Source organism: Haliotis rubra, unplaced genomic scaffold (genome assembly GCF_003918875.1).
Source record: "Haliotis rubra isolate DU_JTF1 unplaced genomic scaffold, ASM391887v1 Scf1135, whole genome shotgun sequence".
NCBI classification, from domain to species: domain Eukaryota; kingdom Metazoa; phylum Mollusca; class Gastropoda; order Lepetellida; family Haliotidae; genus Haliotis; species Haliotis rubra.
Window position 1 is genome coordinate 162253 of NW_025765043.1, and position 60948 is coordinate 223200.

The 60948-nt window shown below is 39.5% G+C and overlaps 1 protein-coding gene and 2 long non-coding RNA genes across 3 annotated transcripts; 2 read left to right on the forward strand and 1 right to left on the reverse strand.

Moving 5' to 3' along the window:
• Positions 1-12303: 12303 nt before the first annotated feature.
• LOC124292175 lies at positions 12304-12877 on the forward strand. Its single transcript, XR_006902386.1, has 3 exons — positions 12304-12313; positions 12674-12752; positions 12796-12877. It is a non-coding gene; the product is annotated as an uncharacterized LOC124292175 (long non-coding RNA).
• A 926-nt stretch (positions 12878-13803) lies between these two features.
• LOC124292225 (variant-specific surface protein VSP4A1-like) lies at positions 13804-14646 on the reverse strand. The gene has a single exon (XM_046729282.1). It carries the CDS (start codon positions 14644-14646, stop codon positions 13804-13806), a length of 843 nt encoding a protein of 280 aa, XP_046585238.1.
• Positions 14647-37215: 22569 nt separating this feature from the next.
• Positions 37216-39260, forward strand: LOC124292170. The gene is made up of 3 exons (XR_006902384.1): positions 37216-37498; positions 37614-38016; positions 39169-39260. It is a non-coding gene; the product is annotated as an uncharacterized LOC124292170 (long non-coding RNA).
• The last annotated feature ends 21688 nt before the right edge of the window (positions 39261-60948 follow it).

Here is a 60948-nt window from a genome sequence, read left to right on the forward strand (position 1 = left end):
CACCGATTTCGCGCCAAAATTCACAGGACATTCTAAGACGCCCTCTTACTCTAATCTCAGCACAACCTTGCTCATATTCGTAGAAGTCATCAGTTAATAAGAAGCGTTCACAATTACCGTGTTTAGGCGTTGAGCTTTCTGTCTTCAACGACCCTGCTGTCTCGCTGAGGTCTCCCGGTGACAGACGGACAGTCTCTCCTCCAGTGTGTTGGGTCTCCGCATGCGAAGCACGTGCCTCGTCGCTGAGCACGAAAGAACTGCTGGGAAGGAGAAGACAGACTGCTAACGCCAGAGCACAGGGTAGACTGGGTGACAGTCGCTGATGGCCTGGAATAAGGTGCAAATCGGAAAGTTTTTCGATTTCTTTTCTCGAGCTTCTTAACGGCCCTGGTGTCCGCGCGTGAAATCCTCCTCTCATCGTCAGAGTTGTCAGCAAGAACGTTGGCTTCATATTCACGTACTGTTTCCCAGCCTCCCTCGGACGTATCAGCAATCCTGATGAGTTTGTTTCTCTTCTCAACTCTGTTGATCTCAGACTCCAAAAGCTCACTTAGATAATCGGCTTTTCCGTATTGTAAAGCAAATTTCATCTGCTTTAAACCGTCGATTGTATCTGAGTTAAAAGAATACTGAATTCTGTGTCCCTCGTGCTTCCACACAAAATCCTTTTCAGACTTTAACTTAGAAAGTTCTTGACACGTGCGAGCGTAGTTTTCATTGAGACCAGCAAACTTTGCTTCAACAGATCGGGAAATATCTGCTTTAGAAGCCTCAATCTTCTTTAAAATACTATCCAACTTTCCATTAATATCCGGCTGTTCAGACATGGTCAGAAAACAGAATACACGTGGAACAAAATGTGACAAATCAATATGTTCAGTACTGGTGTCGCAGCCGAGAATGAACTTACCGCGCTATGACGTCACATTTATAGACATATCTGACAGCGCCCTCTAGACCATGTATTACCTCCCCTTATATCTGGTTTGTCAGTAAAGAGAAATCAATTTCTATCTAATTCACCCAGCTCAAACGATAGAAATTTCATTTTCAATATGTATTGAGCAGGGAACGCAATTCTAGACACAGACATTTTCACCACACATGGAAATTGCTAGCTGAAGCACACACATTACTATTATATTCGTTTATATTTCCTGAAATAACAACATGCATATAAGAATCGATAATAGGTTTACATTTGCATTTCAATTAAATTTAAATATCAAATCACAGTTGAATGCATGTTTTTCTTTTCGAGGATTAATCTCAAATGGGGACAGGGTACAATTTTACAGTAGTGAGGAAAACCTGTTTGGAGGTTGACAAGAGAAGTTTTGTTTCCGGCTTTCTCATATTAAATATAACACATCGCAGCCTGTCCCAGTTCACAGTGACACGGCAGACGCGTAGTTTACAATGTCGAAAATGTCGATAACACCTGCAGCAGCTCTTTGTCCACAGCTATACAGTGGTGACTGAATATCCATATATATGAATGCCAGTTGCCGTGTGCGTTCTCCACAATTCTCTGCTTTATCGACTCAGTGGTTATGCCATCACAACCTTGATATGGGGCGTTGGCGCGTGACAATTGAACAGAATGGTGATGTGTAACTCACAGTCTAACTATTGTTAGATGTTAACGCTTTTTAACTCAATCGAAAGGACTCCTGCTAATATCTTTATTGATCATTTCTCCACACAGAAGGATTAGTCGACAGTGACAGTTCACTTTCAAATATGCAATGTGCACATGTGTTTGGTGTTTGTCTTAGGTTAACCACTGACACTGCGGGATCCATGTTCTCATCAAATACCGCATCGGTAGGGGAAATAGGTACTTGTCGGCGCGTGGAGCAGGCTTAGAATGTTGTTTACAGAAAGGTGATGGGTAACGTACTGTCTAACTATTATGTTAGATCTTTACGCATTCTAAATCAATCGAAAGGATTCGGACTAATGCCAATATTGATCTGTCCTTACACAGAATTATTCAACCGTTGCGTAGACAGTGACAAACCATTTGCAATATGCAATGTGCACAGGGGTTTTAGGGTTTGTCTTAGGTTAACCACTGACAGCTCATGGAAGTATCCAGCGGGGTCGATCATCAATACTTTGTTATAATTAGTCTGAGAATTAATTTGTCAACATGCGGTGTGTGCACGTGATACTTATCATTGACGTAGTTTCATAGGGGGTCATAATGTCCATGTATGTCGTGTTGAACATAATGTTGGTCTGTGTACCTCAATGGTGATTGTGCTGAACTGTGACACTACTATGAACTGTAGAACTGTAATCAACGTAATGTCCATGTATGTCGTGTTGAACATAATGTTGGTCTGTGTACCTCAATGGTGATTGTGCTGAACTGTGACACTACTATGAACTGTAGAACTGTAATCAACGTAATGTCCATGTATGTCGTGTTGAACATAATGTTGGTCTGTGTACCTCAATGGTGATTGTGCTGAACTGTGACACTACTATGAACTGTAGAACTGTAATCAACATAATGTCCATGTATGTCGTGTTGAACATAATGTTAGATTTCTGCCGGCTACACGAACCAGGGTTGAGATGTTTAGAGGTCGACTGTCCTCACAGACCATTCGAAATCGGTTGCGGGCTGCCAATCTCCATTCTCGACGTCCATATCGTGGGCCAATATTGACGCCGTTTCATCAACGTCAACGTCTGCTGTGGGCCCAACGTCACCTCCGATGGACCCAGAGAGACTGGAATCGAGTCGGATTTAGCGATGAATCCAGGTTTACCCTCAGATTCTGGATACGACGTCATGAACGGTATGCCCAATGTTGTGTACAGGAAGTCGACAGATTCGGGGGCGGAAGTTGCATGGTGTGGGGTGCTTTCTGTGGGAACAACCGTTCCCGACTGCTGGTCATCCGTGGAAACCTCACAGCTGCTGCTTACCGCGACCAGGTGCTCACCCCTGAACTCGTTCCCTTCATGGTGGCTTATGGCCCAGGTCTACAGTTCCAGCAGGATAATGCTCGGCCGCATACCGCGATGTTGACACGAAATTTCCTTCAAAACGCTGGAATCAACGTCATGGACTGGACATCGAGGTCCCCTGACCTTAATCCAATAGAGCACGTTTGGGAGAAGGGAGAAGGCTTCGTGGTCTTAGGAACCAACCTCAGAATTTGCAGGAACTTGGCGCTGCCTTGCAAGAGCAATGGCGCAGAATCCCGAACCACGTGTTCACAAGCATCAGGCAGTCGATGAGGAGAAGGTGTTTGGCAGTGGTGAATGCGCGGGGCGGCCATACACGATATTGAACTGAGAAATTTCGCATTTTTATTCTTGTGACTTGACATTCTGTATACCAATGGAACTGACTATGGCACTGTCAGTGTATCGAGTACATCACACAGATCTCAGCAATGAAATAATAACAATTTAACCATCTTACCATCTCTTGTTCCTTTATAGTGCCCTGAAGAAAGAATGTGAAGTTTCTTTTTTGACTCAGTATATATATATATAAAAACATGTCTACCAGTCGTTGTCAAGTTGTGATGATAGGTACTTAATGTGGGTGTTTATGTAACATGGAAGTCAGTCACGTCTGGTGAATGCAGTGACACCATTTCTATTTTGATTTTGAAAGCAGAACCATATGTTTGTAAATAGTATCAACAGGGCACTCAAAGGATCCTCTGTAAACTCAACTGACACCTTTCACACCAATGAGTGACTAAGGTGGGTTTTTTATGGAATACGAATGTGTACATATGTTATACTTAGCTGTACATAACCAACACATACATACAAAACATTTAAGTGACTTGCATAAGGTATTTGCTCACATAAGACTTAGTGAGTGAATAAGTAACTATTGCATAAAGGTACGTCAGCAGTATCACATGCATTTCCGGCTTATGTTGTAACAATATTTGATGAAACGGTTATTTATGTATGATTACATCAAAAGTGTGATACTTATCATTCATTATGTAATGCCTACTGGTGGAACTATGGAAACATAAACGACTCACTGCCCTATGTATGTAGAATATGTATGTATAATATATAGTCAAACGAGAGACAGATGCGTGACAACTAAATATGTGATCACACACGAAACAAGACCACCCTTTCCGTTGGATTACGAGTGGAGTATGTGCATGCTATGGGAAGATTTTCATGTGTTTTTGTCAACATTGAATGACTGACTGACTGACTGAGTTTAGTTTTACGCCGCTTTTAGCAATATTCCAGCAATATCACGGCGGGGGGACACCAGAAATGGGCTGAACACATTGTGCCCATGTGGGGAATCGAACCCGGGTCTTCGGCGTGACGAGCCAATGCTTTAACCACTAGGCTACCCCACCGCCCCTGTCAACATTGACAAAACATTTGATCAAAACATTGGGATTGAAACTTGATTTTAGGAACTGTTGTTATGTACATCTAATTGTCTGTGGCTCTCAAGGTGAGACCCTGTACATACAACACCATATATCACTTATACTGACACACGTTGAATGTACATTGTAGGTAGTGTATGCATGGTTCATGATAAAAACACATTACCTCCTCATATACTCCTGATATAGTCAGAATTGTACAATCAACTCTGCTTTTTTGCCCGTTAAGGTCCAGGCTAGAATGAACCTTCAGTAACCCATGCTTGTCGTAAGAGGCGACTAACGGGATCGGGTGGTCAGGCTCGCTGACTTGGTTGACACGAGAGCTGTGTATCGTGGCCTACGTGGCGAGACGATATATCCCAATACCAGTTTAATGAGACGAGACGATATATCATGAAAGTATTGGCAAGGAACCTGCGAGACAATTATCATCACGATACAATGGTGGCGATACGATACGTATCCCGATACTTTACAATTTCTAATAACAGAACAGGTATGATAGATAAAATGACCAAAACTTTATACAGCAGAACTTGTGTTACATTCACACACACTTCAGAAGCTGTTATTCTGATAAAATTTCAGCATTGAATGGTTAAGAAAGTACAATCAAACATATTCAGTATACCTTGATCTGCTATAGGTAAATCTGAAATTGAAGTTTCCTTTGAGAAGTTATATTTCCACACCAATGCTTTCACAAACAATTCAATGTAATTTATATCAGAATTCAAAATCACTGAAAAAATCCCCTCTTAAGTCTGCTTTCTAATGTTTATCTTATTTTGTTCTCTCTCTTAAAAAAAGATCATTCATAGTTGTTAAAAAATGGTGTTATTTGTCAGACAACTAAAACAAGATGAATATTCTACAGTTCACAGAGTTTGAAAAATGTTCACACTCTTTCACTTACACCCCAATTCTTTTGTTCATGTAACAAAGATAACAGACACGAACAAATTCCTATTTTAGTTTTCTTAGTAAACTATGCAAGTAGTATCGAGATATATCATCTCTTGTGGCGATACATCGATGTATCATGGACCCCCGCGACATAATATCCTGATATACTGTATTGCCTAAATATCATTTGTATCGATGCACTCGTATCGCGTAGCTGACGTTGCAAACATCGATACTATCGATGAATCGTTACACCACTAGTTGACACATGTCATCGGTTCCATATTGCGCAGATCGATACTCTGCTGTTGATCACAGGATTGTTTGGTCCAGAGTCGATTATTTACAGACCGACGCCATATAGCTGGAATATTGCTGAATGCGGCGTAAAACTCAACTCACTCACTTTTGCAGACACTTGTTATCGATGTTGAAAGGGTTTTGTCGCTTCTATTTAAGACTCCAGGGACGGTGGGGTAGCCTAATGAATACGGCGATCTATCGTCATGCTGAAGACCCGTGTTCGATTCTTCACATGGGTGCAATGAGTGAAGCCCATTTCTGATGTGATATTGCTGGAATATTGATAAAGGAGGCGTGAAACTAAATTCATTCACTTTATGACTCCATTTCAATGCATGATAAACTAACTCGTTCTATAGACCATTCTTAGCCAATATGCATGACCTCGAGGTCAAATCGAAAGCGAGGCTTATATAGGTTGACCCAACGTTGAAAATGGCGACCTCGAAAAGGAAAGATTACTGCTGTGTGCCTTTGCGTTGGAGTGATGCCCGTAAGGATTTTACAGTATCTTTTCACCATATTCCCAAGAATAAGATCATAAGAAGGCAGTGGTTGACGAAAATACGGAGAGATCCTGGAAAATGATTCATAGTAAGTACAAAATAATTACGGCACATGGCATAGTCTAGATCTGCCGTGAAATGTACAACTGTTCACTATGCAAGGTTTTAATATTTAGGACACATGTTCAATGTGAATGTCACACACACAGACACATTTAAACCTTCCACACACACAATTGACCCCTCCCCCTGCCTCCCAAAACAAACTGGGAGACACCCCAACCCCCACAAACACCGCACCTAAAATCATCATCACACCCCCTAGTCATAAATTTTAACGGTCCATTATATTATTTGTTTTAAAGCATATGGACATATGGAGACACTCTTGTCATGATGGCAAGGGAATTTTATTTGCAAATATTCTGTGTCAGTGAAATTTGATTGGCTCCAAATCAAAGTAACATTTCAAGTACATTTATATGCAGGACACACACATGCTGTTAAAAAATCTTAAATATGTACTTTCAAAATTACTGCATGCTGACCAGTACTTCAGGGATACAGGACATATTACTGGACAATCTAATTACAACAACTGACACATATTTAGTGTTTAAATATCCATTTCAGATGCTGCAAATTAAGAGTCAGAGAGCATATGTCTACAGCTCAGGAACCTCCCATAAGCAATCTACCACAGTCACCATCTCAGATACAGTAAGAATGTCAGACCGTATTAAGTTGATTTTGCCAACTGACATGGTTTGCCATTCATGTCAGACTAATCTAAAAAAGATATTTCTATCAACATAAATATTGCACCAAATATATTTTCATTTTGCATCCTCTGAAAATTTTATTGTTTTTCATCAGTGTTACAGTTGAAAGCTATTGTGAATGTGTCTATTGTTATTGGACTTTTAAGACACCATTTCAAAATAACATTTTATTAACTGCACTCCAGGTGATCGTTATTTATTTAGGTTAATTGTTTGCTGTAGTGTGAATCCTGTTATGCTAACCTGATAATATGTTCTCCTTAAAAAGGTCTTCAGTTACAGTGGTACAGAATAAATGCACAAGGTCTACAATAAATCAATGTTATGGTATAGTAACACAGTATTGAAAAGTGTTTCAAATATTCCATATGCAGGTACCATAAGTCCATTTCGGTAAAATACCTCCAAATCAGTCACGAAAGAAAAAGAATCATCCAGTTTTGTCTTGCACATTGTGTCCCACTCATGCTGATTGAATGAAATAGTTTCTACATGATGATGTGGCGATTCGTTTTTCCTCTGCGATTGTAACATGCAGCTACGCGCACATCGCCATCACCAGTAGTCCTGTACAACTGAAAATAAATGCGTGAATAGATACCCTATATCTATAAAACAGAGTCGATAGGACAAAACATTTCAATAGAAACAATACCAAACAAATAATTTCATCACATGAATAATACAATTTTGTTTGGTCCAGATCCACTCGAGGAGAGCTATCTTGATCTACATATTACTTATAATCTCGATTATACAGCTCAAGAATTAACAACACTACTCCCATGTGGAAGCGGATGATTTGAATCCATGTCAGGAAATACGTTTAGTCTTTTGCTTTGTTCATATGTTGATAAAGTAAACGTGATTGGCTCCCCTTGGTAATATTTCCACTATTGTGACTTTAGAGTAGCTTCCCTTCATAAATGCTGCGCAACATGGTAAACGTAACCTAGATATCTAGGTCATATATGACTTATCGTGATGTGTCGTGAAGTACAGTAATTATTCACCCTTCAATCCGTGGATACGCTACAGAAACATTTGTGTAGCCCTTTCCCATTTCTCTGCGATTTCCCTGAACTACATGACAGTTTCGTAATGTACCGTTCAAGGGAAATTTGAAACCAGGAAGTAAACATTGAGATTGGTCGCCATTACGCGATTGTGTCCTTGCCACGTTTAGCCTCGTTTTGGTACAGATATGAATATTCATGAGGCCTCATTAAGAATGGTCTATTAAAGTGTAGGTCATGGAGCACCGGGCATGTTACCCTGTCACTATAAGTGTCCTTGACAGGTTTATATTATCATCATTATTTTATAGCCATGCGTTATGTGCTGTATCGGACCATTTAATTCCGACAGAACTAGATTATAGGGTTCCTCTTGATAAAGGTTTGTGAACGTCATGCAACATTATACGTATTTCAACTTAGGATTATTGTACCAGTTCATCTGTCCGCTATTAATTTCACCACACATGTTGTGTTAATGGTGATTGTAAATTGATTTTCATTTCCACGAAGCAAGGTTTATCTCATGACGTGAGTTGAATTTGTGAATTAATTGTTAACGTTCATAATTAAGTATCATGTTGCTTATAATATTCTGTAAGTTTGGAATGTACAGATAGTTGTGTTGCTTATAATATTCTGTAAGTTTAGAATGTACAGATAGTTGTGTTGCATAGTGAATTATCAAATGCAGCGGCACCTATGTATAAATCTCACCATTGAAGTTTTGTACAGTCGGTAGCCGTTAAAGTATGTATTACGTTGTAGTAACAATCATGTGTTCAGATGGCTATTAGCATAATCACTTGTCTTTGTGTTGAATGACGGTTATTATTCTACGTGAATTGCAGTGTTGTAATCAGTCTGTAAAGTGTAATCATTCTGAACATGTAATACTCTGTTGAATGATTAGTACATCATAGATCCACTGCAATTTGCATATCAAGCGAGGCGAGGAGTAGAGGACGCTACGACAACACTGTTGAACGCAATGTATACGCACACCGATACGCCAAAGTCGTATGTACGGGTTATGTTTGTGGACTTTAGTTCCGCATTCAACACGATTCAACCTCACCTCAGAAACTGTGTGAAATGGATGTGCATCGTAACACGATTCTGTGAATAAAAGACTTTCTGGTAAATAGAACTCAGTGTGTGAGGGTAAACGGAACAATATCTTCCCATCAAACCATCAGTACCGGTGCGCCACAAGGTTGTGTGTTATCTCCAGTTTTATTCACATTATATACCAATGACTGCAATAGCACAGAAAATGGGACACTGTTAGTTAAATTTGCTGATGATGCTGCTATCGCTGGACTCATCACTAACTGTGATGAAACTTGTTACCGTCGTGCAATATCAAATTTCTCTGACTGGTGTGACGGTAACTTTCTTGTCCGGAATACTAAAAAGACAAAAGAAATGATAACAGATTTCCGGACTAAGAAGGAAGACTTACTGCCTGTGACTATTCATGACGGTGATATAGAAATCGTGTCAGAATATAAGTATTTGGGAACTGTTATAGACAATAAGCTCAACTGGAACAAGAATACGGACAGAATCTATGCTAAGTGCCAACAACGCCTGTACTTCCTGAGAAACTTAGATCATTCAATGTTAGCACTCCCACGCTTGTTTTATTCTACAAAACATTTATCCAAAGTGTTCTTTGTTTTTCCATTGAAGCGTGGTCGGGGGCTCTGACAATAAAACAAAGAAACAAATTCTCCAAAACAATAACCCAAGCAGACAAAATTTCAGGTACATCCTTCGAGGACATCACATGTCTAGGTCAGCCGCAAGTCAGAAATCTAGCACTCAAAATTTGTACAGATTCGAACCACTTTCTTCATCCCGAATATAAACTTCTTCCTTCAGGCCGCCGCTATCAAACTCCCCGCCTCAGGACAAAGAGAGCAACCGACTCATTTATCCCATACAGTATTGTTATTTTAAACAAACAGAAGTAGTTTTATTTATTCTTAGCATTCTACTGTGTTTTATGTATCTGTTCTGTATCCAGTGCTAGTCTTAAAGTGTTATACATTGTAGTTTATTTATTTATTTATTTTTATGTCCAGTTTTTATCCTTCCCATTTACATTCGTTTAATCTTAAACAACAACATTTGGTCATGTTATAACGTACTTAAAATCATTTTAACCACTGTTGATTGCTCAGTGTGATCTATGAGAGCTCCTCAGATCGTGTGACTGATGTTGTTCGTGTTGTAATGTGTATATAATGGATATATGTATTTATTGTAAATCCAGCGTCCATAACGCAAGACAAATTCCCTTCTTGGGCAATAAAGTATTATTATTATTATTATTATTATTATTATTATTATTATGTTTTACAGATTAGAGATAGTATGCAGCAGAGAGGGTTTGGGTGATCCTGGCACAGTCAGGCTGGTAAGGCTCATCATCAGCTCAGGGCCCTCGCCCCCTCTACACGCAGCTCAGACAGCGAAAGGGACTACTCCCAGGAAACGCTGCCTAGTCGAACCCACCAAGAACTTTCCGGAGAATATGAAGGCTCCCCATCACTGCAGCCCTTTGTATATGGGCCTATTCCACAGAAGTTTGAAAGCATCATTTTCCATGACGCCCTGGACATGTTCAGGGTCGTACCATGGATGGACCTCGTGGTCAAAGCCACAGGCATGTCGGAGACGGTAGTAAAAGCAACGAGCCATGCCATCATGTTGTTTAAGATATGATGTTTGTGCCAAGGAAGGGCATCCACTGACAAGGTGTCGGACAGTCTCCGTGAATTCATTGCAAAGTCGACATTTCATATTGATCTTTTCTTTAAGAATCACATTTAGGCGATTGCGAGTGGGAAGTGACTGGTCCTAAGCAGCAAAAAGGAAGCCCTTAGTTTCACATTTAAGACCAGCCGAGTTCATCCAGGCGAAGGAGTCGGTGGGATTGCTATTCTGTTCAACACACTGCATGTACACACGATGCAATGGCTTCTCAGAAAGCGTCTCCGCAAAAGACCGACTCTGGGCAGACTTAGTGAAGGACTTCACCTGGTTTACTCCCATCACTGTACCGTCAAGCAGTACATCGCCATCAACAAAATCATCCTGAAATCTCAGATTGTGTCCAACAACCTTGGCACGCTTAAAATAGCTGTGGAATTCCTTGCTTTCATCATGAGTCTTCACATGCATCACTAGAGGATCATCCGATAAATAAATATATGCAAAAGTACACAATAAAATTCTATCATGAAGAGCCTCCACATTAATCAAACCCCGACCACCAGAATTGATTGGCATATATAAACGGTTAAGAGAGGAACGAGGGTGGTGGGCTCTGTTATCAGACATGATCCTTCTGGTAAGGCGGTCAAGACTCTGGATGTCTTGTTTCGTCCAGTCAACTGCTCCAAAGGAATAGGAGAGGACTGGCACAGCAAAAGTATTGGTGGCTTTTACCTTGTTTGGAGCATTTAGCTCTGAGCTCCAGATTTTCTTTAAACGAGATTTGTACTCGGCCCGAAGTTTTTCTTGAATTTGGGCATTCTGGAGCTTGTCTCGAACTTGCATTCCAAGATAGGTGTAGGCCTGATCTTCCACAAGATGCTCAATAACTCCTCCCCCGTGTAACCTGACCGACCCATCATTAACTACCTTGCCACGTTTCAAGTGAAGAGTATTACATTTGTCGAGTCCAAATGTCATGACAATATCATTAGAAAAGGACTCGACAAGGAGAACCTGTTCTTTCAAATTGGAATCTCCTTTGGCAAGGCGCTCGAATGTCATCCATGTAAAGGAGATGAGTAAGAGGTGTTGGGGATCTGTGCTGATAATTATTATTATTATGTTTTACAGATTAAAGATAGTATGCAGCAGAGAGGGTTCGGGTATTATTATTTATTATTATTATTATTATTATTATTATTATTATTATTATTATTATTATTATTATTATTATTATATCAAATGTATTGATATTTGTACAGTGTCCGGGACCAGTGTGATCTTCCATCCTGTAAGGGGAGTGCCTGTGTGGCCTGTGTGGACCAGTACGGCCCGTTAAGGGGAGATCCTTAACGGGCCGTACTGGTCCACACAGGCCACACAGGCCACACAGGCACTCCCCTTACAGGGCCGTTCTGGTCCGCACTGGCCACACAAGTCACACAGGAGCTCCCCTTTCCGAGGTTGTACTGGTCCACACACATCAGACAGGCCACAAAGGAACTCCCCCTTCCAGGGCCGTACTGGTCCACACAGGCCACACAGGCCACACAGGAGTTCCACCTTACAATGCCGTACACGTCCACAGAGGCCATACAGGCCAAAAAGGAGCTCTCCATTACAGGGCCGTACTGGTCATCACAGGCCACAAAGGCCACACAGGAGTTCCCCCTTACAGGGCCGTACTGGTCATCACAGGCCACACAGGCCACACAGGAGTTCCCCCGTACAGGGCCGTACTGGTCATCACAGGCTACACAGGCCACAAAGGAGCTCTCCATTACAGGGCCGTACTGGTCATCACAGGCCACAAAGGCCACACAGGAGTTCCCCCTTACAGGGCCGTACTGGTCATCACAGGCCACACAGGCCACACAGGAGTTCCCCCGTACAGGGCCGTACTGGTCATCACAGGCTACACAGGCCACAAAGGAGCTCTCCATTACAGGGCCGTACTGGCCAACACAGGCCACACAGGAGCTCCCCCTTACAGGGCCGTACTGGTCATCACAAGCCTCACTAAGACTCCCCCTTACAGGGCCGTACTGGTTCATACAGGCCACACAGGAGCTCCCCCTTACAGGGCCGTACTGGTCCACACAGGTCACACAAAGTCCCCCTTACAGGGCCGCTTTGGTCCATACAGGCCACACAGGAACTCTCCCTTACAGGGCCGTACTTGTCCATACAGGCCACACAGGAATTCCACCTTACGGGGCCGTACTGGTCATCACAAGCCACACAGAAATTCCCCCTTACAGGGCTATAGTGGTCCGCAAAGGCCACACAGGAAATCTCCCTTACAGGGTCGTACTGATTCCTACAGGCCAACACAGGCCACACAGGAACTCCCCCTTACAGAACTGCTCTTGTCCATACAGGTCACACAGGTACTCCCCCTTACAGGGCCGTACTGGTCAACACAGGCTACACATGAACTCTTCCTTACAGGGCCGTACTGGTTCATACAGGCCACACAGGAATTCCCCCTTACAGGGTCGTACTGGTCATCAAGGGCCACACAGGAACTCCCCCTTACAGGACCGCTCTTGTCCATACAGGCCACACAGGAACTCCCCCTTACAGGGCCGTACTTGCCAACACAGGCCACACAGGAGCTCTCCCGTACAGGGACGTACTGGTTCATACAGGCCACACAGGGCCCCCCTCCCCTTACAGGGCCGTACTGGTCCCCACAGGCCACACAAAGTCCCCCTTACAGGGCCGCTCTGGTCCATACAGTCCACACAGGAACTCAACCTTACAGTGCCGTACTGGCCATCACAAGCCACACAGAAATTCCCCCTTACAGGGCCGTACTGGTCCGCACGGGCCACACAGGAACTCCCATTACAGGGCCGTACTGATTCCTACGGGCCACACATGAACTCCCCCTTACAGGGCCGTACTGGTCATCACAGGCCACACAGGAACTCTCCCTTACAGGGCCGCTCTTGTCCATACAGGCCACACAGGAACTCCCCCTTACAGGGCCGCTCTTGTCCATACAGGCCACACAGGAATTCCCCCTTACAGGGCCGCTCTGGTCATCACAAGCCACACAGGAACTCCCCCTTACAGGACCGCTCTTGTCCATACAGGCCACACAGGTACTCACCCTTACAGGGCCGTACTGGTCAACACAGGCTACACATCAACTCTTCCTCACAGGGCCGTACTGTTTCATACAGGCCACACAGGAATGCCCCCTTACAGGGCCGCTCTGGTCCATACAGGCCACACAGGAGCTCCCCCTTACAGAACTGCTCTTGTCCATACAGGTCACACAGGTACTCCCCCTTACAGGGCCGTACTGGTCAACACAGGCTACACATGAACTCTTCCTTACAGGGCCGTACTGGTTCATACAGGCCACACAGGAGTTCCCCCTTACAGGGTCGTACTGGTCATCAAGGGCCACACAGGAACTCCCCCTTACAGGACCGCTCTTGTCCATACAGGCCACACAGGAACTCCCCCTTACAGGGCCGTACTTGCCAACACAGGCCACACAGGAGCTCTCCCGTACAGGGACGTACTGGTTCATACAGGCCACACAGGGCCCCCCCCCCTTACAGGGCCATACTGGTCCCCACAGGCCACACAAAGTCCCCCTTACAGGGCCGCTCTGGTCCATACAGTCCACACAGGAACTCAACCTTACAGTGCCGTACTGGCCATCACAAGCCACACAGAAATTCCCCCTAACAGGGCCGTACTGGTCCGCACGGGCCACACAGGAACTCCCCATTACAGGGCCGTACTGATTCCTACGGGCCACACATGAACTCCCCCTTACAGGGCCGTACTGGTCATCACAGGCCACACAGGAACTCTCCCTTACAGGGCCGCTCTTGTCCATACAGGCCACACAGGAACTCCCCCTTACAGGGCCGCTCTTGTCCATACAGGCCACACAGGAATTCCCCCTTACAGGGCCGCTCTGGTCATCACAAGCCACACAGGAACTCCCCCTTACAGGACCGCTCTTGTCCATACAGGCCACACAGGTACTCACCCTTACAGGGCCGTACTGGTCAACACAGGCTACACATCAACTCTTCTTTACAGGGCCGTACTGTTTCATACAGGCCACACAGGAATGCCCCCTTACAGGGCCGCTCTGGTCCATACAGGCCACACAGGAACTCCCCCTTACAGGGCCGCTCTTGTCCATACAGGCCACACAGGTACTCCCCCTAACAGGGCCGTACTTGTCAACACAGGCTACACATGAACTCTTCTTTACAGGGCCGTACTGGTTCATACAGGCCACACAGGAATTCCCCCTTACATGGCCGCTCTGGTCATCACAAACCACACAGAAACTCCCCCTTACAGGGCCGTACTGGTCCGCAAAGGCCACACAGGAAATCCCCCTTACAGGGCCGAACTGATTCCTACAGGCCACACATGAACTCCCCCTTACAGGGCCGTATTGGTCATCACAGGCCACAAAGGAACTCCCCCTTACAGGGCCGCTCTGGTCCATACAGGCCACACAGGAATTCCCCCTTACAGGGCCGCTCTGGTCATCACAAGCCACACAGGAACTCCCCCTTACAGGGCCGCTTTTGTCCATACAGGCCACACAGGTACTCACCCTTACAGGGCCGTACTGGTCAACACAGGCTACACATCAACTCTTCCTTAAAGGGCCGTACTGTTTCATACAGGCCACACAGGAATTCCCCCTTACAGGGCCGCTCTGGTCCGTACGGGCCACACAGGAACTCCCCCTTACAGGGCCGTACTGGCCAACACAGGCCATACAGGATCTCCCCCTCACAGGGTCGTACTGGTCATCACAGGCCACACAGGAACTCCCCCTTACAGGGCCGCTCTTGTCCATACAGGCCACACAGGAACTCCCCCTTACAGGGCCGTACTGCCCAACACAGGCCACACAGGAACTCTCCCTTACAGGGACGTACTGGTTCATACAGGCTACACAGCAGCTCCTCCTTACAGGGCCGTACTGGTCCACACAAGTCACACAGGAGCTCCCCTGTACAGGGACGTACTGGTCCACACAAGCCCTGACACGAGATGAACTGAGATAATCATAACCTGTGTGGCCTCGCCTTGACTGGCCAACCATGTACTCCATCACGTAGCCCTGACACGAGATGAACTGAAATAATCATAGCCTGTGTGGCCTCGCCTTGACTGGCCAACCATGTACTCCATCACGTAGCCCTGACACGAGATGAACTGAAATAATCATAACCTGTGTGGCCGCGCCTTGACTTGCCAACCATGTACTCCATCACGTAGCCCTGACACGAGATGAACTGAGATAATCATAGCCTGTGTGGCCGCGCCTTGACTGGCCAACCATGTACTCAATCACGTAGCCCTGACACAAGATGAACTGAGATAATCATAACCTGTGTGGCCTGGCCTTGACTGGCCAACCATGTACTCCATCACGTAGCCCTGACACGAGATGAACTGAGATAATCATAACCTGTGTGGCCGCGCCTTGACTGGCCAACCATGTACTCCATCACGTAGCCCTGACACGAGATGAACTGAGATAATCATAGCCTGTGTCACGTCGACACTGTGACAGTTACAGCCAATCTGTGATGAATCTGTGAACTGTGAAATACATGTGAAACACTTAATCGATTGTGTGTGTGTGTGTGTGTGTGTGTGTGCGTGCGTGTGTCCTAATCCCCACACTGGTAGGGACATTTGTTTTACATATTGTAGATGCCTTACTCACAGGGGTTCTGTCAGTAAGTCATCTTTGTTGAGGTCGCAGATGTGAGATCTATTTACGACAAAACTGCTAAAGTCCATTTAGCAAAATGGTCATCGTGAAAGAGGTCATCGTGAACATAGGTGATCCTGTGAATTGAAAGTGTAATGCTATGTTTCCGTACATTGTCAGAATCATAGCTACTGAATGGTGTTTCACAAACATGCTTCGGATAAAGTTATATTTGCACACTGGACACAAGCCGTGTTCTCTAACTCTCTCGTTGTGGGAAGGTTACTGTATTTCTATATAAGTACAACTGTGTGTATACATGTACAACTGTGTGTATACATGTACAACTGTTTGTATACATGTACAACTGAGTGTATACATGTACAGCTGTTTGTATACATGTACAACTGTTTGTATATATGTACAAATGTTTGTATACATGTACAACTGTTTTATACATGTACAACTGTGTGTATACATGTACAACTGTGTGTTTACATGTACAACTGTTTGTATACATGAACAACTGTGTGTTTACATGTTCAACTGTGTGTATACATGTACAGCTGTTTGTATACATATACAACTGTGTGTTTACATGTTCAGCTGTGTGTATACATGTACAACTGTTTGTATACATGTACAACTGTTTGTATACATGTTCAACTGTGTGTATACATGTACAGCTGTTTGTATACATGTTCAACTGTGTGTATACATGTACAGCTGTTTGTATACATATACAACTGTTTGTATACATGCACAACTGTTTGTATACATGTTCAACTGTGTGTATACATGTTCAACTGTGTGTATACATGTACAACTGTTTGTATATATGTACAAATGTTTGTATACATGTACAACTGTTTTATACATGTACAACTGTGTGTATACATGTACAACTGTGTGTTTACATGTACAACTGTTTGTATACATGAACAACTGTGTGTTTACATGTTCAACTGTGTGTATACATGTACAGCTGTTTGTATACATATACAACTGTGTGTTTACATGTTCAGCTGTGTGTATACATGTACAACTGTTTGTATACATGTACAACTGTTTGTATTCATGTTCAACTGTGTGTATACATGTACAGCTGTTTGTATACATGTTCAACTGTGTGTATACATGTACAGCTGTTTGTATACATATACAACTGTTTGTATACATGCACAACTGTTTGTATACATGTTCAACTGTGTGTATACATGTTCAACTGTGTGTATACATGTACAACTGTTTGTATACATGTACAACTGTGTGTATACATGTACAACTGTTTGTATACATGTACAACTGTGTGTATACATATACAACTGTTTGTATACATGCACAACTGTTTGTATACATGTTCAACTGTGTGTATACATGTTCAACTGTGTGTATACATGTACAACTGTGTGTATACATGTACAACTGTGTGTATACATGTACAACTGTTTGCATACATGCACAGCTGTTTGTATACATGTTCAACTGTGTGTATACATGTACAACTGTGTGTATACATGTACAACTGTTTGCATACATGAACAGCTGTTTGTATACATGTACAACTGTGTATATACATGTACAACTGTGTGTATACATGTACAACTGTTTGTATACATGTACAACTGTTTGTATACATATACAACTGTTTGTATACATGCACAACTGTTTGTATACATGTTCAACTGTGTGTATACATGTTCAACTGTTTGTATACATGTACAACTGTTTGTATACATGCACAACTGTTTGTATACATGCACAACTGTTCGTATACATGTTCAACTGTGTGTATACATGTACAACTGTTTGTATACATATACAACTGTTTGTATACATGCACAACTGTTTGTATACATGCACAACTGTTTGTATACATGTTCAACTGTTTGTATACATGTACAACTGTTTGTATACATATACAACTGTTTGTATACATGCACAACTGTTTGTATACATATACAACTGTTTGTATACATATACAACTGTTTGTATACATGCACAACTGTTTGTATACATGTACAACTGTTTGTATACATGTTCAACTGTGTGTATACATGAACAACTGTTTGTATACATGAACAACTGTTTGTATACATGTACAACTGTGTGTATACATGTACAACTGTTTGTATACATGTTCAACTGTGTGTATACATGTACAACTGTTTGTATACATGTACAACTGTTTGTATACATGAACAACTGTTTGTATACATGTACAACTGTGTGTATACATGTACAACTGTTCACCTTCTCATACAGACACGTGTGCCATGGAGCTGACGCTTAGTTATGTAGATATAAGTGTATGCCGTTCACAGAATAGCCTTCAACGCTTGTAGATTAATACCATTACGTGTTTCTTACAGAAGAAAATATCTGTCCAGGACAATAATAAACTTCAAAGTAAAACAAATTCATATTAGCTTTCTCCCAAATATATTATCTGCCCGTATAGCCTAATAGTGTGTGGCCTTCTGGTCAATGCGATAAAGGGAAACATTTGAAATTACTGAGTATGGAACGCAATTCTGGGCACAGATTTACTTCCACCACACACGGAAATTGAAGCCTTTGCCAGATGAAGCACACACAATATTCCATTGCTTTTAAATTCGGTTATATTTTCTGAAATAACAACATGCATTTTAAATTCGAAAAATGTTTTTCGAGGATTACATTCACAGGGAGCTAAGATACAATTTTACAGCAGTGATGGCAGCCTGTTTCCGGCTTTCTCGTGTTAAATATTATACATCGCCGCCTGTCCCAACTCACAGTGACACGGTAAACGCGTAATGTACAATGTCGAAAATGTCACACTTCAACCTGAAGCAGCAGCTTGTCAATAACTATATAGTGGTGACTTAATCGCAATATATACAACATACAGGGCAATTGGCATTCGCACACACACACACACATATATATATATATATACAAATATTGACTCAAATGCATGATATCCACACTTCTCTACTTTACTGACTCAGTGGTTGTGTCATCACAGCCTTGACATGGGTCGTTGGCGCGTGACAAGTGAACAGAATGGTGATGTGTAACTCACAGTCTAACTATTGTTAGATGTTTTCTCATTTTATTTCAATCGAAAGGACTCCTGCTAATATCTTTATTGATCTTTTCTCACACAGAATGATTGGTCGACAGTGACAGTTCACTTGCAAATATGCAATGTGCACAGGTGTTTGGTGTTTGTCTTTGGCTAACCACTGACACTGAGGGATCCATGTTCTCATCAAATACCGTATGAGTAGGGGAAATAGGTACTTGTCGGCAGCCTAATCGGAAGAGCAGCCGAGTGGTTTAACTGAATCAGATCAATTTCTCTCTAAATAAAGTTTTGATATATAACTTGTCCATGGGACGAGAGGTAGTCAAGGTTCTGTGAAACCAAGATATGTTTTGAAGTTCAATGTTTTTGTTTTCCCCAAAAACATATTATTCAATATGATAAAGCGTCCATGTAATAACATAACCAGCCTCGATTAACCAGGGAAATTACATGGATGGATCATTGAAAGTAAGTGAGGACACCAGGTGTTCGTGAAGCGTGTAAGCATGTCCTGCCCCACCTTCAACACCCGCTATTCACACAATTCACATCAAAAAGTATTACTTGTCTGTCATTGACCAGTAGTCATCGTGGGACTGCAGCCTGCAAGTTAACCGGACAATCACGTGTATACTTTCCTAGAAATTGCATGACTCTCTAGTGCATTTAGGTGTTTTGTAGAAACTAATAAAAACGAAACTTTAATTTGTAATCGCGTGGAAACTCCGCTGCTCAAGTGTGAACAAAACTAAGTACACTACAAAAGCTGAAGTGCGAGTATTCAACTAAATATCACATCTTTCCTGTCGGTACTATGTTTCTGTTTCTCTTTCCGGAAATATTCATAACCACTTTCTCTTTGTAAAGGTGTTTTCAACAAATCGCTCACGATCTGTACACATTAATACACGAGAGACGGAATACGTGAGTTCCTCCAACATTGACGTACTTTCATATGGGGTCAAAACTCAAGCTTACATGAGTTATGTCCATGTATGTCGTGTTGAACATTATTTTGGTGTTTGTATCTCAATGGTGATTGTACTGAACTGTGGCAATACTGTGAACTTCATGCAATGCAATGTGTTATGGCGTTGTCGGGTTTCACACTATGTCGGAATCTCGTAGTTGAAAGCAAGGGACCTTCGTGCTGTAATGAAACTAATCCCGTTTCATGTATTGATACATTTCTGGACATTTGAATTTTACAAATGTTTACAAAAGACAACAAATTCTTCTTGGATTCCGTCGTAAACATAACGACCCAATTAATGTGATCCTCATCCTTTTCAAAACTACTATTTTTAATCGTATAACCTCCGGAAATAAGCTAACATTTCAGTTCATGTTGAAAAAGCTTACTCAATATTACAATTTAACCAAATATGCGGCAATGTTAAGCTCAGAATCGACTCTTTTTTACAAATTCTGGTCTTCATGTCACAATCTATTCAACGACTGATATATTTTGTATTGTCACTGTTACATGCTCTGTATAACCAATCTGTAAAAATGGTATGAATTTTTTTTATAAAACAATATAAGTCTTATTCAGGGTGGAGGCATTTGTTCTCGTAGTTGCACACAGAGTTCTGTTGAAGGTACCCCATATGACGAATATGCCATTGTAGCCGACACGTCCGAAGCAAGGTATATTTGTAATCACAGGCAGGAGATCAGTACCAGAGTATAATATAAGCGTATAATATATAATGTGATAGTTAAGCGAGAGAGACCACTTAGATTACTTATACTTACACATGTTGAATGTACATAGTGTAAGTATGGTTCACGATGAAAACACATGACCTCTTCACCTATTCCTTTATGACTCCGGGGCGGTGGGGGAGCCTAAAGGTTAAAACGTTCGCTCGTCAAACTCGACATTTCCTACATTGTCTCATGCTTGAGACCTGGATCTGACTCCCCACATGGGTACAGAGTGTGAAGCCTATTTCTGGTGTACCGTGATGTGATGAATAGGGGTAAAACTTAACTCACTCACTTTACCCCTCCATTTCAACACATGCAAAACAAACATTTCTATTGAAGTGCCATATGCTAGCCTGCTAAGTCGTCCTTGATCAGTTATGTGTTACACATTAAGATAAAACCTGCAGCAGAGGGTTTTGGTGATCCTGGCACAGACAGGTTGGTAAGGTTCATCAGCTCAGGACACTTGCCCCAACCACACGCACCCCAGATAGCGAATGGGAAATCTCCCAGGAAACGCTGCCTAGTCGAACCCACCACGAACTTTCCGGAGACTCCCGATGCCTTCTGAATTATTATCATTTTAGTTTATAGCCATGCGTTGTGTGTTGTATCGGACCATTTAATTCCGAAAGAACTAGCTTATATGGTTTCTCTTGATAAAGGTTATAGAAAGTCATGCAGCATTATACGTTTTTCAATTTTTATAAATTGTACATTCATTTTCATTTCAACGAGACAAGGAAACTTTTTCGGCATTTGAAAGTAAATTTACATTTGTTTTAAAATTTAAGCTTCTATTTCTGGACAAATGTCAAGTAACAGTGAACTACTTGACATTTATTATTCATTATTATTCGTGTGGGCAAAGAATAATTCCGTGGCAGCGACGTAATGCCCATTACAATCCATTAATGTGTGTTTTGAAACTTAAACTTCTATTTCAGGAACAAATGTCAAGTAACGGTGAACTTCAATAAAATACATCCGAAAGAAACTTGTTCTATTGAAACATGGTTCATGGAGCGCCAGACAGGTTATCGAGCCAATAAGTGGCCTTGATAAGTTATTATTATTTTCATTATTAGTTCATAGCCATGGGTTATGTGTTGTTAGCTTATGCTTTCCCCTCATTAGAGTTTTAGGACGAAAGGCAACATTGTGCATCTTTCAAACTTTCAGTGTGAATTTTACCATATATGTTGCTTGGATGGTGATTGTAAATTCATTTTCATTTTCACGAAACAAGGACGCACTTTTGACATTTGAAAGTACATTTACATTTGTTTTGAAAGCTTCTATATCAGGATAACATGTCAAGTAACGGTGAACTACTTGAACTAGATTTTATTCATTAATCTTCTTGGGGTCCAAGTATGATTCGTATCCATCGTATTCATCTATAACGCACATGCAGGTGCACGTCAACCTAAAGGTGATATACCTGACACTGCGAGGGTATGAGAAGCATCTGACTCGATGGTGTGGAGTGTAATAGTGTCCCTCCATTTCTCTGTACGGTATAATTTGTCTACCAGTGATATTCCCACAAAATATATTCAAATATTACTCGAACATGGAGTTGCTGAAACAAATATTACAGGACAAAATAAGTTAGGGATAGTGGTATTTTTGTGATTGATATTTTATCAGTGTGTCAGTGAATAAATAAATCGTTATTCAAAATTTCAAAATGTACGTATATCCCTAACTATTTTTGTCCAGTATATATACAGATATATACCCATGATATAGTCACAGTTGTTTAATCGAACACCCTTTTAGCAGAGATTCCTCATGGATGTGGACAGGGTTTGGTATCTTCTATTGTTATAGGCAGGGTGATAGGTGCACATATTTAAAATACAGTTACAACCATCTATTGAGTATTTTCACCTCAGCCGTCAAATGACACAAGAGTTGTTGTTCAGACATTACTAATGCTCTGTTGTAACATATATGTTTCATGAGTGCGGCGTAAAACTAAATTCACTAACTCACTCAAACTAATATATAGAATATCAATGTCACTCAGATGTGCATTGATACATTTTCTGTTCACCAAAAGACGCTGTAAAGACGTGTGTGTGTCATTCTATCAATATTAGTATTTTTGTATTTACATGTATTTTCGTATTTTAATAATTTACAAGTATTGTAGAAATTGTTTGCACCACGATTTAAGGCAATTTGAATGAGTCTTTCTTAACCTGTGTCGACACTATTTTACTTTTACATCTCAGAGTCAGTTCATCGCCATCCTCAGCACATAAACCGTCATGTACCATCTAAACCGGACTTCCTTGAGATTCTGTTTGGTAGAGATTTGCTCGTGTGTGGCTCTGTAAGTAGAGCTCAGGTCACAAATCAGTTGAACCAATGCTACGTCGAGCGCGGAGAGTGCATGGATGGGTGACTGCTATTGGCAGCTTGGCTCCTGAGAGTTTCTAGGACTTCGGTCCTGCCCCAACACGAAGCACATGTGATACATGTAATCTCACCTTAGGCAAGTGAGATTGTTCAAAATTGCCAGAAAGTGGGTACCCGGTGAGATAAGTCATGTGAATATTAACCTTCTACCGCCTCACAGGCCGCTTGGTTTATCCGGGGTAATCGGATATCAGATTCTGATTACAGTGTCCAGTGAGCAACTAGTCAGATGGATACTAGGCGCTATATAAATGAAGTATCATTATCATTATTAATCGAGATCTACTAGGAAATGAATGGCCATGGAACTGGGTGAGTGTTAGACTGTTATTAAGTAAATAATGCACGATGGTCCGTGTTAGAATTGGTCATTAGCAGCCAATGTCGTAAGAGGAACTAACGGTATCGGATTGACACGTCATCGGATCCCAATTGTTTAAATGCTCATGCTGTTGATCAGTGGATTGTCTGGTCCAGACATACAGCTGGGATATTGCTGAGTGCGGCGTTAAGCAACAAACCAACCTGACATATGTGCAGTTACAAATCATGTCCTGTTCATTTTCATTTTCCTGAAATAGAGACTCCAGAATTATAAATTAGCAAAGATGAAACTAAAAACACTTTCATCGCTCATATTATTGTATTTGATTTCCATTGCATTATCTGAAATGGGTTCAAATGTAAATGTCACGACAGGGACGTGTGTCAATATGTTGAACTTTGTTTGTGAATTGTGATCCTATTCACGGCATGGTGCGAACTTTGTACACACATATATCATATATCATTAGTCAGTCATCGTGTGATGTGAACATTCTCCCTTAAGGGATGTGGTCTGATATTTTAAAGCTTATAACATAATTCAGTATCGCTCGTCAGGTTACATTGCCCTTGGTAGTAGGGCCTACTGCATTGCGCTGTACATATCATGTAGCGACATTCCAGAATAGTTTTACATTTGATTTTTAAATTAGCGCAGTTGAAACGAAAAACTGTTTCATCTCACATAGTGTTGACTCATTTAAAGTTGGTTCCAGTGCAAATGTCACGACAGGGACGTGTGTGCTTTATTAACATATTGAACTTTGTTTGTGACTTTTGATCCTATTCACGACATAATGGATACTTTGTAGTCAGATATGTCACTACAGTCAGTCGGCAGAGCTTGCATTGCTGCTTCAATACCGTCGTGTGATGTGGACATTGTCCATTTAGTGATGTGCACTGACATTCTCTAGCATTATGCAGTGTGCACTCGCCAGTTCATATTGCCCTTGGTAGTAGGGACCAAAGTACTACGGTGTGCACGTTATGTAGCTACCCGCCCCACCATGACAGAAATGACTAATACAAACTACTCTCTCGAGGAAACCTGCATGCATGATATTGTCGACAGGAAATTAAATGATGATTTATTGATCGTTTACGAACCAGCCGTCCTTTGTGATCACAAACTTTGTGACAATATTTTTCAGCACAGGTTTTCAATGTTGCTGACGTCACAGCGTTGACATATTCGGGAACGTTCATTCTTGTCTTGTCCCTCTCTGCATTGAACTGGTTTCTATAAAGATTTAGGATTTAAGATTAACTTTGTGTCGCCATGATGTTACAACAAATTATAAAAAAACTCCTCTATACACATATGATTCTATGCATCTTTTTATGTCGCGTCATAAGTGTATGCAGTATATATGTTGAGAATACACTGGCAAGAAACCGTTCAAAGATTACGGTATGTTGGATCTGTTATGAGTGCACATGGAAGAGTTATATAGGGAAATAATTCAGTATTCTTTTTCTCACATGATTAAGTCTGTACAGCTGGGAGACATGTGCAAAATCTCGAACTATGGGGATAGTTGCTATCACCAACATTTTATGTGGTAGAAATGAATGGTGTCTGGTGTCGCTATTCAATTCGCATTGTAGTCAATGGGTAAATGCAACAAACCGTTCATTCACTGTCCACTGTGAAATAGGTGTTACTCATTTTTATATGTACAATCATTCCAATAAAGCTTTATATTTGAGGGGCAGTGGGGTGGTACAGTGGCTAAAGCGTTCGCTCGTCACGCCAAGGCCGGGGTTGGATTCCCTACATGGGTACAATGTGTGAAGCCCATTCCTAGTCCCCACCCCACCACCACCCCCCACAACCCCCGCTCTGATGTTGCTGGAATATTGCTAAAGGTGGCGTAAATCCCAACTCACTCACTTTATATTTGAACTTCCGGGGCCATGAGAAACACCCACACGTGCCTCAACCAGCTGAAGCGTGGTGACGTCCCTCTACACCTCCGTATTGTATGGTCAAACTAGACTGACTACTGTCAACTACCCATGTCTTGCCTGTAAGTCATTCAACAGAGATGAGTTTTATTTCTGAGGATAACAAATCGAGATCTGCGTTATAAGGACATGTTACTGTGCTATGGTTCTCACCTGAAGCTATGAAATATCGAGCTGGTGGGCAGCGCCTGTCTTCAAGTTTGCAAGAGCCTTGTTTACAAACATATACAGATATTGTTTGATACAGGTACTAAAGAGATCCACCACGAACATATGTGTAACGTTTATGTTTCACTGACTGCAGTGAAATAATCGAAAGATCCATGAGGCTGGAGTTTTTGTTAATCCTTTGATTACCTGCTTCAATTATGCAGTTAGCAATTAATTATCGTCTCTAATTGTGGTGGTACTAGTAATCTACTGATGGTTGTGGTGGGTAACGTGTACCTCTGGTATACGTATTTCTGAGTTGTGTTTTACCACGTCTTCAACATTTACTTCACAGGATTGGCAGGACAAAGCTGATAGTTGCCAGATGTGAGGTAAAACAAAACTAATTTACTCGATCTCAACTGTGTAATGTCACATAATATATACAACCTTGTCTCACATAAGTGATTCCTGCTGAGGTAGACAAGTTGTGGTAGCAACTATTAGAATATGAAGAAGTAACACTCATTACACAATGGACGGTGTGGTTTGAAAATCGATGGTATGTTGGAGAAACAGACAGCATTTATGTCTGCTACACGCAGTAAAATGAAGGACCACTTGCTGCAGGAACAATTTCACTATTGCCCCTGTAAAGGTTTCATAAGTGTTCAAATGGAACTGTTAAGAACAAAAGTGAAGTCCCTTGCAGTTCATTATTTTCACTTATGTCAACCGTGCACGTATTTGTTACAGGTATCTCTGTTGGGCGAGGATTACACCTTTTTGCCTGGTATCATCACTGTTTGAGAGTTATTCATTGGCACATGCTCATGATATTGTCGAACGCGTACACTTGTCTTTTTTGGAAGTAATTTGTAATGAATACAGAACGGATGTTTGTATCATTTTCAGGCTAGCATCAACATCTCCCGTTCATTCCCTTGCTGTTTATGTCAACACTGTCAAATCTGAGACTTGGGCCATTTCCATATCACCTCCAAGAAGCATGTTGTTACCATCATGCCAAAACTGAGACTTGGGCCATGTCCATGTCACTCCCAAGAAGCCTGTTGTTGCCATCATGTCAGGTCTGAGAACTGGTCCATTTCCAAGTAGCCCCCAAGAAACATGTTGTTATCATCATCCAGACCAGACCCCTTCCTCACAAAAACCTGGCACAAGCACCTGTTACCATTACATTGAATCGCTGACTTGGTTAACACATGTCATCGTATCCCAACTGCGTAGATCGATGCTCATCCTGTTGATCACTGGGTTGTCCGGTTCAGACTCGATTATTTCCAGATCGCCGCCATATAGCTGGATTATTGCCGAGTGCGGCGTAAACCTAAACTCACGCGGTCACTCACATTTTGTGTGTGACGTGTGTTGGTGTACTGGATACATTTCCTTTCATTCTGTGCGTGTTTTTGTTTTAGTCTAGGTCTTGATTTGGTTCCGTTTTGAGAAACGATATTATATGATTTCTACATGTGTAGGAAAGTCTTCGTTCGTGTGTTGACAAGTACATTCACTATACCAACAAGATACAACCCACGGGATTCTTTTGATCATGATTGGGTCTTTATAAATGTAGCATTATGATTGTTAGGGAATATGACTGCAGCCACATCAGCGCTCTGAGAGCATGTACATTACAGCATATTATGAACGGTGCAAGGGAGGCTACTCAGGCAAGGTTTTTTCAATACCACACTCGGTCCTGACAGTGCACTATTCGTGTGCCGCTTTCATTCAACAACAGTCGTTGGAGCACTGTCACTCTGGATGGTGAAACTGTTGATCGTGGGTAATGATGTAAGGGAGACTACTCCGTCAGGTAGCGTTCCATAACACTGGTAGTAACTAGACACAGACACCTCACATGCGAGGTTCGGCTTTTGTCAGTCAACACTGTCACTGTACCGGACGTATTCTCATGTTCACGGTGTACGGTGCAAGGGAGACTACTGTGTGCGCCAACCATGGCTTACTTTACATGCTGGATCACCTCTCAGTTCAAAACTAGGAATCGAGGCCCTTCCCCTACATCCGCTATTGTAACTGACCTTTATACTACATATTTCCAGTCCATGTTGGTATACAGTCTATGATGTTTCACGTGTTGCCCGTGGCTCTAGGTGACGTTCAACACATTCCTCGTGTGACGCCATGCCGCGCATGTACAGTGTAGCAGATAACACGGCTGCTAGGTTGTCACAGCTTAAATGTACAAGGAAATATTTCACTTATATTGAGTAGTAAAATTTACATAGCTCATAAAGCAAACAATATTTAGTTCGGAGACAAATGAAAGCTGTTGGTGTTTGTAGGTTTAGTTTCAGAATGGTTTCGGATTGTGAACAGTTTTTAGAACGTTCATTCCCTGCTGTTTCATCTCATATTTCTTTCATATCAGCAAACAATGGATCTCGGTCAGTGATCATTCCTATCCTTGTATTATGTGTGGAGTAACTGAAACCGTAGCTCCATCAGTCAGTTCAGTTGACATCGGGTTGGTTGATAGCTGTTCCCTGTTATATTAAGTGTAGGAAACCTGTAAGCAATTATTTGATACGTCGTACGACACGATGTACACCTTACGATTCTTTAATATAATGCTGACTCTTGATTTAACGGAGAATTATAGATTATACGGTGGTGGGATAAGGGTTGGGGGTGACGGTGTGTGGGTTGGGGGTCGGGTGGATTGTTAGTGTGTTTCCTTGTGTGTTATGTGTATCCGATGTCCAACAGCACAGTAGTGCGTAGGTTTGTGATTAGATTTCCAATCATAAGTACTCACTATTCCGCATTTTGTTGTATCAAATAATAAATACTGGGTTTTGTGGGTGCAGTGGAGGTGCAGTTAAACCCCAGCAACATCACACTGAACGAAGGAACATATTGCACACTGTGTAGCTATTGTACTGGGGTCAGTGGGGTAGTCTAGTGGTTAAGTCTTCGCTCGTCACCCCCGAAGACCCGGTTCGATTCCTCACATGGGCACAGTGTGTGAAGCCCATTTCCGGTGTCCCCCGACGTGATATTACTGGAATATTTTTTTCGATAAATGTATATTACATGCAACTGATATGAAGACTTTAGTATCAGTGTTGTGATCTTTAAATGGGATGCTAGATCCGGGATTACACCCGTTTGTGAAGCAAGGTAACATTCAGATCTATACACGACACGCCGACAATTACGTCATTTATTGCCTATACCTACGAAATTATATTCTCGGATACAAATGATATACTTTGCAATCACAGTTCACAGTAATGTTCGGATATCATGATGTTATTAAGCGAGGAAACTACACATATTTGTTTGTTGTTTGGCGACGCACTCAGCAATATTCCATGTATTTGGCGGCGGTCTGTAAATAATCGAGTCTGGACCAGAAAATCCAGTGAACAACATAATGAGCATCGATCTACGCCATTAGGATACGCTGACAATGTGTCAAACACCCGATTTCGTTAGTCACCTCTTACGACCAGGATGGGTTATTGAACACCAATTCTAATCTTCACGGGTAGGAAACCGTAATCCCAACCAAAAAACCAAAAGTATTATACCGATATGTTCATGGGATTATCCCAATCACACCATTTTTCTGGGCAGTGGAGTGTCACGTGGAGTAACGTTTAGTATTCTTTGGTGTTATATTTAGTTAAAACGATTTCCTATACATATGATAAAAGCTACTCTTTTGTTTACATTTCGAAAAGCATTACAAAAAGGCATAAATATAACAACCAGATGGGAGGCTGCATAGTTTAGACAATCATAACTTTGCTAACTGCTTATTAAACATGGACTAATGGGATCAGGTTTGGTTGATGAATGCCATCGTATCCCAGATACGTCAATAGATGTTCTTTATCTGGTCCAGAGTCGATTATTTTCAGACCAGCGTCACATTGTTGGAACATGGCTGACGTCAACGTTAAACAAAGGAAAACAAAACTTCTTTAAACCGATATGTTAAACAGCGATAACACAAACTCCGCAAAATCACGCATCAACAATCAGGAATACTACTCCGCTAGTGGGCGCTCCCTACTCAGTAAGAGTTCATGGAAACACTAATGCCGAACTAATGCCTGGCTAGCAAATGTCATGGAATATTTGTTAAACTAACACACAAATGGTATGAACGTAGACTTACGATAGACATCACTTTGGGTTATCCCCAAATTGTATATTTTTGTTTATAACTTGCAAAGACAGGCTCAGCAGACTAGCAACAAACAACAAACCATCTGCGCATGAGTGAAGAGGGGGTATTTGTCGCAGCAACCTCGACATTGATGTCCTGATATATACGAATGTGTACAAGTATATTTGCAACAACAGCCAAGGTTAAACACTAATTGTGCCTTTGTTCTTGAAGCGTTCATACAGTCAGAGGGGTGCCTGGCGAGTGGTATGTCGTCTGAGTCGAAACGTATGTGCCATATCAGTTCCAGAGATTACGAGGCCAAATGTCGGTGAGATATTGAGATGCCTCACGAAGCTTATCTTAAACTCTTCTTCAGGTTTAGCTGTTGCATCATGTTTAAAACACATCTTGTTCTTACACACTGATGACCCGCAAAGAACCGGGTAGGAATTGGTCTTCAGTACCAATGCATGTCGTAAGAGACGACTAACGGGATTGGGTGATCAGGCTCGCTGGCTTGGTTGACATCATCGTTTCCCAATTGCGTAGATCGGTGCCCATGTTGTTGATCCATGGATTGTCTGGTCCAGACTCGACTATATATTGCTGAGTGCGGCGTAAAACTAAACTCAATCACTCACTCACTTACACAGAGTGACAGCCAGGCGGTAAGCCCAATCTATTACCACTCCTGTAGGTGTTGACATACCTTGAAGTTTTGGGTTACCAGCTACTATAGTAGTGTCTCTTTCAAATACGTGTCCTAAATATTTCAATCTGGTATGAGTTCAGTTATCATTCTGGTTCTGTGTTTTCTATATTTTTTAACTTTCTATGATTTTATGTTATTTTTTTATAAAAGCGGTAAGCGATATCATTCCATCTGCACTCTGTTGGTTTTCTTCACAAGCTAAACTGCCAAGCCATGAAAGTACTGAAAGGTTATTAGTTTGGATGACGCTACTTACACAGAGTAGACAATAACCAGCGGAAATTGTGTATGTCTCTTTGGTATCATTTCAATACATTTTATCATTTCTTTGTCACCTTCTGTTTCAGGGAGTGAGCTGCATGTGCGGATGTTGTCGTTTCACTGAGAAGAGATTCGAATTCGGAAAACCTATCAAGACTACTGATTTACGAATAAATGAAAAATCATATTGCCTCCCATATTGTTGTTATTGTGTTTTACAGATTACGATATTCTGACATACGAGCACCTCTGATGTCATGGCATTTGCAATTAAACGTATATCTACTGAGGGAAAGCAGCATGAAAGTACAAGTGTTCCTGTATTCATCTTCCAAGTTTCTTCGCTGGCTCTGTGGTCAGGTTAACTGACTTGACTGACATGGCCACCTGTCGTCTTTTCCGAATTAGGAATATTGCTGCTCATGATGTCAGTCACTGGAATGTATACCCGTGAAGATCCGGGTTAGAATATTGATCTTCAGTAACCCATGCTTGTCTACCCATGAAGATCCGGGTAGAATATTGATCTTCAGTAACCTATGCTTGTGTACCCGTGAATATCCGCGACTAACGGGATTGGGTGGTCAGGCTCGCTGACTTGGTTGACTCATATTATCGTGCCCACTTGCGCAGATCGATGCTCATGCTGTTGATCACTGGATTGTATGGTCCAGACTCGATTACGTACAGACCACCGTCATATACCTGGAATATTGCTAGGTGTGGCATAAAACTAAACTCACTCACTCACCGTAATGTGTGGTCCAAATGTGATTAGTTATAGACCACCGTCATATAGCTGGAGCATTGCTGAGTGTAGCGTTAAACAACAAACAAACAAAGCACAAGCCTAATGCTCATGATGTCAATCACTGGAATGTATGGTCCAGGTGTGAATATTTACAGACCACCGTCATATAGCTGGAGCATTGCTGAGTGTAGCGTTAAACAACAAACAAACAAAGCACAAGCCTAATGCTCATGATGTCAATCACTGGAATGTATGGTCCAGGTGTGAATATTTACAGACCACCGTCATATAGCTGGAGCATTGCTGAGTGTAGCGTTAAACAACAAACAAACAAAAGCACAAGCCTAATGCTCATGATGTCAATCACTGGTATGTATGGTCCAAATGTGATTATTTACAGACCACCGTCATGCATATAGCTGGAGCATTGCTGGAGTGTAGCGTTAAACAACAAACAAACAAAACACAAGTCTAATGCTCATGATGTCAATCACTGGTATGTATGGTCCAAATGTGATTATTTACAGACCACCGTCATATAGCTGGAGCATTGCTGAGTGCAGCGTTAAACAACAAACAAACACAAGCCTAATGCTCATGATGTCAATCACTGGTATGTATGGTCCAAATGTGATTATTTACAGACCACCGTCATATAGCTGGAGCATTGCTGAGTGTAGCGTTAAACAACAAACAAACAAACACAAGTCTAATGCTCATGATGTCAATCACTGGAATGTATGATCCAAATCTGATTATTTACAGACCACCGTCATATAGCTGGAGTATTGCTGAGTGAAGCGTTAAACAACAAACAAACAAAACAAACATAATGCTCATGATGTCTGACACTGGAATGTATGGTCCAAATGTGATTATTTACAGACCACCGTCATATAGCTGGAGCATTGCTGAGTGCAGCGTTAAACAACAAACAAACACAAGCCTAATGCTCATGATGTCAATCACTGGAATGTATGATCCAAATCTGATTATTTACAGACCACCGTCATATAGCTGGAGTATTGCTGAGTGAAGCGTTAAACAACAAACAAACAAAACAAACATAATGCTCATGATGTCAGACACTGGAATGTATGGTCCAAATGTGATTATTTACAGACCACCGTCATATAGCTGGAGCATTGCTGAGTGCAGCGTTAAACAACAAACAAACAAAACACAAGCCTAATGCTCATGATGTCAATCACTGGTATGTATGGTCCAAATGTGATTATTTACAGACCACCGTCATATAGCTGGAGCATTGCTGAGTGTAGCGTTAAACAACAAACAAACACAAGCCTAATGCTCATGATGTCAATCACTGGTATGTATGGTCCAAATGTGATTATTTACAGACCACCGTCATATAGCTGGAGCATTGCTGAGTGTAATGTTAAACAACAAACAAACAAAACACAAGCCCAATGCTCATGATGTCAATCACTGGAATGTATGGTCCAAATGTGATTATTTACAGACCACCGTCATATAGCTGGAGCATTGCTGAGTGTAGCGTTAAACAACAAACAAACAAAACACAAGCCTAATGCTCATGATGTCAATCACTGGTATGTATGGTCCAAATGTGATTATTTACAGACCACCGTCATATAGCTGGAGCACTGCTGAGTGTAATGTTAAACAACAAACAAACAAAACACAAGCCTAATGCTCATGATGTCAATCACTGGAATGTATGGTCCAAATGTGATTATTTACAGACCACCGTCATATAGCTGGAGTATTGCTGAGTGTAGCGTTAAACAACAAACAAACAAAACACAAGCCTAATGCTCATGATGTCAGACACTGGGTTATCTGTTCCATATTTTTAGTAACAAAAAACGCATGCACGCATGGGGTATGGAAATCCACAAGCTAGGCTGAAGAAGGAAAAAGTACCCACGAGATTCATCAATTATACTCCATCATTCCCTGTAACAATTTACTGTCAGTGGTATTTTTAACATACATTGAATCAAGTCCGATTGCCAGTCGAATTGCCCCCGCTACAAACTGACCCAGCAAATTTGGACAAATTGCCCCAGTGGGAGAGTCAAAATGCCCCAATTTATTTGAAATGAATAAATATAGGCCATAAATGCATAGTTTTGTCAAATTTGATATTATGTTCTTCATATATAAGTATATACATAGTTATGAGTTTACTAATGAAACATTTATCAGAAATATTACTTCGTAATAACTTTAATATGAAGAACAACATATCATAATAAGTTGACAAAAACTATGCCTTTACGGCATATATTCAATCATTATAAATAAATTTGAACAAATTAGAATGAATGACCAAATTTGCTGGGGCATTATGTAGCTGGGGCAGTTCGACTGGTACACATGAGATATATATCACCAAAATCAGTAAGAGATTTCACATAAGCTTGAAAATGTTTCGCTATAACGTTCTTTTCAGTTCGGAGCCCTAAATGATGCAGTCAACTCGAAACATTGCCGAATACAACGGCAAATCATGAAGTACTTGTTGCTTTCATTGTTTTCCATTTTGTCCAATTACGGACGACGGCATCAGACACGCTATTTGACTGTAGTGTGTGTGCTGTGAAAGTTGTTCTGTATTCTCATTGGCTGACAGGATGTCATTCTAAGGCTATGACCGAGTACCATAACTATTTCCATAACCAAACAATGGGGAAACATACGTTGTCCTGACTAGCATTTTACAATTCACCAGTTTTCGGGGAATAACTTATCTGCGTCGCGGATATATCTCTGCTCGACCAGGCTGGGATCTTGTATGGAGACTTGATACGTTATTAACGAGAACTAGGATCCTAATTTTTTTCAACAAAATAATTCCAGTGTTATTTTTTGTTAAATGATATGATCTGTTTTAAAATTTATTTTGACCTCAAGCGGTGCCTCCGTTTCACTTGATTCTTCTTCTTCATCTTCAGTGGAAGATTGTCTTGCAAGATGTAAAATCGGATCGTATTGATACGGTCTAACATCCATTTCAGAAATTACAACAGGAACACTTTTTACAGCTTCAGAATCCACGGACACTGTTAAGTTGTGAGGTAAATCAAAGAGGAAGCCATCAGCAACAGACACTTATGACGTCATGTCACGGGATGCCCCCTCTGCTCATTAACTGTCGGGTGTTTCCGTAAGAGGCGGAAATACGAGTACGTTTTTGTGTTTTTATTGCTATTTTACAAATTTTTTGTTCAATTTTAATCACGGAATGTGACTTTTAAAATATCCTTTACAATATATCAAAAGTTTTGTGTTCGTTCGTATTCTCCTTTAATAATATTTAAACATCTTTGCCATGGCTGCTGTGACGAAACGTGGGTCCACGGTGAGATGTATGTGATTTTACGACACTTCGTCAGTCCGAGAAGCGTGCCCAATTCAGAGTTACTTCCCCCTAGATCGTGACGACCGTTTCCCTGAATTTTACCGTTGACCAACAGCCACAATACACCGGTGACAACAACGTACAACATAGTTACCGTGTGTTCTTTACACAAACAAATAAAAATACAGATTGTATTTTTTTTTTAAATTGATCATGAAAAGTGTTATACCCACGTGTACTTAGAAATATTCTGGGGCGGTGGGGTAGCCTAATGGTAAAGCGTTGGCTCGTCACGCAGAAGACCCGGGTTCGATTCCCCACATGGGCACAATGTGTGAAGCCCATTTCTGGTGTCCCCCACCGTGATGTTGCTGGAATGTTGCTAAAAACGGCGTAAAACCAAACTCAGTCAGTAGAAATATTCTAATCTTAGCTCACCTCCAAATGTATTTCCTCAACGCCTTCGGTGATTTTACGATACCATTGATGTAACGATTCGTGAAGTCTGAACTTGGAACTGTTACACATCTAATCTAAATCCTGTTCCGGAAATAAGAGTAGAAGCCGGGCGCAAAAAAAAACCCGTTTTAAAACCCATTTACAAAGACCTGATTCTTGTCAATTTACAGACTAACCGACTACGTTATTAACACGGAAAAAACTAGACAAAGTTTTACCAATATTTTATAACTATATGCGTTATTGAAAACTGGAAATATTACAGACTAACCGACTACGTTATTAACACGGAAATACTAGACAAAGTTTTACCAATATTTTATAACGATATGCGCTATTGAAAACTGGAAATATTACAGACTAACCGACTACGTTCCTCAATCTTAAACCTGCCAAGGGTCACATTGATAACGAGAATCCGGGACCAGTATCTCTAAAGCTAACAGAACCTAGGTGCATTACGTTTATCTGTCTTTACGGCTGTTTGTATTCCACGCTGGTCAAATCACGTGCGTGTCACATATACCTTCGTGGCATACTCGCGACTGGCCATCGATGCTTCGGTCCAACTAAATGACATAATCTCACGTTCACAATAACAACGTTATCGTAAGTTTTAGCTGTAAACGCGATTATTTGCGATAGATAGAATAGATATATAATACGGATGACAGTCACAAATCAGGGGGTTTTTGTCTAGTAAATTCACTCAGGTACGAAACTTTACTTCCTTCTACTCTGACATACTATTGTTATTCTATGTTAACTTTAACCTATTGTAAATACCTTAACTATAAGTTACCACCCTTGTTAGTACCTTCAGGTTTATGTGGAACGAGGCATCCCTTAGTATGTGTCTCATATCTGGAATACCTTTAATGCCCTTCACAGTATGCTGCATCTGTTGTTCACAGTCTCATATATCTCCTGTAAATTAGGTACATGTTGTAGTGTGTGAGTGAGTGAGTGAGTTCAAATGTATACTCTCATCGGAAATATTTCAGCCATATCGTGTGCTAAAACAATTCATATATTGAAAATATATAAACAAATAAATAAGTATGTATTAGATATTCTGTCTATGATGGACAGTTAGAACAACTAGATAATACTGATATAAATGCAAAACTAGCATGTAAAAACTATTTTACTGACTGAGTTTTTAGGTTTACGACGCTTTTAGCAATATTCCAGCAATATCACGGCGGGGACACCAGAAATTGGCTAACACATTGTGCCCATGTGGGGAATCGAACCCGGGTCTTCTGCGTGACGAGCCAACGCTTTAACCACTAGGCTACCCCACCGCCCCACTATTTTACTATTGAAGACAATACAATATAAAAGCGGACTATAGATCGTCAGCAACTGTAGGTAGATACAAGAGACTGTGGGGACTTACAGTACTTTTGCTACCTGCATGGACCTTCGCTGGATATATGCTATACCATACCAGATCATGGCAGTATTGGCAAATTTAACCAAGCATTAGACGAACAAGATTATATATACCTTGAATGTTTGAACTCACATATTTCTTTAAATAATGTACGTGTTGTAATTATGCAATTTACTTTCCTTTACTTTCATGCATGGAATCTAGCGCATTTCTAATACTAATCTTCAGTTCTCAAGACAATCTACACACAGTGCTGTGGAAACATATGAGCTTGCAACCATTAATACACATTTTATTGCAGGTAAAATAGAATCGAAAAGCTTTCAAGTTTGTGGAAAGATACGACACTGTCGCACCAAAGGTAAGACACAACGCATCAATGTAACGCTAAACTGTATATAGTAGTTGATAAATATCAGTTACACTTCACCCACTTAAACTATACATTGATTGTGTGCGCTATACATATGTTTCAGTTACAAGATGAAAGGATGGAAAGAAAACAAAAGAAATGCATGTCCAGTTCAAAGATGAAGACAGTGATGAAACCTATAATAGCACTTGCAAAACTGAGTGGACTTCTAAGACAAAGCCGAACAAACAGGTGTTAAATGTTGATCCCTCCTCGAGGGTGATGGAGCCACTGTACGAAATACAGGATTCAACGAGGCGAACACATCGTGCTAAATTGACAGAAGTCAGAAGAGGGTGTATAGTGTTTGTGTTTGAGCACGAAACCAGAGATGATAAAGAGGCATCAGGAATTAGAACACCTGATATTACACTGATTGCGTGAATTCGACTCAGAAGTTGAGGACATAACCCTTCACATAAAGCTACAAGACCTGAGTGAGTATGAAAGGAAAGTGGATACAAGAGGTACATCATTTGCAACAGCCTCTTTTTCTGAGTGATTATATATCTGACCCTTTGAAAATATGACACATGTTAAATAATTGCTGCTTGTACATGTGATTGTTAGCCGCGATGCGTTTTGCGGAGGGTATTATTTTCCGGAGCAGAACTTAAACATCGCTCAATATTTCTTCCCCAAACGTGGCGCATAGATAGGCCTGGCGATGAATTGGTGCCTCCATTGGATTTGTGAATAAGATGGGTTTTTGCGTTGTCATGGCAACAATTTTGACCTCGACCTCGACTGAAATTGGTGTTAGTGCTCCTTTCCGGAACAGAATGTGAGAGAGTTAAAAATCGGCAATGTTCACTTTGGCAGTGTTTCAGCCATATCGTGAATAAGAGGGACAAATTTAAATAATGTATAGTGTTATACCTTGAGCTCTGTCTGCGAAGGACAGTAAATTAACTGCGAAGGACAGTTAAAGCTAGCATGTGACTTAAAAGTATATACTATTTAGGACATTATAACACAAAAAATGGGCTATAGATCGCCAACAAGTGAAGGTAGATCACCATACAAGCGACCATACAGTGCCTTTGTCCCAGAACAGAACCTTAAAACCGTTCAATATTTCTTGGCCAAACTTGGCACATAGATAGGCCTGGTGATTTGTGTATTTTTAGATTTTTGAATAAAATATTTTTTGGGTTTCCATTGCAACAAGTTTGAATTCGAATGGAAATAGTGGTTGTGCTCATATCAGGAGCAGAACTTGAAAACATTTCAACACTATCCTCCCGTTATATACATTTGACATAGTCTTAACTAGTTGACGTATTCATGAAGACTATTATTCTTTTGTGGGGGATATTGCTGGCTTTGTCTTCTTGTCGTAAGGCTTTCTCTCTACTTCTGCCAGATATTTACGGCTTTTTGATGGGCAATATTCGTCTTTCCTTTGTATGATGGTTACCGCTGCATGACGAAAACGCTGTCTGTCATTTTGAAGTGTGTATACTCAAAGCAAGTCAGGCTTCGTCCTGGTAGCTTGACATAAATCAACTGTGTTACTGGTTCTGATGCAATTACAACATTGTTATCAGGTTATGTGCATAAGTTAGAAAAGTCAGCTTTGAAAAGTCTGATAATTTCTTTATGCTAAATTGTTGCAGAGCCCAGTCCACTGAAAAGGAAAACAATTTTCAGCGATTCGATATCAACAGGAAAAGATTATCTATATGCTGATACATCTCTGACATCTTCAGGAGGTAGGGTGATCCAAATAAAGCTGCTACATAAGCACAATGTGCATATGTTATCACATATTGTAAAACATGTATCTCTTTATAATTAAGCATAAATCTCATATTTTTCAACAGTCATGTTTCTGAATTTCAAACACTGCTGATCCTATGGTTATTCCATTAGAAATTCATTTAGTTCATAGTACATAGAAAATGTATCAACTGCCCCACCGTGGATTCCTACCTGGGTGTGATCTGGTATTTCGGTCAAAGAGCACAGATGGTAGGGACTATCATACAGAAATGAACTCAACGGTTTTCACACAGTATGTTGAGTAACAATTGTAGCCAGCTCTGCCTTACAAAAGTCTTGTTGTCATGGACAATGCTCCCTATTACAGTGTTCGAGATCCAATCATAACTTATCTTCAACACAGCATTCTCTATTGTTATAAAGTGCACGATGACAACTTATCTTCTATAAAGCATTATGTATTCTTGTAACGAAACCGATTATAACTTATCTTCTACATAGCATTCTATATTGTTATAACGAACACGATAATTACTTATCTTCTATATAACATTCTGTATTCTGTAACGAAACCGAGCATACCTTATCTTCTATATACCATTCTCTATTGTTATAACGAACACGATCATAATTTATCTTCTATACAGTATGCTGTATTGTTATAACGAACACGATCATAACTTATCTTCTATACAGTATCCTATATTGTTATAACGAACACGATCATAACTTATCTTCTATACAGTATTCTGTATTGTTATATCGAGCACGTTTATAGCTTACCTTCTATATAGCATCCTTTGTTCTTATAACGAACACGATCTTAACTTATCTTCCATACACTATTCTCTATTGTTATAACGAACACGATCATTACGTATTTTCTATACAGCATTCTCTATTATTATAACGAACACGATAATTACTTTTATCATCCAAAACTGTGTTCCACAGGAGATATCGCTTGTGTGAGATCAAACGATATCTCCTAGGAGATATCGTTTTGACAGTAGATTTTGTACAATGCCCTGACAATGCTATGACGTCATGTACTTGATGACGTCACAATGCTATGACATCGCTGCACTGCAAGTCTAATGACAGTACCATGTTCAGAGATGTACATTTTTCATTGAAAATTAATGAAGAGTGATTTTGGATGATAAATAGAATCTCACCCTCGTGTCTTCTGATATCAAATATATCAACACTCGTTGATAAAAGTAAAAATATCCTCGGCAAGCCTCGGATATTTGTACTTTTATCAAGTCGTGTTGATATAATTGATATCAGAAGACACTTGGGTGAGATTCTCTATATCTTCTATACAGTATTCTGTATTGTTATAACGAACAAGATTATAACGTATCTTCTGTATAGCATTCTCTATTGTTTTAACGAACACGATCATAACATATCTTCTATATAGCATTTTGTATTGTTATAACGAACACGATCATAACTTATCATCTATATATCATTCTCTATTGTTATAACGAACACGGTCATAACTTATCTTCTATACAGTATTCTGTATTGTTATAACGAACACGATCATAACTTCTTTTCTATATAGCATTCTCTATTCTTATAACGAACACGATCATAACTTATCTTCTATACAGTATTCTGTATTGTTATAACGAACACGATTATACATTATCTTCTTTAGAACATTCTATATTGTTATAACAAACACGATCATAACTTATCTGCTATACAGTATTCTCTATTGTTATAACGAACACGATCATAACTTCTCTTCTATACAGTATTCTCTATTGCTAAAACGAACACGATTATACCTTATCTTCTATACAGCTTTCTGTATTATTATAACGAACACCATGATAACTTATCTTCTATATAGTATTTTCTATTGCTATATCGAACACGATCATAACTTATCTTCTATACAGTATTTTGTATTCTAATATCCAACACGATGATACCTTATCTTCTATGTAGCATTCTGTATTGTTATAACGAACACGATCGTAACTTATCTTCTATAAAGCATTCTGTATTGTTATAACGAACACGATCGTAACTTATCTTCTATAAAGCATTCTCTCTTGTTATAACGAACGCGATCATAACTTATTTTCTATTCAGTATTCTGTATTGTTATAACGAACACGATGATAACGTATCTGCTATACAGCATTCTCTATTGTTATTACGAACACAATCATAACATACCTTCTATAAAACGTTCTGTATTATTATAACGAACACGATAATAACTTATCTTCTATATAGCATTCTCTATTGTTATAACGAACACGATCATAACTTGTCTTCTATATAGCATTCTCTATTGCTATAACGAACACGATCATAACTTCTCTTCTATACAGTATTCTCTATTGCTAAAACGAACACGATTATACATTATCTTCTATATAGCATTCTCTATTGTTATAACGAAAACGATCGTAACTTATCTTCTATATAGCATTCTCTATTGTTATAACGAACACGATCATAACTTCTCTTCTATATAGCATTCTCTATTGTTATAACGAACACGGTCATAACTTATCTTCTATACAGTATTCTGTATTGTTATAACGAACACGATCATAACTTCTTTTCTATATAGCATTCTCTATTCTTATAACGAACACGATCATAACTTATCTTCTATACAGTATTCTGTATTGTTATAACGAACACGATTATACATTATCTTCTTTAGAACATTCTATATTGTTATAACAAACACGATCATAACTTATCTGCTATACAGTATTCTCTATTGTTATAACGAACACGATCATAACTTCTCTTCTATACAGTATTCTCTATTGCTAAAACGAACACGATTATACCTTATCTTCTATACAGCTTTCTGTATTATTATAACGAACACCATGATAACTTATCTTCTATATAGTATTTTCTATTGCTATATCGAACACGATCATAACTTATCTTCTATACAGTATTTTGTATTCTAATATCCAACACGATGATACCTTATCTTCTATGTAGCATTCTGTATTGTTATAACGAACACGATCGTAACTTATCTTCTATAAAGCATTCTGTATTGTTATAACGAACACGATCGTAACTTATCTTCTATAAAGCATTCTCTCTTGTTATAACGAACGCGATCATAACTTATTTTCTATTCAGTATTCTGTATTGTTATAACGAACACGATGATAACGTATCTGCTATACAGCATTCTCTATTGTTATTACGAACACAATCATAACATACCTTCTATAAAACGTTCTGTATTATTATAACGAACACGATAATAACTTATTTTCTATATAGCATTCTCTATTGTTATAACGAACACGATCATAACTTATCTTCTATATAGCATTCTCTATTGTTATAACGAACACGATCATAACTTGTCTTCTATATAGCATTCTCTATTGCTATAACGAACACGATCATAACTTCTCTTCTATACAGTATTCTCTATTGCTAAAACGAACACGATTATACATTATCTTCTATATAGCATTCTCTATTGTTATAACGAACACGATCGTAACTTATCTTCTATAAAGCATTCTCTCTTGTTATAACGAACGCGATCATAACTTATTTTCTATTCAGTATTCTGTATTGTTATAACGAACACGATGATAACGTATCTGCTATACAGCATTCTCTATTGTTATTACGAACACAATCATAACATACCTTCTATAAAACGTTCTGTATTATTATAACGAACACGATAATAACTTATCTTCTATATAGCATTCTCTATTGTTATAACGAACACGATCATAACTTATCTTCTATATAGCATTCTCTATTGTTATAACGAACACGATCATAACTTCTCTTCTATATAGCATTCTCTATTGTTATAACGAACACGATCATAACTTACCTTCTATAAAACTTTCTGTATTATTATAACGAACACGATAATAACTTATCTTCTATATAGCATTCTCTATTGTTATAACGAACACGATCATAACTTCTCTTCTATATAGCGTTCTCTTTTGTTATAACGAACACGGTTATACATTATCTTCTATATAACATTCTCTATTGTTATAACGAACACGATCATAACTTCTCTTCTATATAGCGTTCTCTTTTGTTATAACGAACACGGTTATACATTATCTTCTATAAAGCATTCTCTATTGTTATAACGAACACCATCATAACTTCTCTTTTATATAGCATTCTCTATTGTTATAAGGAACACGATCATAACTTTTCTTCTATACAGTACTCTGTATTGTTAAATCGAACACGGTTATACATGATTTTTTATATAGCATTCTCTATTTAAGAAATACACTTCGCTCTACCACCATGTATAATACTGCTATTTCTCAGATGATGAATCTGTACACAGTTCTGATTACTGGCCACGATTTCCGATTGTAGAAGATGTTGATGGTGAATTCCTCAAAATCAACCCTTTTGTAATTTGAAAATCAACTGAAGACGTTTGTGGAATGTCCTCGGATACAGCAGTTTCAACAGCTCAAAGCACATCATTTTGCAAATAGAGGGATTGTAGGTCTCGGTGCACAAAACCTTAAATTCATGTAGAGGCATCATACGTGACCCTGCAAAGTGTCTCTCAGGCATGTCTGAAGAATCAAGGTGGAACATCTGTGACAAGGTTCACCAGGAAAGATGGTGATAGAATGATAAAACCTAACACCTACACCCACATTGGCACAATTTGTGGATCCCATTTCTGGTGTCCCCATGCCGGAATATTGTTAGAAGCGGTGTAAAACTCAACTCACTCACACTTCAATCTAAGCCGGATATTTCAATATTGGAATGGATGGGTATATGCCAAATCCACTCCGGTGTTTCAAATGTCATCAGTTTGGACATTGAGCAAAATCCTGCCAACCCTGTCTTCTTAGACTACACCAGAAGCGGCAGATCTGCCTGATCCTGAAATATGGACTGAACCCCTCAGAAATATATCACTTACAAAAAGGACAAACACAAACTCAAGAAGTATCAAACGACCTCAAACAAGTTGAAGTAGCTTTACCTTTAACTGTTCCTCTGGAGGTTCATAACATGCTTGATCCTCTGGATGTGAATTTCACTCACATATTTCAAAGTTTCATCTACAAAGGATCTTTGTAATCATGTTGATCTTCATTTAATCCTTGGATTTTAAAAAGAAATTTAATCGATTAATATATTTTGACATGTAGATAGTTGATTTATATTGTTAGTGAGTTTAAGTTGCAACTTAGATGGTTAAAATTATCGTCCTCCAAAAAAATGGATAAATCTCAATACAATCAATCACAGTCTCTTTTTAATCCATCTATATTCAATATTCAGAGACCACAGGCCTGTAGTACAATATATATTAAAACAGTATATAACAGTTTCATACATGATATTGAACATACATTCAATTGTAACGCTCGGTCGATGCTCTGTGATTATTCCTTTCTGAGTTTCATAGCATGATATATAAACATAAAAGACATTAATATTACATGATTTTCATAATCTATCTTCTCTTTTAATCTTCATAAATCTGCCTTTTCCACAAATCATGTGATGAGCAGCGAAAACGTGCTAAACTTACTCTAAAACCTTTTATCGTGACACATGATTTTAGATGTTCGGTTTAAAAAATGAATAGTAATCACATTTCATAGAAAAGGAAAGTTTTCCAAGCCAGTTTTGATGGCATTTATCATTTAATGTTTGCATAAATAAACTAATAAACGGTGAGGGAAACTCAACATTCTGTTTATACCACATGTGATTAAAACCTGTTGCAAATAATAGATTCTTGACATTCGTTACCCAATTGGTGTGTCTATTTCTGTCACATACTACAATCACCAGTGGCTGAAGGGATGGTGTAAATCCAGTTAGGCTCCATGCAGGTAGCAAGAGTACTGTAAGTCCCCATGGTCCCTAGTACGGTGATCTACCTTCATTTACTGGTGATCTATAGCCCGTTTTTATATTGTAATGTCCTCAATTGGATATAATTGTAAGTTACTTCATAGGTTAAAATCTAAAACTGTGATATTCTTATTACTTTACATAGTATAACATTAAACATTATTTAAGTATGATCAATTTTAGTGGCTGTAATATTGCCAAAGTGACTTTAGATTTTAACTCACTCACTCACCTTTGATGTTGATAGCACGAAACAAGCATTTCAGAATACTGACACCGTCACATGATGACGCATGTTGGAAAATAAGTGGCACAATACTAGGTCTTCCCTCAACCGATAATATGTATTAATCATATTGGGATGGCGTGGTTTGATTAAGGCTCGTCACGATAGAATTTCATTGGGTACGTTTGTCTGATAACTAATTCTCTTGTGATGCATGTCAGCGGTTCAGTAATACTTTGCTTAAAAAGGCCAATGACGTTGAGAGAATCTCAATGCCAATGTTGATTTTGCTGATGGTTTAGTATGGCTGTACGGTACAAAAGTGAGTGTTAACCATGCAAATTGCCACATCAAATTGGCACTGGCTCGGGGTTTTCAAGGGAAGACTCACTGACGATCGCTACACTGAGGATATGCGCAGCGTGTTGTGAGGATGGCAACCTTGCTGAGTCATTTGCTTTGTCAGCCGACCTGAAAAGTAAAACACTAGGTGTTCTGTTTACTGCTCAGGTCCAGTCCCTTCCCTTGATTTTGTTAACACGAACATTTATGATTTACCTATTGAACGTTTCACTTTGCCTATATCTATTCTGCTTGCACGTACTGAATTGTGTCACCCCAACAAACAGAGTCCAATTTGGAATACTAGCTAGAAGTTATCTGTAAATTGGAAACGTTTTAGTGGATCCACCGTGCTGCATATTTTGCAGTAGACACAAAATATACACCTTGCATGTTGTGTGGTACGCTAAAAATGCCATGCCTATAATATACGAAACCAATAAACTACACAATGACGCAGTTTACATGAAATGCAATAATTCACATTTTTTGTGACAAATATACAGTACATCATATAAGTAAGGGTTTGCGAAAAAAGGTAGAATCAGTCCAAGATTTATACAATTTGAGTAAACCTTTCTAAGCAACTCCCATTAATCGTCATTTGTTTACCCTGAATATAATGGACTAATACACGTCTTCATTCTTTTTCAGATCGAAGATACTGATAATTGGAAGAAGGGGCGTTTCAGAGTAAGAAATGTAATAAAGTGTAAATGAAATAAAGATATGAAGTAATCGCAACGATAGATTATGCCTTTTGTTTCAACTTCAATACTCCGGAAAGATGCTTGAGACGTGACGCCCTGTTGTAACAGAAGAAACCTTCCTGAAAGCATTTTCAGAAGCCACCACCCTTTAACCATTATGTATATCCAGTACCTTTCACCCGATGCACTCTACTTGTACATACAAAACAAGGTGCGACTGTATCAGGACCAGATGATCCAGTGATTTCTATTGGATAGGAATATAGCAAGCATGTCAATGATAACAAGACTCCCTGAGTCACCACATACGGCCAGCATACATTTGGGACTGAAGCTGACACACAGTCGTCCACGTGTTCTCAGTCTAGATCCCCGTTATGGCGCACAATCCTTCTTCCCTCATGACATCTGCAGGCACCGCTGCACACAAAGAATACAATACAAGAAAGTGAGTGAGTGAGTGAGTTTAGTTCTTACGCCACTTTTAGCAATAGTCCAGCAATATCACGGCGTGAGACAGAAATGGGCCTCACACATTGTACCCATGTGGGGAATCGAACCCGGGCCTTCGGCGTGACGAGCGAACGCTTTAACCACTAGGCTACTCCACCACCCTAGATACAAGAAAGACGTTTGGAGACCCATCCGTACATGTTCCTACATGCCCCCCAAATGTACCGCCAGTCACATGAAACATCAGTAACACAGCTTAGATGGCAACACTTCGTGTCTAGGAAAACATAGGCACAGAACAGTACTACACACAAATACATTTCAACGGTTTACTGTGCATACAGATCAAATCAAGTCTTTCCAAAGACGACCTAAAGTGTTCTGTAGCGTAATCCAGCATGTTTTACGTATTGAATATTAGTGTATCTGGAGTATAATAATCAAATTCAATTATCTACAGCTGGTCCCGTTCACATTCGAGACCAGTTCGTAGTATTCCTGGACAAGCCGAATAATTACCCGTGCCCCTCTTTAACGATTTCAAAATAACGTACTTCAAACAAGAACGATAACGCTATTCCTGTTTGATTCCAGTGGTACTTAATCTCACCGAAGTCCTCGTATATTGTGTTGCTGGGTTAGGTTGTTGTTTTGTATTTCTGTCTTTTAAAGAATAAAACCTCTTTGATACAACTAGACGAAGGAGAAAAAATTGTTAAACACATATTCTAACATAATTAGTAACAGCGGCTCACCATATATACTACCCATCAAAAGTTTAGACTCGCTTAAATCAATCACTGTACGTCATGTATGTTCATATGGTTACAACGAAGATGAATTTCTCCACTAACTTGGGGGAAACATCTACAAACGTTATGCAGATGATTGCATGAGGAACATGCATCAAATTGCTGAAAAGCATGTGCAAATATCGTGCATGTGAACAGCTGCGTTTTGGTGTAAAGTTTTGATAAAAATCGCCATTTTTCACCGAGTTTCATCATTTATTGAACACATAACAATAAACTTTTCAACGTCACGAATTTGTTTTACAATACATCAGCCCATGTATAAACAGTACCTTTAAACTGTATGGATTATTTTACAAAATCTAGTTCAGAACAGTTGACTGATGTAAGTGGCTACATTTACACTAGTGATTCTAAACTTTTGATGGGGAATATATTCCCAAAGGTATATTTCAGAATAGGGTTTAAGAATCATAAATGGGATTTGCGTTATGGAATATGTTAATAAAATGTAAACATATTTTAAAATATCCATAGAAATGTGAAATGTAGGGGATTAGTTATATCGACATATATTGTTTTGTAAAGCGTAGCGCTTTACGATATGTATTTCCTAAACATGTCGGAAAGCGGACATAGAATCTCTGTAACAATCCCGTGAGATCGTCAGAAAAACACGCACTTGCAACCACGACAGCAGTTGTGTACACAAATGCACGGGGTGTGTGTATTTGAATCTATCACCGTTCATGGCACACCCTTTTTAATAACTTCGCGTTAGGCAACAAAGTTCTGTTCTTTGTTTTCTATCCATCCGTTTAGCGCTGAAGACAGACACGGAAGATACTGGCTCGCTCGGTTTTCAAGTCAAGACCAGGCGCGTAGCACGCCAATTTCTTCGTGTAAGCCCGATAGACTGCAAAGCGTTTTATTTACATAATATTGAGGGCTTGTCCAACCTTTTTAGCAACAATCATGTGTAAGCCCGGGCTTTTGTTTATAATGGTAGCTACGCCCCTGAATGACTAACAGCTTGCCAGTTCGAAACCTCATATTGGAGCGAGGCACAAACGAAAACTGAAAAAAAACACATAATTTATACAAAAGCAAAACATAAAACAGATAATACCACATTCGGAAGTTCATGTCACATTACAATATCACAAAACGTGCACATGACATACACATTGTTTCAACTAAACTAGCTTACTGTCATACAATAGGTTATCCTAAACTTAGGCACGGAATGGGACTAAGATTATCAGGTTGATGCATAGACAAGTTTTAGGGGTTACCCCCTCCCACCCACCCCGTGCCTTCATTTGAATGACAGTTGTAAAACCTTTCCATCATTTTGCAAAACAACGGATCTGCCTCAGGTCATAAATAATCGATAATTGATCTATCAGCTGGTAAAAGTGACACTCAAACACTTTTTGTCCGCATTGACATCTATTAAAAATAATTCTTAAACCAAATACATGTACACTCTTTTTTCCATTTTCCTTGACATCATTTGTCTCAGTTATCCTGATTTCGTATTAAAAGTGTTTATAATATATGATGATGACTATCAACATGTTATAAATATTTATTGAGTGAGTATACATAAACGCCTTCTTTAGCAATATTCCTGCACTATCACGGCGGGGGGCACCAGAAATGGGTTTCACACTTTTTACCCATGTGGAGAATAGAACCCGGGTATTCGTCGTGACGAGCGAACGCCTTAACCACCATGTTCCCCCGCTGCCTCTTTAAAAAAAAAGGCAAATATACATTTCAACGGATTACTGTGATTACAGATTAAACCAAGTTTAGTGTAATCTTGCATGTTTTACGTAAATTACCATATCGTTTGTATAATAATCAACTTCAAATGTCAACAGCCGGTATCGTTCAACAGGGAAAGGGAGGCAAATCTGATTCAGGCGCATTTTTCTTATTTGTTCATTTTAATTTACCTTCAATTATTATAAAACTATAACTTGATTTATTCACGATATTGCCGATGTGACTCAAAAGTTGTAACTCACTCACTCACTATTCGTTCATTTCCCGCTACAAACAGACAGGGGCGATATTGGCTGGCTCCGTTATCAAGATGATGTCAAGAAAAACCGTATGCAGTTCGAAATTCAACGCCAAGATCTTCAGGCAGGGTGATTGTACTCGAGGGGAGAAAGAGGACAGTTGTGCACCTGGCAGGCAGCGAGAAAGTCACATCGGCCAAGCTGACGAGACTTTCTCCCGCCAAGTCCTTCGCTACTACAGGCCAGTTATCCCCCTTGGTTGATGATTCGGGCAGCAGTTCTGAAGGCAACATGGATGCTATATGTGCAAGATCCAGAAATACTGATGTATTACCGCAGAATTTTGTTTCCTCGGTGTTATTGATATTGCCGTAGATAGCGGTGACAGGTGCTGTTCCAAGGACAGCTGGTTCTAGTCAGCCCACTTTGATGAGCATGACTCCTCCACGTTCACTTCTGCTGAACCATGGTACTCTCTTACAAACACTAATATCATGTATTTTCTGTCTGATTTGCATTTTTGAAGTTTGTAAGTGACCAAAACGCTAGGATACATTATGGATGCTAACTTCTTTATCATATTATGATACGGCGTTTACGGTACTGAAACTCGCACAGAACAGACCTAAATACAGGACATCAGTTATCATCTGAAATGGAGAATGTGTTTATGATGTGATGTCTGGCACAGATAACATTCTCTAGTGGGGTAAGTTGGCGGAAGCCAGTGCTTGGCTGAAAGTGTCTTTACAAATGGCTGGTCTGAAGAGGCGGTGTCTGGCTGGCTTGTGCATATTTACTTGACTGGAGTTGGTGGCTTGTTGATTCAAGCTCGGGAGATACTGCCCATCTGTAGTAACTCCAGTGAGACAAACGTTTCATCTTTATACTGTGAGCTATGAGCTGCGATCTGCTAACATCTGATTTACTTGCATCAGCCAATAATATTTAGTTTTACAGATTAAATATTAATGCAGCAGAGGGAGGTCAGGTGGTCCAGGCAGTCAGGCCGATTATCATCATCTCAGGTACCCTTGCTACACGCAGTTCAAGTTGTGAATGGGGCTTCTCCTATTATGATTCCCTCATACCGAGGCTTCTGCATTACCTTGAGTGTCAGACGGGCAGGGTATATTTCTGTGTCAATAGATAAGTAGAGATCAAGGCACCGAAAACAAAAGGAAACCAGACGACAGTATGCGGTATCAAGTGAGACATTTGAAAAGTGAAGTGCTTACATTTATTATACATTTCATGAACATTGCCATTCACATTGTCTTCAAAAGAGATAAAATATTCAAATGCATTTGCTTGATCAAACGGTAGAATTATTTCTGAGGCTGTAAGTGGGCCTATTCCAAAGATGTTTAACAACATCATTTTCCTTGAAGCCCTGGACATATGTAGATGCGTACCATGGGTGGACCTCAGTGTTAAAGCCACAGGTCTGCCGAATATAGGTAAAGAAACATTGTCGAATATAGAGATTTTTCTGGGTTACACCTTATTTTTATTCTTGAGTACAACGTTTCAGGGCTTGTTCTGGCCCGAACATCAGTTTTACCTGATGATGGGGCCAGAAAAGCCCTGAAACGTGGAACTCAAGAATAAAAAAGATGTAACCCCCAAAAATCCCTATGTTCATCAAATAGCATCTTCTAAAATGCCAATCAAGCATCTAGGAACATTGTCGTTTAGAATATGATGTGAAGGAAGGACATCTTGTGACAAGGTGTTGAATAGTCTCAGGTTATTCATAACGTAGTCGGCGTTTCTCATTCAAAACCCCGTACGAATCTCATTTTAGCGGTTCTTTTTTGGACATAATCGACCCTTGATAGCTCAAAAGAAAACCACCTGTTTCATTTTTAATGCCGAGAAGAACAAGAGTGGTCTGATATGATCCTTCTAGTGAGCCGGTTAAGACTCAGAATGTCTTGTTTTGTCCAACTACGCCAAAGGAATATGACAGCACTGACACAACTTACGTATTTGTGGCTTTGATCTTGTTTTGATCATTCCAGAGAGATTGTACGTCTTGCATATGGACATTCCGGAGCTTGTCTTGAGCTTCCTTTCTAAGATAGTATTAGGCCTTTTTCTTGCCACGATTCAAATGAAGAGAACTGCCTTTGTCGAGTCCAAATGTCATACCTATATGATTAGAAAAAAGACTCAAGAATGAGTGCTTTTTCTTTCCAACTGGAGCTCTATCATCTCTGGAGCCTGCAAAAGCAACCTTTAACTTCTTGATTCTATTTACCTTCAAAGTCCAAGACTTGTTCCACCTCTTCAAATCATTCATTTCTGCTGCTGGCATTGATCTGGATAATATATCTCCTCTCCGTCGGCTTTCTTCTCCTCATTCCTCCTAAGGCTACGGATGGCCTTACATTGACTGCATTCAAAAAGTCGGAAACAAATGAATTACAGTAAAGACAGGAATTTAATAAATTAAGAAATAATTATAACACATACAAACCTTTAGTTACAGATGGGTCCAACGATGGTGGTGAAGCTGCTTGTGCCATCGGATCCAGAATAATCTTCATCTTCTGGATTATCGGATAACAACTCTATTTTCAAAGCAGACGCTTACCCCATATTACCAGTTTTTTTAATATATTAATAAATAATTAATTTATTAATTCATTCATAATGAATAAACACCGTGAATATAAACAATATATAATCTTTTCAGACTCTCCTCCTTGCCTTCCGACTATCAAAAATTTGTAGTCACAACATCCACTTTTAATGATTAATAATAATAATTAATATGGTGGATCGGTCAAGTTACAGGGGGATGGAGTTATTTAGCATCTTGTGGAAGATCAGGCCTACACCTTTCTTGGAATGCAAGTTCGAGACAAGCTCCAGAGTTCCCAAATTCAACAAAAACTTCGGGCCGAATACAAATCTCGCTTAAAGAAAATCTGGAGCTCAAAGCTAAATGCTCGAAACAAGGTCAAAGCTACCAATACTTTTGCTGTGGCAGTCCTCTCCTATTCCTTTGGAGTAGTTGATTGGACAAAACAGGACATCCAGTGTCTTGACCGCCTGACAAAACGGATCATGACTGATAACAGAGCCCACCACCCTCGTTCCTTTCTTAACCGTTTATATATGCCAATCAATTCTGGAGGTCGGGGTTTGATTAATGTGGAGGCTCTTTATGATAGAATTTTATTGTGTACTTTTGCACATATTTATTTATCGGATGATCCTCTAGTGATGCATGTGAAGACTCATGATGAAAGCAAGGAATTCCACAGTTATTTGAAGCGTGCCAAGGTTGTTGGACAGAATCTGAAATTTGAGGTTGACTTTGCTGATGGCGATGTACTGCTGGGCGGTACAGTAATGGGAGTAAACCAGGTAAAATCCGTCACCAAGTCTGCCCAGATCAGTATTTTGTGGAGGAGCTTTCTGAGAAGCCATTGCATCGTGTGTACATGCAGTGTGTGGAACAGAATAGCAATCCCACCGACTCCTTCGCCTGGATGAAGCGGCTGGTCTCAAGTGTGAAACTGAATTCACAGAGACTGTCCGACACCTTGTGAGTGGATGCCCTTCCTTGGCACAAACTCCATATCTTAAACGACATGATGGCATGGCCCCTGAACATGTCCAGGGCGTCATGGAAAATGATGCTTTCAAACGTCTGTGGAATAGGCCCATATACAGCCTCAGAAGAATTCCTGCTAACAAACCTGATCTTGACCTTTTTGATACAGCCAATGCATTTATATATATCATTGAATTTTCTGTCCCTTTTGACACCAATATGATTGGCAAGATTCAGGAAAAGCATACTAAGTATGCGAACCTCGCCTTTGAAATGTTTGCAAGTACACTGTCGTCAGGCTCCCCATTGTTCTCGGTGCCCTGGTTTGGTACCTCCTGATCTCTTGGCGCAGATGAGGAGAGTGCCCGGGTTCTCCACCGGTAGTACAGCCCTTCTGACACTCTGGGTAATGCAGAAGGCTGCAATGTTGGTGAGCCTTCATATTCTCCGGAAGGTTCTAGGTGGGTTCGCCTAAGCAGCGTTTCCTGGGTGAAGTCCCATTCGCTGTCTGGGCTGCGTGTAGAGGGGGCAAGGGCCCTGAGCTGATGATGAGCCTTACCAGCCTGACTGTGCCAGGATCACCCAAACCCTCTCTGCTGCATTTTCATCTTTAATCTGTAAAATATAATCTTGCTACTGGTCAATACGACATTGTCTTCTGCTGGTTACCCAGCCATGTTGGTAGCACAATGTCCGATTGCCGCTACGGCAGCACCGCACAAATCTGTGACAGCACTTCTGAACCCATACCCAGATTACAAATCAGTTATCAGATCTTACTTCCGTGTTCTAAAAGAAGTGGAAGTCTTAGACCCAAGTAGGTATCGATAAATTACATCAAATAAAACCAACTATTGCACAGCAAAAATAACTTAGTTTCCGTTTTTGCGGAAACCTAACGGATACTGGGTAATGTAGGTTTCCGCTAGGTTTCAGTATCCGGAAACAGACAATGCGAGTTTCCGCATAGTTTACAAAACTGAAACTAACAAATCTAGGTTTCCGTCAAGTTTCTACAACTGAAACTATCATTATGCGTTTCCATTTAGTTTCAGTTCGCTGAAACATTCAAAGAGAAATGACTTTGTTTCCGCTATTGCGGAAACCTATTGGATACTGGGTAATGTAGGTTTCCGCTAGGTTTCTGTTGGTTTCAGCTTAGATGAAATGGCAAACTTATAATTAGCTTTGTGCTGTTCCATTGGGGACTATATTTACTTACTGTTACATTTGCAAGATAATTTCTGTTTACAGAATCAGTTAGGGTCAATGCCGGAAGCAAAAGTACTGTTCGTGCCGTAGTCCCTAGTATGTTGATCAACCTTCAGGTGTTGGCAATCTATAGCTCATTTTTATACTGTACCGGTAAAGTTTTTATGGTTACATGCCAGTTTTTAGTGTACATTTGTGATAGATTAGTTATTTTACTGTCCTTCGAAGACAGGTAAGTATATAAGTTTGTTTTTATTTCATGTACACATTTACAAATTTAAAGTTACGACTTTCATAGTCACGATATGGCTACCGATGTGACTATGCAACTCACTCACTACCATTCTGCATAACTTGTGAATGTACAATTTATTACATTGTACGCGAAAAACAACAAACACAGTGACACATGCACTGTTATGATTCATCTGTTTCATTATTGTGAATAGCTCACATTTCAACAGTACTCAACAATGTGTATGTATGTATGTATGTATGTATGTATGTGTGTGTGTGTGTGTGTGTGTGTGTGTGTGTGTGTGTGTGTGTGTGTGTGTGTGTGTGTGTGTGTGTATGTATGTATGTATGTATGTATGCATGCCCATATCAAAAGGGAATTTTCAGCATTGGAGAAAACAAATTCTGTATGAATATGCAAATACAAATATGTCAAAACCCTACAACATTTTATGCATATGATGAAATGAGGTCTACTAGTGCAGGCATAACATATTTGCTGTGGTATTTATAAAACAGATTTCAAATTCAAATTCAAATGTTTATTGTATGAAAGGTCATGGGCCCATATTCATATACATGAAGTGTACATTTGAAGCTGTCTCAATGTATCTTAACATATACACACTAACAATCTCACATAGTAAAGACTTGGCAACTTGCTTACAACCATGAAGCTTCTGTTGCACTCACACTGAGCAGCCAACAATCCTCTGATGTGGTACATATGACGCAGAGCCTTGAGTTGAGCCTGAGTTTTGCCACACAGAAAGGGGAAATATAACCAAGTTGATTACAACAAGGCTTGAACCAGTCCACAACCGCAAACAGATGGTGTATGCTCTACTTAAGATTTGTGGGTGAATATGAAGAGTCCTGGTTGATGTCTGGCACAACATCGTTGCCATCCTTATCATCCCACACAGACTCTTCATCATCCTGCAAATACAATACATACAATGCTTAGTAAAACTGCAAAACAGCCAAAGTAACACATTTATACATATTCATAAACATGCACAGTGGTACATCTGATCACAATGAAATTATATAATTAGAACGACTAATTTGTATATGTAACCAAAATATTTTTTTCACAATCACAAAGGAAAGATATGTAGTATACATGTATATTGTATCTTCCATTTGACATGTCACTTATTTTATTGATTGGTACCAGAAAATAGTAGCCAACCCAGTATTCTGAAGCAAATTGTTGTAATATTTATTACTGTTACTGTACTCATATTCAAGGTAATATCTACTACCAAATCGCCAATTGAAATCGAAGCATTGGTAAAACGGTACATACATATTTTAAATAGATACGAATTATGTTTAAACACTGAATGTAACACCTAATTATATATGTGATCTTATTCAAATTGAAATGACCAACTCAACTGAGAAAAGCATACAAAACCTAACATTTCCCATGAATGAAAAATCGTGGGTATTTCTTAGTTTTATCAACTCTCTAAGGAAACATTCCCAGCAATATAGTAACATAAAATATTATTTTTTTTATGTGACCTTTAACTTAATTTAAAAAACTGTAAAATGTGTAACACAACTTATTCACTTTCAGTTACAGTTACATATCTGGTATACAATAATTACACTCTTGCTCGACAACGGTATAAGAATCCATACCGAAACGTCGCATCATATATAATAAAGAAGTTGTTCTCCATAAACTCTCTTACTTTCTTATTTGTCACCAACTTCTAAATGCCAATCAAACAAATTACAATAATTAAATATATTCATTATTGATATATGATGGATAGCAATGGGATAGATCAAACTGAAGTCGTTAAATGAAACCTATGAAGTGAAGTATTTTGGACTAACCTGATGAGAAACTGCCGTCCATTCAGACGATTCCTTGTTTCCTTGAAACAAACGACTGGCAGTGCGGACAGAAAACTGGGTCTTTTTCTTGGAACTGAAAAACATATCAACATATCTTAACTTATGAAAGTGTAATCCCATATATAACATGTGTTAAACTTATGGTTACACTGGAATCCACGCACTGTTACATTTTGAGTGATTATATTTTTCACAAAGATAAAGAAATTTATTCTATGTATCTATTTAGTGTTTACTTGTTTTTGACTAAATGCTGATGAATAAAAAATATTGTTTTAAGATTTCCTTTAATGAAATTAGGAGCACGGTATGGTGTAACTATAAATGATTACCAAGCCAAGCCAACAATCTCCAACAAGTCAGTGGATCCACAATACGTATCTGTAAATCAAATAATTGAAACAATGATTCTTTAAGAAATGTTATACGTCACTTGTGTCAATGCATTGTAAGGCTAAGAGGTTTAATAATTGATTACATAAATTATTACACAAAGCTATGAGTGTAAGTATATGTTATAATTGTTTTAATGGTAATAAAATGATAAAAAAGATGTACTGGTATAATTGGATAAATACCGCGATATAGCTGGAATATTGCCGAGTGCGGCATAATACTAAACTCGCTCACTTAGATATATTGAGCTGACATCACATATAATTAGATAAGTAAACTTATAATACAGGGAATGGTATCCGTAGATCTAGGTGTAGAACTGAAAAGAATGAACATTATATAAGCATGTCTAATACACGTGCATGTTTTGAGCTCAATAGGTAAATTACTTACCTGATGAAGTTTTACGTCCAGCAGAACGTATATTGCCTACTCCTGACAGGGTTTTGAAAAATCACCTATTTGCCACTAACACAATCTCTCATGAGTAGGACTCATGAAGCTCGATGAGGACTTTTAAAGTAACGTGAATATGTTTTCAGATTTATTCACTTCTCTAGGCCTACATGTTGATGCTTGACACTGAGGAGGAGCAATTAGTGCCCATAATGCGATGAGAAGACCCTTAAGCCCATACAAGCCCACTGTTGGGTACTCACATTCAATCTGCTCATTTCCACCTTTCACGGTCCCCTTTGATGTCGGCAATGTAAACAAATAAAACAATGGCGACCGGATCACGTCCACGCGAGACTACCTAAATCATTATAAAAACACACAGCTGACATTTTATGTGTATAGTGTATGTTTATTTTGTTGTATAACGCGGAAAGATATTGTCAAACTGTAATGTTAGATTTAGATTAAAAAACAACAACAAAGCGTTTTTTCCCGTGAGCCTTTGCGAGTCGCGATTTTCAAAGCCGCCTCAGTTACCCTCAAAGCACTGAAAGAGAGAATTCGCTACCTGGAAAAAGAAAGATGGAAATGGCTGCGAAAAACTCGCAGTACCACGACCCTGTCAGGTAAGACCAATTTGTTTTGTTGTCAAATAACGTTTTATGAATTATTTACTTTACGTACAGAAAATCCGGATTGGTAAACAAGCTAATCTATCGAATTACAGCCAGGGGCCATAGGTATTCGCCACTATGCATTATTCGACTTACATGTTAATTTGGTGCAGCTAGAAATATGTCTTGAATTTATTTGATATCCGTTTGATATTGTTCATATTTTGCACATGGGTTCTGAATCATCTCAGCTTCAAAAGACATAATTTCCGTTTTATTTTCAATTCAATGTGTGTCATGGTTATGGCAATTTTAACATGGCGGTCTATGGGAAAGAATACGCAATGTTGTATATATGTTGCTTATGTAACTACAATGCGGAAAATTATGTATCTGTGACCAAGATTATTTCCTAACAGCCTGCATGAATTTGACAACCAAATATGGAAAACTGAATTAAAGAAAATTACATAGCTACACTAAAATAGCATGCAAGTCTAAGAGAATTTTGCCGACTTGACGTATATTTAAGTCCCCTGACTGTATAAACAGTTTGCACGAACTATTTTCAAAGGTTGGTGAAGTAAAATAAGTGTCTATCTAAAATATACTACAATTTTGAAAAATATAGCAAATAGATTGTATATTAATTGATTTGTTTTATTCATTTAGGCTGTTGTGAGGAAACGTGTCACGACCACTCCTGGAAGAAAAGATCACCCTCTCTAACTGAAGGTATGTGTTTATGGTACTTTGAAACATAGACGTAATTTCACTTTGAATATTTTATTATTATGCTTCCCTAGATACATTTTCACAAAATGAACCATACTCAAGTTACATTTGCAAATGGATTTGAATAACCGGTAACTTAATCATGATTTCAAATTGGACCAAATAAAATTCACACCTGTGTGAAATGGCAGTAAAACTGACCCCTTGATTTTACAATACCGTAATTACTCCAAGGTTATGTCACATGAGATAACTGAACTTCATTCATCAGGATGTTTATGTCAGGCCGTTCACTTACTCATTGCATAACCTTAAAGTGATAAATCTGTAGTTTGCTTGTTGGTATAAATGTCGCTGCAATTGTTTGGGGGTTTGTTAAACCTCAAATGAATGAATGGAGAAATGCAAAAGAAAAGTAACGTGTTATTGTTTATATTTTTCAGCTGATGATGAGTCTGCAGACTGTATAACGAATGACCAAGGATGGTCAGCTGAAACATGTGTGAAGGTAATTTTGACCTATCTGTAGTGACTTTCATTATAAGTAGTAAATTATTTCCAATTAATAGAGTAGAGACAAGGTTTATGGATGTCAACTCCTTTATTATGTGAAAACATGTTTCAGAGTGAATGCTTACCCCTTCGTCAGGTGTAAGCATTCACTCCGAGACATTGTGTTTTCACATAATAAAGACCTTGACATCCGGAAACATTCGTGTCTTGTATTATTCACTTCTAAATGGTGTAAACATACAGACGTAATGGTGTAAACATACAGTCACTACTGGGTGAATATACTTGTGCCTTCAACAATACAACTGCCTGACTGAGTTTGGTTTTACGCCGCTTTTAGCAATATTCCAGCAACATCACGGCGGTGGACACCACAACGTTGATGAAAATCTATTACTAGTACCATTATTACTACATAGAAAATGCAATAAATGTTCAGATATTATATATAACATATTACTACCTCTGGTCTGGGAAGCATGTAACCCCAGAGCAAATTTTTGTATAGATTTGTGTGTCCTCTTTAGAAAATAAGATATTACATTCGGTCAATGAAGTGTGATGAATTGCATAATTTGAGTTTTGAGAAAACTAGTGCAAAGTGTGATTGTTCAATTTAGTTCTCTTTTATTCAAACTTACTTGTGGATTACTCATTTTAAATCATCCTTGGCATTGTCAGTTTCTTGTTGATTGATGTTTGTGTAATTCATCAAAATAACCTAGTAATTCGTTATAACCTGCCATTTTCAGAAACTTGCACAACGCCCAAACAGACTTGCATCTATTGATTGGCCAGATAGACGATAGAAAAAGGTAGCGACAACACTCACCACAGACATGACATCACCAGTCGTGAGTGACGAAGATGACGTCAATTAGTTGCATTCCGTCCCCTTTGTCTGTGAGTCCAGCAAGCTTAGGGCATACACGACGACACTGGACTTGGAAAGAATCTACACCTCCACTGCTCTCGTCAAGGCCAACAGGAGGACGAGGATGAGGCATCCAACCAAAGTAACAGAGGGATCTCCGCCCAGGGATGCCCCTTACAGGGCCCACTGACCAGCTCTTGCAATTTAATTAAATTTATTTTCAATTTCATAATGTAATTTTATTTTTGTATTGTAAGCTGTATGTTGTTATTGTATATCATAGTGGATGTTTGGCGATAGTTGTGACATAGAGTGTGTGGCTGAATGCCAAGGCGTGCAAATAAATGTCCGATGCAGCTATGTTTTATTACTGTGTTAAGTTGTATGTTATTGTTATTCTTCATCATTAGCATGATTTTAGAAATAAATTTCGTATCTAACATGCTATTTCAAGATAATAAGTGAATGAAAGTTTAACTGATGAAAAATTACAACTTTGTTATAAATGATATATGATTTCTAAAACTGGATTGAGTTATGCCAACATGTTTCTTTAGTGCTATATTACTATTTATATGTATGATCTTTATTTGCCTTAAATGCTAATCCATACCATGTTGAGAAAATAAAACAATGAATCTTATTACATATTCTGTTTTTCTTTTAGTAAATGTCATGATAATAACAAATTGCTTATATTGTTTTTTAACAAGAGTTTATGATATAAATAAAGACGAATGTTTACATTTAGCTCTTTGAAACGCATATGAAAACCTGTGAACCTGAAATTGAAACCGGTAACTGAAACTATGCGGAAACCTTGTCGGATTGTTGGTA

Bases quoted from the DNA above. Each gene is read 5' to 3' on its own strand.
- LOC124292225 (XM_046729282.1), bottom strand. From the start codon at position 14,646: ATGGACAAGAGCGGTCCTGTAAGGGGGAGTTCCTGTGTGGCTTGTGAT.